The sequence below is a fragment of the Triticum urartu genome, chromosome 7A (assembly GCF_056163025.1).
Source record: "Triticum urartu cultivar PI428250 chromosome 7A, HENAU_Tu73, whole genome shotgun sequence".
Taxonomy (NCBI): Eukaryota; Viridiplantae; Streptophyta; class Magnoliopsida; order Poales; family Poaceae; genus Triticum; species Triticum urartu.
The window spans coordinates 676,746,439-676,818,527 of NC_141879.1; the positions used below are offsets into that span (position 1 = coordinate 676,746,439).

Sequence of the window (72,089 nt, forward strand, 5' to 3'; positions counted from 1 at the left end):
GGGTAGCGGGTTCGCCGTCGTGTTCCCCGATGGGGGCGGCTTGAGAAGACACGACAGTGGGCTGCGCCTGCTCCCACACTAGCGGCACCAACCGCTGCTGCAAGGCGAGCTGCTACGCGGACAACGGTGAAGGGCGGGTCGTCCTGGCAAAGGAGTGTAGGGACGGACGGGGCGACGATGATTTTGCTCGGCAGCAAGGAAGGAGGGACGTGGATTTTTTGAGCTCGGGCTCCTGGACATCTCCTATCCTTACCCTCCAATATAGCTTTGAGATTCATGCGAGACAACTATAACTTAATACCTGAAGTTTTCTCTTTTTTGTTTCTTCCAAATAAAACAACATATGAACTTCAAACTTTGCAAGATAGCAAAACATTCTTAGTACAATGTGAGAAAAAGCTTACAGATTTTTTTGTCCGACATAAATATAAAAAGTGATATTTTTTTGATTCAAAAAATGTTATTTCTAGTATTTATGATGCACGAAAAAATTTGAAAGTTTTTTCCCGCATTCTAGTTAGAATGTTTTGTTGTGCTGCAAAGTTTGAAGTTCATATGTTGTTTTATATGAAAGAAACAAAAAAGAGAAAAGTGCTTGCACGAATCATGACGCGGAAATGGCTAGATAAGGAGGTACGCCTAAGCCTAAGCTCCACAACATATTTTCCAAGAAAGGAGGAGACCGAGTCCAGCGATTTGCCTGGGGAGAGACACAAGATCAACATGAGGTGGTTGGGATTTGGAGGCGATGGGGCGTGGGAGTGGGATCGGGTGGGATGTTCGTCGAGGGTCGTTTTTCTTTCGTTGTCCTCGAACGTGGGGTGTTTTTTATGCGATCTTTTTTGGCGCGGGGTCATAGGAGAGTGAGGTCCAACTATCATCACGAGGATCGACAAATCCTCATTTAATAGTAGAGATTTTTGACACGGGTCATAAAAGCAGGAGGTCCAACCATCACCATGACAACCATGACAGCAAATCCTCCTTTAATAGTAGAGATCATGCAAGATGTGCATGCATGCCATTGTTAATCTGTGGTTCCTTTTGTTATCCTATATGTTTCTTTTATTATGAGAATCCAAGAAGACATGTATTTGTGATGGAGTCCCAGTGCGCCGAAGGTGAGGTTTCCCAACATAATAACGTACCTTGAGCTCATTTTCCTGTGGGAAACGGTTCCTGCTGCACGACTGGCTAGGAATTGGGCACGTTGCCTCGTCACACACACGCATGCGATGCAAGCGAACCAACCAAAACACGGCACCTGCTACGCAGGCACAAACATTATTACCCCCTTCTTCCTCCCATCATTTGTCTTCATCCCCACCTCTCTCTCTCGTCGTTCCTTTTTTCCACACCTCACACGAGAGGGCTTCCATTGTCGTGGCTCGCGTTCAACCTCCTGCTTGCCGTGGTGAATTTGAGGGGAGGGCGGATGGAGAAGGGAGAGGGGCGGCGACACCATGCCACGAGCAGGATGGCCACCACCAACTGGTGCTGCCAGACTCCTCTGTAGTTTGACGGGGAGCAACACGGTGACGGAAAAGCTGCAACCAGCGGACGCCCGTGCTACAACCAGTGGATGTACTTGTTGCAACCGACGGACGCGAGATGCTGGAACCAGCTGACATCGTAGCTGCAACCGTGGTTTACAAATGTTGGAAAAGGCCGGCGGCAGAGCTGGAAATGTGACTGCGAGATGCTACATCGGGCAATGGCGCCTTGCTACGGCTGATGTCGAGGAAAGACACAACCGTCATCGACAAAAGCTGGAACCGGCCACAGGCGTAGCTGCAACAAGCGTCGAAAAAAATCTACAAATCTACGATGGCGGTGACCAGGGGCGAGCCCAGTGCTTCAACGGACAATGGTGTTTGCTAGGACCAACATCGACAAATCCTGCAACTAGCCAAACCATCAATGGTGTTTGGTATGACCGAAGTCGACAGCTATGCCAGCGGTGCTACGAAAACTATGATGGTGCTACGTCCATTGTCGTCATGAGCTGCAACCGGCTTGGGCTTGGCAATGCCCCGGCAACGAAGCTCGACGACCAACACCATGGTGGTGCCCTGACAACCATGGCGGCACCCCTCATGCTGAGCTCGACGACTCATGGTCATGACGAGGGGTGATGTTACTACAGTGTGTTGGGACAGCGTCGCGGGGGACGGTGTGCTGCGTGAGCGACACACGGCCGCATGGAGGAGGCTGTGAGAGAGGAGGATGAGTGCCGGGGGGGGCTCCAATCACACGACCACAGAGACCGGCTCTGACCTCGATTTGCTGTTGTCCAGTACCCCGCTCTGACCTGGTCGAAAGATCAAATGTGGGAAGTCATGACTTGTCGTGTCATCTTGCACAACATGATCAATGAGAGCGAGCAGGAAGAGCCAGTGTTCGACACTGAACTATATTACAGGCAGGGTCCTCTTGCCCAAGTTGATCACCAGCTACCGACATCATGGGCTTCCTTCTCAATATGTGTCAGGAGATCTGAGACCCACAGGTGCATCAAGAACTGCAGCACGATCTGGTGGAGCACCTATGGAGGCTCAAGGGCAACGCCTAGTTCGGCGTGTGATGAACTATAAGTTTTAATTTGTGTTTGAATTATGAGTTTGCTTCGTTGAACTATTTAATTTGTATTGATTTCTATGATGAACTATTGATAAAAATTAGTTTATGTTGAATTTTTTGCTGAAGAACGCCGAATTTGGGCCAATTTACGCTAAATTTGGGGCGATATTGCCGGCTGGGGGCGAACTTTGGGGGGTCGCTGGAACCCCCCCCCCCCCCCCCCCCCCACACACACACACACACACGCCAAAATTAGGTATTTCGACTCCCTAGAGGGCCGAACGACTGTAAATGCTCTAACCAATAAGGTAAACAGGACCATCCAAAGATATGTGTTTGGAGAACTGAAGCATACAAACAAGTTTCACATCAAAGCTATCACAGGATCGTCATCCAATTTACATCTTAATATAATCGTGCCCACCACTGGTAATTTTGATCCCACGGTAAATTTGTGAGAAAATAGCTATGGTCGGTGTTGTTTTGTGCCCGCCACAACTATTCCTTTAAGTTACCAGTGACAGGCACGTATAGCTACCTGCCATTGCTACTTTTGGACATATTTACAGCGAAATCAAAAAATAGTTGCGCCGGACATTTATTGCCGCCCGCCACTGTTAACTGAGCTATCAGTGGTGGGCGTAATTTTGTGCCCGCCACAGGTAACATTTGCCCCATCACAAATCTGGACAGCTGTTACCAGTGACGGGCACAAACTGAGCCCGCCATTCGCAAGCCAATAGTAGTGACGGACGGATTTTGGGTAAAACTGTGACCTAACTTGGGAACTATGACCTAGCATGATTTGCCGGAAAAGAAATATAAGAGCGTTTATCGGGAAAAGAAAACGACATCCCTTCAATTGAGTACTCTCTAACATCATTGATCGTAATCATGCTATGATACTAGTAATCAGGGACGGAGCCAGAATTCTGACATAGGGGGGGCGAGAGTTCGCCTTCAGTATATAAACTTATAAGAAGATCATGGAGAGACACATTAGCCTAGTTTTTTTAGTGGGACAATAGCCTATTTTGATGAACCATATGTCCATCCTAATCAAGCAAAGAAAATTGGCGCGAGATATGAATAAATTCAATTTCAATCAGAAGTTTTCATAAAGCAAATTCTGAAAGCAGGATAACCAATGCAAAACCATGTCTCACGGTTAATATATTTTTTGTAGTTTATAGAGATCAAATCTTGTACTACTACTTCGGTTCTACTTCTAAAGGCACAAGTTAATCTAATCTCAAAACATCAGCCATCGACTAAGTAATTGAGACTAAGAGAAAGTAATCTAACCATTTTTCCATGCCTAGTTGCCCCTCATGTTGCCTCTGCGGCCGGCCGGCCGATCGGCCCATGCATGGTCTTGATTTCCCCTTCAGCAATTCTGGACTAAAGATTGGTGGAAGCTCCATGTCGATGGATCATGAACTACTCTAGACGGTTCCCCAATAGCAGCAGAGGAGGTGGCGGGCGACCGGGGATCAGGCGTCGATCCCGTAGCAGCCACCAACGTAGCCACGATCTGACCTAGGCGTGCGTGCGTTTCAGACCTGGCCCCATTGCCTTCTACAATGAGCTTCCCCTTCTACAATAGCCTACTTTTTTGTCTGACGTATATGGGTTGGGCCTTCACGTTGCATTACAGAGAGAGGGACAGGGCCACAGGGGGGCGAAACGAGACAGACACTACGTGCAGTTGGCCAAAATCAAGGGAAATCTAGTCGCTATTAACAGGAAACGCTATCGTTAGGGGGGGTCTCGCTGAAGGAAATATGCCCTAGAGGCAATAATAAAGTTATTATTTATTTCCTTATATCATGATAAATGTTTATTATTCATGCTAGAATTGTATTAACGAAAACATAATAAATGTGTGAATACATAGACAAATAGAGTGTCACTAGTATGCCTCTACTTAACTAGCTCGTTAATCAAAGATGGTTATGTTTCCTAACCATGAACAAAGAGTTGTTATTTGATTAACGAGGTCATATCATTAGATGAATGATCTGATTGACATGACCCATTCCATTAGCTTAGCACCCGATCGTTTAGTATGTTGCTATTGCTTTCTTCATGACTTATACATGTTCCTATGACTATGAGATTATGCAACTCCCGTTTGCCGGAGGAACACTTTGGGTGCTACCAAACGTCACAACGTAAATGGGTGATTATAAAGGAGCTCTACAGGTGTCTCCAAAGGTAGATGTTGGGTTGGCGTATTTCGAGATTAGGATTTGTCACTCTGATTGTCGGAGAGGTATCTCTGGGCCCTCTCGGTAATGCACATCACATAAGCCTTGCAAGCATTACAACTAATATGTTAGTTGTGAGATGATGTATTACGGAACGAGTAAAGAGACTTGCCGGTAACGAGATTGAACTAGGTATTGGATACCGACGATCGAATCTCGGGCAAGTAACATACCGATGACAAAGGGAACGACGTATGTTGTTATGCGGTCTAACCGATAAAGATCTTCGTAGAATATGTAGGAGCCAATATGGGCATCCAGGTCCCGCTATTGGTTATTGACCAGAGAGGTGTCTCGGTCATGTCTACATAGTTCTTGAACCCGTAGGGTCCGCACGCTTAACGTTCATTGACGATATAGTACAATGTGAGTTATGTATGTTGGTGACCGAATGTTGTTCGGAGTCCGAGATGAGATCACGGACATGACGAGGAACTCCGGAATGGTCCGGAGATAAAGTTTGATATATATGATAATAGTGATTGGTCACCGGAAGGGTTCCGGAAATCACCGGAAGGGGTTCCGGATGTTTCCCGAAATGTTTGGGTACGAGAACACTTTATTTGGGCCAAAGGGGAAAGCCCACAAGGTTTTTGGAAAGCGCAAAAGGAAGTTTTGCGGAGTCCAGGGGCCAGACGCCAGGGTCCCTGACGTCTGGGTCCAGACACCGGGAACCCTGGCATCTGGCCCTAGAGTCCGAGAAGGACTCTTGCCTTTCGGGTGAAACCGACTTTGTGGAGGCTTTTACTCCAAGTTTCGACCCCAGGGCTCAAGATATAAATAGAGGGGCAGGGCTAGCACCAAAGACAGATCAAGAAACACCAAGCCGTATGCCGGCAACCCCGTCTCCTCTAGTTTATCCTCTGTCATAGTTTTCGTAGTGCTTAGGCGAAGCCCTGCGGAGATTGTTCTTCACCAACACCGTCACCACGCCGTCGTGCTACCAGAACTCATCTACTACTTCGCCCCTCTTGCTGGATCGAGAAGGCGAGGACGTCACCGAGCCAAACGTGTGCAGAACTCGGAGGTGCCGTGCTTTCGGTACTTGGATCGGTCGGACGTGAAGACGTACGACTACATCAACCGCGTTGATATAACGCTTCCGCGAACGGTCTACGAGGGTACATAGACAACACTCTCCCCTCTCGTTGCTATGCATCACCATGATCTTGCGTGTGCGTAGGAATTTTTTTGAAATTACTACGTTCCCCAACAGTAGCATCAGAGCCAGGTTTTATGGTTTGATGTTATATGCACGAGTAGAACACAAGTGAGTTGTGGGTGATATAAGTCATACTGCCTACCAACATGTCATACTTTGGTTCGGCGGTATTGTTGGACGAGACGACCCGGACCGACATTACGCGTACGCTTACGCGAGACCGGTTCTCCCGACGTGCTTTGCACACAGGTGGCTTGCGGGCGACTGTCTCTCCAACTTTAGTTGAACCAAGTATGGCTACGCCTGGTCCTTGCGAAGGTTAAAACGGAGTCAAATTGACAAACTATCGTTGTGGTTTTGATGCATAGGTGAGATTGGTTCTTACTTAAGCCCGTAGCAGCCACGTAAAACTTGCAACAACAAAGTAGAGGACGTCTAACTTGTTTTTGCAGGGCATGTTGTGATGTGATATGGTCAAGACATGATGCTGAATTTTATTGTATGAGATGATCATGTTTTGTAACCGAGTTATCGGCAACTGGCAGGAGCCATATGGTTGTCGCTTGATTGTATGCAATGCAATCGCGATGTAATGCTTTACTTTATCACTAAGCGGTAGCGATAGTCGTGGAAGCATAATATTGGCGAGACGACAACGATACTACGATGGAGATCAAGGTGTCGCGCCGGTGACGATGGTGATCATGACGATGCTTCGGAGATGGAGATCACAAGCACAAGATGATGATGGCCATATCATATCACTTATATTGATTGCATGTGATGTTTATCTTTTATGCATCTTATCTTGCTTTGATTGACGGTAGCATTATAAGATGATCTCTCCCTAAATTATCAAGAAGTGTTCTCCCTGAGTATACACCGTTGTGAAAGTTCTTCGTGCTGAGACACCACGTGATGATCGGGTGTGATAGGCTCTACGTTCAAATACAACGGGTGCAAAACAGTTGCACACGCGGAATACTCAGGTTATACTTGACGAGCCAAGCATATACAGATATGGCCTCGGAACACGGAGACCGAAAGGTCGAGCGTGAATCATATAGTAGATATGATCAACATAATGATGTTCACCAATGAAACTACTCCAGCTCACATGATGATCGGACATGGTTTAGTTGATTTGGATCACGTGATCACTTAGAAGATTAGAGGGATGTCTATCTAAGTGGGAGTTCTTAAATAATATGATTAATTGAACTTAAATTTATCATGAACTTAGTCCCTGATAGTATCTTGCTTGTTTATGTTGATTGTACATAGATGGCTCGTGTTGTTGTTCCGTTGAATTTTAATGCGTTCCTTGAGAAAGAAAAGTTGAAAGATGATGGTAGCAATTACACGGACTGGGTCCGTAACTTGAGGATTATCCTCATTGCTGCACAGAAGAATTACGTCCTGGAAGCACCGCTGTGTGCCAGGCCTGCTGCAGGAGCAACACCAGATGTTATGAACGTCTGGCAGAGCAAAGTTGATGACTACTCGATAGTTCAGTGTGCCATGCTTTACGGCTTAGAATCGGGACTTCAACGACGTTTTGAACGTCATGGAGCATATGAGATGTTCCAGGAGTTGAAGTTAATATTTCAAGCAAATGCCCGGATTGAGAGATATGAAGTCTCCAATAAGTTCTATAGCTGTAAGATGGAGGAGAACAATTCTGTCAGTGAGCATATACTCAAAATGTCTGGGTATAATAATCACTTGATTCAATTGGGAGTTAATCTTTCGGATGATTGCGTCATTGACAGAATTCTACAATCACTGCCACCAAGCTACAAGAGCTTCGTGATGAACTATAATATGCAAGGGATGAATAAGACTATTCCCGAGCTCTTCGCAATGCTGAAAGCTGCGGAGGTAGAAATCAAGAAGGAGCATCAAGTGTTGATGGTCAACAAGACCATTAGTTTCAAGAAAAAGGGCAAAGGGAAGAAGAAGGGAAACTTCAAGAAGAACGGCAAGCAAGTTACTGCTTAAGAGAAGAAACCCAAGTTTGGACCTAAGCCTGAAACTGAGTGCTTCTACTGCAAGCAGACTGGTCACTGGAAGCGGAACTGCCCCAAGTATTTGGCGGATAAGAAGGATGGCAAGGTGAACAAAGGTATATGTGATATACATGTTATTGATGTGTACCTTACTAATGCTCGCAGTAGCACCTGGGTATTTGATACTGGTTCTATTGCTAATATTTGCAACTCGAAACAGGGACTACGGATTAAGCGAAGATTGGCTAAGGACGAGGTGACGATGCGCGTGGGAAACGGTTCCAAAGTCGATGTGATCGCGGTCGGCACGCTACCTCTACATCTACCTTCGGGATTAGTATTAGACCTAAATAATTGTTATTTGGTGCCAGCGTTGAGCATGAACATTATATCTGGATCTTGTTTAATGCGAGACGGTTATTCATTTAAATCAGAGAATAATGGTTGTTCTATTTATATGAGTAATATCTTTTATGGTCATGCACCCTTGAAGAGTGGTCTATTCTTATTGAATCTCGAGAGTATTGATACACATATTCATAATGTTGAAACCAAAAGATGCAGAGTTGATAATGATGGTGCAACTTATTTGTGGCACTGCCGTTTAGGTCATATCGGTGTAAAGCGCATGAAGAAACTCCATACTGATGGACTTTTGGAACCACTTGATTATGAATCACTTGGTACTTGCGAACCGTGCCTCATGGGTAAGATGACTAAAACACCGTTCTCCGGTACTATGGAGAGAGCAACAGATTTGTTGGAAATCATACATACGGATGTATGTGGTCCGATGAATATTGAGGCTCGTGGCGGATATCGTTATTTTCTCACCTTCACAGATGACTTAAGCAGATATGGGTATATCTACTTAATGAAACATAAGTCTGAAATATTTGAAAAGTTCAAAGAATTTCAAAGTGAAGTTGAAAATCACCGTAACAAGAAAATAAAGTTTCTACGACCTGATCGTGGAGGAGAATATTTGAGTTACGAGTTTGGTGTACATTTGAAGCAATGCGGAATAGTTTCGCAACTCACGCCACCCGGAACACCACAGCGTAATGGTGTGTCCGAACGTCGTAATCGTACTTTACTAGATATGGTGCGATCTATGATGTCTCTTACTGATCTACCGCTATCGTTTTGGGGATACGCTCTAGAGCCGGTCGCATTCACGTTAAATAGGGCACCATCAAAATCCGTTGAGACGACGCCTTATGAACTGTGGTTTGGCAAGAAACCAAAGTTGTCGTTTCTGAAAGTTTGGGGCTGCGATGCTTATGTGAAAAAGCTTCAACCTGATAAGCTCGAACCCAAATCGGAGAAATGTGTCTTCATAGGATATCCAAAGGAAACTATTGGATACACCTTCTATCACAGATCTGAAGGAAAGATTTTTGTTGCTAAATTCGGAAACTTTCTAGAGAAGGAGTTTCTCTCGAAAGAAGTGAGTGGGAGGAAAGTAGAACTTGACGAGGTAACTGTACCTGCTCCCTTATTGGAAAGTAGTACATCACAGAAAATTGTTTCAGTGACACCTACACCAGTCAGTGAGGAAGCTAATGATGATGATCATGAAACTTCGGATCAAGATACTACTAAACCTCATAGATCAACCAGAGTGAGATCCGCGCCAGAGTGGTACGGTAATCCAGTTCTGGAAGTCATGCTACTAGATCATGATGAACCTACGAACTATGAAGAAGCGATGGTGAGCCCAGATTCCGCAAAATGGCTTGAAGCCATGAAACCTGAGATGGGATCCATGTATGAGAACAAAGTATGGACTTTGGTTGACTTGCCCGATGATCGGCAAGCAATTGAGAATAAATGGATCTTCAAGAAGAAGACTGACGCTGACGGTAATATTACTGTCTACAAAGCTTGACTTGTCGCAAAAGGTTTTCGACAAGTTCAAGGGGTTGACTACGATGAGACCTTCTCACCCGTAGCGATGCTTAAGTCTGTCCGAATCATGTTAGCGATTGCCGCATTTTATGATTATGAAATTTGGCAAATGGATGTCAAAACTGCCTTCCTGAATGGATTTCTGGAAGAAGAGTTGTATATGATGCAACCGGAAGGTTTTGTCGATCCAAAGGGAGCTAACAAAGTGTGCAGGCTCCAGCGATCCATTTATGGACTGGTGCAAGCCTCTCGGAGTCGGAATAAACGTTTTGATAGTGTGATCAAAGCATTTGGTTTGATACAGACTTTCGGAGAAGCCTGTATTTACAAGAAAGTGAGTGGGAGCTCTGTAGCATTTCTGATATTATATGTGGATGACATATTACTGATTGGAAATGATATAGAATTTCTGGATAGCATAAAAGGATACTTGAATAAGAGTTTTTCAATGAAAGACCTCGGTGAAGCTGCTTACATATTAGGCATAAAGATCTATAGAGATAGATCAAGACGCTTAATTGGACTTTCACAAAGCACATACCTTGACAAAATTTTGAAAAAGTTCAAAATGGATCAAGCAAAGAAAGGGTTCTTGCCCGTGTTACAAGGTGTGAGATTGAGTAAGACTCAAAACCCGACCACTGCAGAAGATAGAGAGAAAATGAAAGATGTTCCCTATGCTTCAGCCATAGGCTCTATCATGTATGCAATGCTGTGTACCAGACCTGATGAGTGCCTTGCTATAAGTTTAGCAGGGAGGTACCAAAGTAATCCAGGAGTGGATCACTGGACAGCGGTCAAGAACATCCTGAAGTACCTGAAAAGGACTAAGGATATGTTTCTCATATATGGAGGTGACAAAGAGCTCATCGTAAAAGGTTACGTTGATGCAAGCTTTGACACTGATCCGGACGATTCTAAATCGCAAACCGGATACGTGTTTACATTAAACGGTGGAGCTGTCAGTTGGTGCAGTTCTAAACAAAGTGTCGTAGCGGGATCTACATGTGAAGCGGAGTACATAGCTGCTTCGAAAGCAGCAAATGAAGGAGTCTGGATGAAGGAGTTCATATCCGATCTAGGTGTCATACCTAGTGCATCGGGTCCAATGAAAATCTTTTGTGACAATACTGGTGCAATTGCCTTGGCAAAGGAATCCAGATTTCACAAGAGAACCAAGCACATCAAGAGACGCTTCAATTCCATCTGGGATCTAGTCCAGGTGGGAGACATAGAGATTTGCAAGATACATACGGATCTGAATGTTGCAGACCCGTTGACTAAGCCTCTTCCACGAGCAAAACATGATCAGCACCTAGACTCCATGGGTGTTAGAATCATTACTGTGTAATCTAGATTATTGACTCTAGTGCAAGTGGGAGACTGAAGGAAATATGCCCTAGAGGCAATAATAAAGTTATTATTTATTTCCTTATATCATGATAAATGTTTATTATTCATGCTAGAATTGTATTAACCGGAAACATAATACATGTGTGAATACATAGAAAAACAGAGTGTCACTAGTATGCCTCTACTTGACTAGCTCGTTAATCAAAGATGGTTATGTTTCCTAACCATGAACAAAGAGTTGTTATTTGATTAACGAGGTCACATCATTAGATGAATGATCTGATTGACATGACCCATTCCATTAGCTTAGCACCCGATCGTTTAGTATGTTGCTATTGCTTTCTTCATGACTTATACATGTTCCTATGACTATGAGATTATGCAACTCCCGTTTGCCGGAGGAACACTTTGGGTGCTACCAAACGTCACAACGTAAATGGGTGATTATAAAGGAGCATTACAGGTGCCTCCAAAGGTAGATGTTGGGTTGGCGTATTTCGAGATTAGGATTTGTCACTCCGATTGTCGGAGAGGTATCTCTGGACCCTCTCGGTAATGCACATCACATAAGCCTTGCAAGCATTATAACTAATATGTTAGTTGTGAGATGATGTATTACGGAACGAGTAAAGAGACTTGCCGGTAACGAGATTGAACTAGGTATTGGATACCGACGATCGAATCTCGGGCAAGTAACATACCGATGGCAAAGGGAACGACGTATGTTGTTATGCGGTCTGACCGATAAAGATCTTCGTAGAATATGTAGGAGCCAATATGGGCATCCAGGTCCTGCTATTGGTTATTGACCAGAGAGGTGTCTCGGTCATGTCTACATAGTTCTCGAACCCGTAGAGTCCGCACGCTTAACGTTCATTGACGATATAGTACTATGTGAGTTATGTATGTTGGTGACCGAATGTTGTTCGGAGTCCGAGATGAGATCACGGACATGACGAGGAACTCCGGAATGGTCCGGAGATAAAGTTTGATATATATGATAATAGTGTTTGGTCACCGGAAGGGTTCCGGAAATCACCGGAAGGGGTTCCGGATGTTTCCCGAAATGTTTGGGTACGAGAACACTTTATTTGGGCCAAAGGGGAAAGCCCACAAGGTTTTTGGAAAGCGCAAAAGGAAGTTTTGCGGAGTCCAGGGGCCAGACGCCAGGGTCCCTGGCGTCTGGGTCCAGACGCCGGGAACCCTGGCGTCTGGCCCTAGAGTCCGAGAAGGACTCTTGCCTTTCGGGTGAAACCGACTTTGTGGAGGCTTTTACTCCAAGTTTCGACCCCAGGGCTCAAGATATAAATAGACGGGCAGGGCTAGCACCAAAGACAAATCAAGAAACACCAAGCCGTGTGCCGGCAACCCCGTCTCCTCTAGTTTATCCTCTGTCATAGTTTTCGTAGTGCTTAGGCGAAGCCCTGCGAAGATTGTTCTTCACCAACACCGTCACCACGCCGTCGTGCTGCCGGAACTCATCTACTACTTCGCCCCTCTTGCTGGATCGAGAAGGCGAGGACGTCACCGAGCCGAACGTGTGCAGAACTCGGAGGTGCCGTGCTTTCGGTACTTGGATCGGTCGGACGTGAAGACGTACGACTACATCAACCGCGTTGATATAACGCTTCCGCGAACGGTCTACGAGGGTACGTAGACAACACTCTCCCCTCTCGTTGCTATGCATCACCATGATCTTGCGTGTGCGTAGGAAATTTTTTGAAATTACTACGTTCCCCAACACTCGCCCCCCCTCGTCCCCCCTTGTATCCGTCCCTGCGAGTAATACAAGTTTTACCGAAAAATCAAAACCCTTACAAATAGAATTGCTTTCCTTAGAATTATTATAACTAGCATATATGCCCGTGCGTTGCAATGGTAGAGATATTTTATTTACGACAAGCAACGGGAAAGATAATCGATGTGTCCAAAAAAAACGGTCTCCACAAAGGTAGGTGACAGAGCAAGGAGTTGCGGTCTTCTCTCTGGACATGTTTGGCCCGTGAAATCTTGATAGTGGTGGGGTTGGTAGACGTGGTGGTGAGCACCCAACTCGTGTCTTTTTCTTCCGCGTCCGCCTCCATCTCGGGGTTGTGCATGCCTCCTCATTTGGTGGATGTGTGACGACCTTCGGGACACGGTTGCTTCGACCACTCTCCTACGACGACGTAACCGGATGGATTACTAATTGCAGCGCATAAATCCTGTTTCGTAAGCATAATCAGGCATGAATGTTCCTTCATTATGACGGTTTATTCTCTTTGACTATTTTAGCACTCACGTATCCACAATTTTTTTCTAATTAGAGCCAAACCACATATTCTCTTTTATTGGCACATGGCCACAATTTTTTTAATTTATATCCAACCAGGATCGAACAAACGTGCGCTGCTAACCAATGGCCAGCGTGAATATTTAAGAAAACACAATAGTGTCAGATTTGATTTTTTTTTTGAACATTCAAAGAAATATGAACTGCCGAATATTCTTGGAAACGTAAAAAAATATTGAAAGCCCGGACAGTTTTAAAAATGTGATTTTTTTTTAAAATTCCACATAATTTTGGAAAAACACAAACAAACTTAGAAACATGAATACTTATTGAAATTGAAAAAAAATTGAACAAATGAACCTTTTATAAAAACAAAACATTATTGATTTTTTTAAAAGGGAAACATTAAAAAAATGTTTTGTTAGACGCAAACATTATTTTGTTTTTGTGAACTTTTCATTAAACAAGAATTTTTTTTGAATATGGAACATTTTATAAAATATTAAATTTATAAAAAATAACGAACAATTCTGAAATAGATTTTTTTTAAATGGCAACATTTTTTAAATATTGAGGAAATTCTGAACGCAGATTTTTTAAGTTTCTACTATTTTACAAAACAGGAATACATTTTTTAATGCTGTTTTTTGAATATTTGAACAAAAATTGAAATTATGAATATATTTTGAATATTTTTATTTCATGGAAAAATAAAAATTAGAGAAACACACATGCTTTATTAGTAGATATATGTATATGCATAGAGAAAGGAATAGAAAAAGGAAAATAAAAACAGAAATAGAACACTGAAGAAACAAAAACGAGTCGGCCCAGTCGTGGGCAACCTGTGCGTACCTTCAACTATTTGTCGCCGCGTGCGACAAATAAGTTCTTCACAATGCATGGGCAGGATAATTACTGGGTTGGCTTTGTTGGGCTGGAGTGCGCCTGGCCCAATTGCGGATTTCTGGACACATTTTTTGTCTTTTCTAGTGGAACAAAAATTTAGTACCACCCCGGATAGAAAAAAAATCAGCGGTGAACGGATGAAAATATTGGAGAAACGCACCTTGCTTTATTAGTATTATATATATATATAAGGTATAGGTATAGGTATAGGTATAGGTATAGATATGTCCATTCTAAATTACTTGTCTTAGATTTATCTTGATAGTACTGTATCTATACAAATCTTTCTTTTACACAAATCTAAGACAACATTTTTTGACGGTTATAAACATCTTCCTTGTAATATAAAAAGCCTAAGAACATCTACAACGGACATTGCAAATCCGGCCACTCAAACGCCCGCGGACCCGTCCGCCGGCACTAACCGAGCACGTCAATTTACCACTTTGCATTCGCCTCTCTCGTATTTCATTCCCTAAATCCATACAAAACATGGAAAACTAATCCTACATACTACATCTACGTACTACCCTAGCTACTCTTCGTCGTCGGAGATGTCCACGACGACGGTACCGGGCGCCGGCTGGACGGACGGGTAGGAGGGCTTTGGCTTATCCTCCTCCTGCTTGACCTCATCCATGTAGGCGAATAGCTCCGCCTCGTCTACGGCCTCTTGTGCCTCCAAGTCCTGTCGGCGACGACGTCTTGCCTCTGCAGTCGAGTCCGACCGGAGGGAATCGAGGATGGCCTGTTGCTCCGCCAGCAGATCCCCATTGCCAGCATCCCCCACATCATCCTCCTCCTCCTCATCCTCTCCTCCAACTCCTCCTCCGGATCCACTGCGTCCGAAGATAGCCCCGTGATGTCTACTACCCAACCTTCTTCTTGTAGACTTTGTTGGGCCTCCAAATGCAGAGGTTTGTAGGACAGTAGCAAATTTCCCTCAAGTGGATGACCTAAGATTTATCAATCCGTGGGAGGCGTAGGATGAAGATGGTCTCTCTCAAACAACCCTGCAAACAAATAACAAAGAGTCTCTTGTGTCCCCAACACACCCAATACAATGGTAAATTGTATAGGTGCACTAGTTCGGTGAAGAGTTGGTCACTAGTAGAAAAAGGGTCAAATGTCAAGCACATTAGTGCTGGTTTGATTTTGAGCTGGCACTAATGTTTGGATTGGTGCCGGTTCCAACGGCTAGCCGGCCGCTCTCATTAGTACCGGTTCGTGGCGAACCTTTAGCACTGGTTCATACCACAAACTGGTACTAAAGTGAGTGGTGGCAGGATGTTGTCAGTCCGGGGCCCCTCCAGCACCTTTAGTACTGGTTCGTGGCACGAAACGATGCTAAAGGTCGTCCTACATAAACCCTTCATCCACCCGAGCGCGCTCTTTTCTTCCCCTTTCCCCTCTCCTCTCTGTTCTTCCCCTCTTCCTCTCGAGCTCATCACACATTCTGCCCAAAATTTGTCAAGATTTGAAGGCTCTCATCCATTCAAATGATCACAAAGGTTAGCAACTTTGTCCTTTCATCTCTCATTGCTAGATTAGCTCTTGCAATGCTTTGTATAGTGATTAATTTATGAGTTTAGTAATTTGGAGGAATTATATGTGCTATTATTTGATTTATATGCAATTTGAGGTCAAAAATAACACTTAGTTTGCATATGTAGGTGTGGTTTACTTAGTGCCTTCTAAATCTCCGTCGTAACCACCGTCGATCGCCCGCACCGTCCCGTCGCCGGCACCACCTTGTGGTGAGCCTCTTGTTCATGAATGTTTTACGTTACCAAATTGATGTTTGTGTGATTTGGATATAGTTACTCGTATAATTATCTTACCCGTACGTTGTTTGTTATACATAGTGCCATGGTTTTGATATCCGTCCCCGTCGGCCCTCGTCCTTGTTATGATTCGGATGTGGTATATTCTCTTTTAAAACTAGTTGTTGCATTTCATGTTTATGACAAATTATGCACATCAAGTTGACATAGATATTTTTATCTAGGAGGTATGTGAACCGGAAATTCCAACCGACCCTATTGTCGAGAGGTTAAATTTAGTTGAAAGAGAAAACGAGTATTTGAAATAAAAATTGAAAAGAATTGAAGGGGATAAGATGGAATTGGAGTTTCATGTTGCCGATGTCGTCAATGAACACAAGATCAAGATGGAGAAAATGCGCTTGAAGATTAGAAAATATGCCATTGATAGTGAGGCTTGGTATCATTATGCTGTTGGATCAATTGTTACCTTAGTTGCGATCTTGATCGCCTTTGTTGTTGCATTTAAATGTTTTAGCTAGAGAGTAATTTGTTTGTTGCATTTAAGTGTTGTATGAACTATATATATATGTATGAACTTTATGTATGAACTTGTATTAATTTGGTCTTTTCGGTGTTGTGTAATGAAGATGAGCTAACAATGGATGTATGATGACCGATGCTCTCCCGAGATCATTAATGGTGTGCAAACTTTTCTGCTTGCGGCTGAGGCAAACAAGCGGGCGAATGGTTTTATGCCTTGTCCATGTGCTATCTGTAAGAATGATCACAATTACTCTACGTCAAGAACCATTCACGTCCACCTATTTAAGTCCGCTTTCATGCCCCACTATAATGTTTGGACCAAGCACGGAGAAAGAGGGGTTATGATGGAAGACAATGAAGAAGAAGAGGACGACGACAACTGTCCTGGCCATGGGTTCCCTGAATACGATGATACAACAATGGGGGAAGAAGCTGAGCCGGCAATGCGGGAAGAAGCTGAAGAAGAGGCATCAGATGAGCCTGCTGATGATCTAGGTTGGGCCATTGCCAATGCAAAGAGAAACTGCGCAAGTGATTTGGAGAAGAAGAAGTTGCAGCGCATGTTAGAGGATCACAAGAAATTGTTGTACCCGAATTGCGAAGCTGACAAGAAAAATTTGGGCACCACACTGGAATTGCTGCAATGGAAGGCAGAGAATGGTGTATCTGACAAGGGATTTGGAAAGTTGCTGGTAATGATAAAGAATATGCTTCCAAAGGACAACGAATTGCCCGAGAGTACGTACGAAGAAAAGAAGGCTGTCTGCCCTCTAGGGTTAGAGGTGCAGAAGATACATGCATGCCCGAATGACTGCATCCTCTACCGTGGTGAGTACGAGGATTTGAACGCTTTCCCGGTATGTGGTGCATTGCGCTATAAGATTAGCCGCGATGACCCTGGTGATGTCGAGGGCGAGCGCCCTAGGAAGAAGATTCCTGCCAAGGTGATGTGGTATGCTCCTATAATACCACGGTTGAAACGTTTGTTCCAAAACAAAGAGCATGCCAAGGCGATGCAATGGCACAGAGAAGACCGTAAGAAATATGGAAAGTTGAGAGTACCCGCCGACGGGTCGTAGTGGAGAAAAATCGAGAGAAAGTACGGGAAGGAGTTTGCAGATGACGCAAGGAACGTATGGTTTGGTCTAAGCGCAGATGGCATTAATCCTTTTGGGGAGCAGAGCAGCAACCATAGCACCTGGCCTGTGACTCTATGTTTGTATAACCTTCCTCCTTGGTTGTGCATGAAGCGGAAGTTCATTATGATGCTAGTGCTCATCCAAGGCCCTAAGCAACCCGGCAACGACATTGATGTGTACCTAAGGCCATTAGTTGAAGACTCTTACAGCTGTGGAATGGAACAGGTGTACGTGCGTGGATGAGCACATGGGGGGAGAATTTGACCTAAAGGCATTGCTGTTCGTGACCATCAATGATTGGCCTGCTCTCAGTAACCTTTCAGGACAGACAAACAAGGAATACCGCGCATGCACGCACTGTTTGGATGATACCGAAAATATATATTTGGACAATTGTAGGAAGAATGTGTACCTGGGACATCGTTGATTTCTTCCGAGCAGGCATCCCGTAAGAAAGAAAGGCAAGCATTTCAAAGGTGAGGCGGATCACCAGACGAAGCCTCGCCACCGTACTGGGGCTGCTGTACATGATATGGTCAAGGATTTGAAGGTAGTCTTTGGAAAGGGTCCTGGCGGACAACCTGTTCCGAATGACGCTGACGAACGCGCACCCATGTGGAAGAATAAATCTATGTTTTGGGACCTGCCCTATTGGAAAGACCTAGAGGTCCGCTCCGCAATCGACATGATGCACATGACGAAGAATCTTTGCGTGACCCTGCTTGGCTTCTTGGGCATGTATGGGAAGACAAAAGATACACCTGAGGCACGGAAGGACCAGCAACGTATGCACGGAAAAGACGGCATACATCAGGGTCATGCCAGCTACGCTCTTACCAAAGAAGAGAAGGAAATCTTCTTTGAATGCCTGCTCAGTATTAAGGTACCGTCTGTCTTCTCGTCGAATATAAAGGGAATAATAAACATGGCAGAGAAAAAGTTCCAGAACCTAAAGTCTCATGACTACCACGTGGTTATGACGCAACTGCTTCCGGTTGCATTGAGGGGGCTTCTACCGGATAACGTTCGATTAGCCATTGTGAAGCTATGTGCATTCCTCAATGCAATCTCTCAGAAGGTAATCGATCCAGAAATCATACCAAGGTTAGAGAATGATTTGGTGCAATGTCTTGTCAGTTTCGAGTTGGTGTTCCCACCATCCTTCTTCAACATCATGACGCACGTCCTAGTTCACCTATGCAAAGAGATTAACATTTTGGGTCCTGTATTTCTACACAATATGTTCCCCTTTGAGAGGTTCATGGGAGTCTTAAAGAAATATGTTCATAACCGTGCTAGGCCAGAGGGAAGCATCTCCAAGGGCCATCACAATGAGGAGGTCATTGAGTTTTGTATTGACTTTATTCCTGACCTTAAGCCGATTGGTGTTCCTGAATCGCGGCATAAGGGCAGACTAGATGGAAAAGGCACGCTAGGAGGGAATCAACTAATATGTATGGACGGACATTCTCTCACTGAAGCACACTACACAGTTCTACAGAATTCTGCCTTGGTGGCTCCGTATATGGACGAACACAAGAATTTTCTACGCTCCAAACACCCGGAGCGGTCTGATGACTGGATTACATGTGAACATACCAGGAGTTTCGCCGGCTGGTTGCAGACACATACCATGCATGACGCCTCTATTGAAGATGATCTGTACTCGCTGTCCCAGTTACCATCTTCGAATATAATGACTTTCAAAGGGTACGAGATAAATGGTAATACATTTTACACGATCGCCCAAGATAAGAAGAGCACCAACCAAAACAGTGGTGTCCGCTTTGATGCAACAACCAAGACGGGAAAGGAAACATATTATGGTTACATAGAGGACATGTGGGAACTTGACTATGGATGTGGTTTGAAGGTCCCTTTGTTTCGGTGCAAATGGGTCAATATGACACGAGGCGGGGTAATGGAAGACCCGCAGTACGGAGTGACAACAGTGGATCTCAACAATCTTGCATACGCAGACGAGCCAATCGTCCTAGCCAATGATGTGGCACAGGTCTTCTATGTGAAGGACATGTCTACCAAGCCGAGAAAAAGAAAAGATAAGGAAGCGAATGCATCATACGATGAGCCAAAGCGCCACATAGTTCTTTCTGGGAAGAGAAACATCGTGGGAGTGGATGACAAGACAGACATGTCAGAAGATTATGAAAAGTTTGATGAAATTGCTCCATTCACAGTGAATATTGACCCGAGCATCCAGTTAAATGATGAAGATTTTCCATGACTACGGCGCAAAGGGACACACGCGAAGAAAAAGTTTCACACCCAAAGATCTGGGATGTGATCGGCTTCACTATCATCACTTTCTTCTGTGTTTCACAACCAGGAGGGAATCTCTGTAATAGTTAGGGTAGTTATGTGTTTTGGCATTTGAAACGCGAAGAAATTTTATGTGCAAACAAATTCTTTCATGCGTTTACTGATTTTTCAGCTAAATGACCCTGAAACTGAAAAGCATTTCAAATGAATTCAGAAAAGGTTGAAAGTTGGCATGGTATCATAATTTCGCTCACATAGCATGTGCAAAAAAGTAGAGAGGGTTACCGCAAAAACTGGATGCACTTCGTGTACAAAATGGACAATCTCTTTCGAAGTATCAGGGTTTCGGACGAAAACTCATCTGTTACAAAGGCATTTTATTTTTTAAATAACCTAAGCATTACCAAATTGAATATAATGATAAAACACACTAATATTAAACATAAGAAAAAAGAATCACTAAAAAATCTATTTTCAAAGTTAAGTTATTCACAAACTAGCGATTCACACAAATTTCAAATAATTCAAAATTTAAACTATTCAAATTTGAAAACTACCGGCACTAACAGAAAGTTTGTAATTTTTTGTACCTAAAGCAAAAATATTCACAAAGAAACTCTAAATACAGCAAAAAACAACTCAAAAATAAATAAAGCAAAAAAAATAAGAAAATAAAAAAGCCCACCTACTGGGCTAGAGCGGCCTGCATACGACTAGAAACCCAACCTGTAGTTGGGCCAGGATGCAGGCCCGCAAGCCCAGTAGGCCCACAGGCAGAGTAGGAGAGGTGGGCCCAGAAGGCCTGCTTTTGAGAGGAGCTCAATGCAGTGCCCGCGCCGGGGCTTATAAACTGGTCTTGGCGCTCCTCAACTAGTGAGGTGGGACTAAACTTCTGCGCCCCTCGCCTGGCAGCGCACCCCCTTTAGTACCGGGTCGTGGCTCCAACCGGTACTAAAGGGGTGTCTTTAGTACCGGTTGGTGCCACCACCCGGTACTAAAGGGGGGCGCTTCCCGCCGCTTGGCCTGGCCAAAACAGACCTTTAGTACCGGTTGGTAACTCCAACCGGTACTAAAGGGGTGTTCTATATAAGAAAACACTTCAAAAAAATTCAGTTTCTCATCTCTCCCTCTGCTTCTTTCTCCTCTGCCCCGTCGCCGCCGCCCCCGTCGTTGTCCCTCGCTGTCCCCGTCATCGTCGCCGCCCCGGCTGTCCCCGTCCCCGTCGTCCCCGTCGCTGCACCCCGCCCCATCGTCCCGCCCGGCCCGTCCCCGTCGTCGCCGCCCCATCCCCATCCCCATCGTCACCGCCCATCTCCGTCCCCGTCGCCGCCCCCCGTCGCCGCGCCTCGCCGGTGAGCTCCTGCCCCGGCCGCCATGTCCACACACACACACACACACATTGTTATAAATTTTAGTTATAGAAATTTTTTCTATTTTTTAGTTATAGAAATATTAGAAATCTTATAGAAATGTTAGTTATATAGAAATGTTATAATTTTTTTGTTTTTTAGTTATAGAAATGTTAGCAATTTTTCTGTTTTTTAGTTATAGAAATATTAGAAATGTTATAAATGTTAGTTATATATATATATATATATGTTATAAAAATGTTAGTTATATATATAGAAAATTTTAGAATTTGCATATAAAATTTTAGTTATCACAATCCAATCATTTAAAAAATGTTACTTTTTGCGGGCATATAGTATTTGTTCTCGACGATGCCCGACCCGCATCCTCGCCGTCACCCGTTCGCGACGACGTCCGGCTGACCCATGTCCAGGACTGGGCTCCGCCGGACTGGCACTGGGAGGTGCTACCTGGAGGGGCGCGCCGCTTGGTGAGGAACCCGGCCTCGGATCCCGTCGTCGACCCTGATCTCCTTTGGTGGTGTTCGCGTGGGCCACATTCGGTGCAGAGGGAGCCGGCCCCACTGAAGGTGGTGCGTCGCCGTGTTAGGGAGGAGGACGAGCACGTTCATCGCTACATGGCTGCTATGGACGTCAGGTTCTCCAATACCTGGCAGGTTCTTTGGGCAGATGACCAGAGATATGATCCTGTGATGGTTCCTTCTCTTTGGGTGTCCACCGCCCGCGCCCCAGGAACCGCGAGTGGCCTAGATTCTTCTGTAGTATTCGATCTTTATTAGCAACCTAGCCAGTGATGTATTCAATATATAATATTCAAGATTATATATATTATTAGAGACGATGTACTCGAGGTTATATATTATTCGAGACGATGTATTCGAGATTATATATTATTCGAGACGATGTATTCGAGATTATATATTATTCGAGACGATGCATATTATGTACTATATGATTCAGTTTTTCCTTATTGATTGCATCCATGCATTGTAATTTGAATACTAAATTGTTTTATTTTTCTTCTGTATTAGTTAAATAAAAGTTATGGCGGACAATACCGATAGAGAGGGAGAAGAGGCCCTGTTCGAGATCATACGCAGCCCTAATAGGCCAGATGATCTGAATGAAGCAGATGACGGCTCCCAATATCTGAACAATACCGGGGAGGGTGATGATAAGATATTCGATCTCGACGACCGAGCTGATGAAGTCATGAACTATGATTATGATGACACAGACAATGATTATGATGACGAATACAATGTTGATCTTGAAATAACAAAGACTACCGGCGAGGTATATTTATATAAGCAGGCATCTAGTGATCATCACATGTTTTTTTTATTTGAAGATATATTAACGAATCGATCTTTCTTCTTTTAGCCCTCTGGATCAAGCAAATCTGCTTCTACAGACAGCAGGACAAAGCGAGGCCCAGGCAAAAAGTTGAAGGAGGGTGTAAAGTACAACATCGATTCCATCAAAGCTAGTGGCAAACCCCTCATGCCTAAGAACATTGCGAACAAGTTCGTTCGTCAGTGCGGAGTTCTTGTGAAGGACCAACTCCCGATCTCCATTCAAGAATGGAAAGAGACAAAAACTAAACGTCCAGATGTTACTTGGGTCGACGACAGAGCAAAACAAAAGCTTTGGGAATCTCTGATGGAACATTTCACCCTACCAGATTATTTCACTGATGCAGATGTGCAGAAAGTCAAGGACGCTGCTCTTAAGAAGATGGCAATTGCATTCAACACCCCCAAGAAAACTGTATGGGCCAACTACCTCGCTGCAGAAAGGAAGACTCCAGAATTCAAGGGAACACTGGAGAAGCAAAGAGAACACTGGCCCGCTTTCATGAAATTCAAGGAATCAGAATTATCTAAGGAACGGTCGAGAAAAAACAAGGCCAATGCCACAAAAAAGACACAGTTCCATAGGCTGGGGCCAGGTGGCTATGCGGTGGCAATGCCTAAGTGGGATAAGTCTAAGAAAGAGATGGAGGATGCAAGGCTCACTCCGGTTACTAGGAGCTGGCCCCCTAGGTGCAGAACTTGGTTCTATGTGCATGGGGGGCGTTGGACCCGAAGACAGGCCTGGTTTTGAAGAAGGAAAGTCTAAAAGGAGCCGAACAAAAGTTACTTGACGCAATAGAAGATGCTCGAAAGGGGGTGTTCACGCCCAAGAGAGAGAACGACAAGCTTACGCGCGCCCTGGGAAATCCTGAACACCCGGGAAGAACACGAGGCAAGGGCGTTATTCCCTGGTATGAGGGCTTTTTGAAATGGAACGACGACTACAGGAGCCGTGCAAGAAAGAAGATGGAGGAGGAGAAGAAGAGGAAGCTGGAGGAGGAGCAGAGGAAGCAGGACGCAGAACGCCTTCAAGGCCTAGAAGCAAGGCACGCGGACTTGGCACTCAAATTCCAGCAGCAGATCGACTCACTTAGCCAGGAAAGGGGGTCTCAGCAGCGGCAGGAGCAAGCAGATGATCGTCCATCATTGGATAGCACCGTCCCATCCATGCCGAGAAGCAGCATTGGTTCCACCCCGGGCGATGCACTACTGGATACATACCCTGTGGATGACATCATAGAGAACACTAACTGTGAGCTACACTTCAAAATGAAGAACATATCCATGAAGGTGGCGGACATCGTTGCTTTTACAATTACCCCCGAAGCAACCTTCCATTGCACCCGAATTCCAGCGGGCTATGCTCGTGTCTTGGTTGATGAGGTGGTGGACCAATATTCGGGGCTACAACTTGACATTCTTGGAGGTGACGACGAGCACACACTGGGAGAGGCCATACATCGTATCATCCTATGGAGAAAGGATTGCATCATCTTTCGAAGGCCACCGACACCGCGTCTGCCGACTCCTCCTCGAAGTCCGCCACTGAGTCAGCAGACTCCCACTCCTCCAAGTCCACAAACGCGTGAGCCGACTCCTCCTCGAAGTCCGCCACCGTGTCAGCAGACTCCCGCTCCTCCAAGTCCACAAACACGTGAGCAGACTCCTCCTCGAAGTCTGCCACCATGTCAGCAAACTCCCGCTCCTCCAAGTCCACCAATGCGTGAGCAGACTCCTGCTCCAACTCAGCCACGTCAGCCATCTCCGCCGCCTTAGCAATCGCAGAAGAGACACGCCGCAACTATGGTGCGTAGCGGTACGAGTCGAGGTAGTACAGGATGTATAGGCGGAGACAAGCGATATAAATATGGTCCAAGCCTCGGTCCTCTTCCTCAGAGGCCTTACGACATGACCGAGGAGCAAAACAAAGCCATAGTGAAGGCCCAAGTGGACGCCCATTTTGGACCGAAACCGGCACCGCCGCCGAGGGAGAAAGTGCCCGAGGAAAAGATTGACCACTTCATTCGTATGGCTAGACCACCAGCTCCCAATCCTGTTGACTCAGACTATAAGCGCCAAATCAGGAAGGCACATCGAGCACGACTACAGAAAGAAGCGAGCTCGAGCTCGTGCCAACAAGCAGCTGTTAAAAAATGCGAGAAAAACGTTCCCCAGCTGGGAGAACAGGCGGCACAATTGATCCCCCCGCTTGTTGTGCCAACAACACATGAGAGTACGCGCGCCCAATATTATTATGGGCAAATCGTTTACGTTCCCCAGCTGGGCAATGTGGTAATAACCGAGCATATAATGCAGGCTGAAATGCTCAAGATCACTATTGGACAACTCCTCGATATCGAGCCCATGTCTCCGCTTAGAGAGGAGGAAATAAAACGGAAATATGTCCGGGGCCAACCTTTGATCGAGCCAGACGAGGTCAACAACCTCCCAACGAGAATGTATGAATTGCATCAATGGTACATGAACATTACCAAGATTTCCAATCGAGAGTCCCTCATGGTGAATGTCAAGGTGGAGCATTACTTCCATGAGAAAGTTGTGTCTGTTGAGTATTCAGAACTATTTCAGTTATACAATCAAGACGCACTCGACAAATCTATCGTTAGTTGCTATTGTCTGTAAGTGATTTCTTTTTGTACTTAAGTCTCAAGCTAGCTGTAGTGATCATTCTGATCAATCATTACCTGTAATTATGCTCACTATATTCTTTTCTGTGGTATTATGTAGGATAAAGATGTATGAAATGAAAAAATCTGGACGCTATGGCATTGGGTTCATTGACCCAAATACCGTTAATGAGTACACATGGAATATTCCAAGTTGTCGAGCAAGTTTAGAGGAAATCATGCTAGAGTTCTTCAAGCGCCTCAATACCAATGAAGATATACTACTTCCTTACAACTTCCTGTGAGTCACACTGTCTTGTACTACAAATTCTATTTTTGCTAAACTACTAGCTAGCTAGATGTTAATAATTAAGTGTATAGGGTTTAGGGTAGTTGATTAGTGTTATGCACATGCCCGCTTAATTAAGACATGCAAACGTGTGTGCATGCAGTTTCGCTGGATCTTGTTAGACATTAAAGTTGAAGAAGGAAAAGTTGAAGTACTGGACTCACTACTTCAAAAAATAAAGTGACTACACTATCTTGTTTGGGATAGTCAACAGGTAATTTTAATCATTATTAACTATATCTCAGCCTATTTAGTTCGTCATTTCCTGATATGAACTATTTAATAACCCCTTTATTAATTTTCTTTGCCGGCGGGCAGGGCTTGGGCAAAGTTCATCAAGGTGACTCCAGGCAAATGGGCAAAAAAGCTGTTTTGGTATCGACTCAAGGTAAGTAATTAAGTAGTACTATCTAGCTAGCTACCATCTCTTTAATTCTTGCTTCAGTACCATTAATTAATTATCATGTTTGATTAATCATTATCTGATTCAATTCCATTCTCGTAAAGGCCCTGAAGCAGGCGTTGGGGACTGATCTGTGTACATACTACGTTCGCGAGAACATTCGCATGATGGCGTCCGAAAGGAGCAGATCTCAAAGACAGGACTGGGTACGTTTGTCAGAACACTATTCACAAATTTTTACACCATTGTTGATATCTAGTCACACAACTAATACACATGCATATTGATCTCCTTCTTAACCGTTCAGAGAGGTGCGGGAGCAGCTCCTACCAACGGAGCGCATACTAGCACTTCAAGAGGAAATAGCGGGATTTTTGCTCGACCAGGTCATAGATCCCAAAGGAGAATACTATTACCCGCTACCGCCCCCATGAACCACTTGTCATCGTGCTCCGAAGGCATCAAGGCAACATGTAGGAGAAATTGTATATATATATATATATACACACGTGTATGTGTGAATAATTAATGGTGGTTGTGAGACATTCGATGATATATATATATATGCGGTTCTACGAGAAAATCTATTTATATATATGCATAACGTGTACAATATGTAGTATCGTAAAATACCAGCAAAAAAAAGAATTAAATGGAAAACACAAAATTAATGGAAAAATAAAAAATAAAACCAACCCCCCCCCCCAAACATTTAGTACCGGTTGGTGTTGCCAACCGGTACTAATGGTCTATCAGCACCCCGGCCTGGCTTGTGCCACGTGGTGGAACTTTAGCGTCGGTTCGTGCCGAACCGGTAGTAAAGGGGGGAGCTTTTAGTCTCCACTCTTTAGTGCCGGTTGTACAACCGGCACTAAAGGCCCTTACGAACCGGCGCTAAAGCCCGGTTCTGCACTAGTGGGTGATATAAGTGCAATATGGATGGTAGATATAGGTTTTTGTAATCTGAAAATATAAAAACAACAATGTAACTAATGATAAAAGTGAGCAAAAATGGTATTGCAATGCTTCGAAACAAGGCCTAGGGTTCATACTTTCATTAGTGCAAGTTCTCTCAACAATAATAACATAATTAGATCGTTGTAGGGTACGAAACCACCTCAAAGTTATCCTTTCTGATCGATCTATTCAAGAGTTCGTAGTAAAATAACACGAAGCTATTCTTTCCGTTCGATCTATCCTAGAGTTCGTACTAGAATAACACCTTAAGACACAAATCAACCAAAACCCTAATGTCACCTAGATACTTCAATGTCACCTCAAGTATCCGTGGGTATAATTATACGATATGCATCACATAATCTCAGATTCATCTATTCAACAAACACAAAGCACTTCAAATAGTGCCCCAAAGTTTCTACTGGAGAGTCAAGACGAAAATGCGTGCCAACCCCTATGCATAAGTTCACAATGTCACTAAACCTGCAAGTTGATCACCAAAACATACATCAAGTAGATCACGTGAATATCCCATTGTCACCACAGATAAGCACATGCAAGACATACATCAAGTGTTCTCAAATCGTTAAAGACTCAATCCGACAAGATAACTTCAAAGGGAAAACTCAATCCATTACAAGAGAGTAGACGGGGAGAAACATCATAAGATCCAACTATAATAGCAAAGCTCGCAGTACATCAAGATCGTGCCATATCAAGAACACGAGAGAGAGAGAGAGAGATCAAACACATAGCTACTGGTACATACCCTCAGCCCCGAGGTGAACTACTCCCTCCTCGTCATGGAGAGCGTCGGGATGATGAAGATGGCCACCGGTGATGGATCCCCCCTGTCGGTGTCAAAACCGGCGGATCTCGGGTAGGGGGTCCCGAACTGTGCATCAAGGCCGGATGGTAACAGGAGACAAGGGACACGATGTTTTTACCCAGGTTCGGGCCCTCTCGATGGAGGTAATACCCTACTCCTGCTTGATTAATATTGATGATATGGGTAGTACAAGAGTAGATCTACCACGAGATCAAGGAGGCTAAACCCTAGAAGCTAGCCTATGGTATGATTGTTGTGTATGAAGATGATTGTCCTACGGACTACAACCCTCCGGTTTATATAGACACCGGATAGGGTTAGGGTTACACAGAGTCGGTTACAATGGTAGGAGATCTTGAATATCCGCATTGCCAAGCTTGCCTTCCACGCCAAGGAAAGTCCCATCCAGACACGGGATGAAGTCTTCAATCTTGTATCTTCATAGTCTAGGAGTCCGGCGAAGGTATAGTCCGGCTATCCGAACACCCCCTAATCCAGGACTCCCTCAGTAGCCCCTGAACCAGGCTTCAATGACGACGAGTCCGGCGTGCAGATTGTCTTCGGCATTGCAAGGCGGGTTCCTCCTCCAAGTCCTTCATAGAAGATTGTAAACACCAAGAATAGTGTCCGGTTCTGCAAAATAAGTTTCCACATATTGCCATAGAGAGAATAATATTAACACAAATCAAATCTGCTGACGTATTCCGCAGTGCGTAATCACACTACGGCCAAGTTCTTTTACGAATCGTTTTTACTTTTCCACCTCAGCACGTTTTGCGAGGCGGTTTCCTTAGCATGTCTTGCCAAAGCAGAGATCATGTGCCCTTTTTACGGGATTCTCATCAATACGGACGTGGGTAACCCAACCGCGCCATTTACCACGGCGCTTGGGAGGCAAGCGAGTTTTATTAGGCAGGTGGGGACGCATAACCGCATCTGCCCATATAAGGGGATAAGGATCCACCTTTTTTACCTGCGCCTTCTTCCTCCTTTGCCTGTCCATCTCCTGCGCACTCGAGCTCCAGCGCCCAAACCCGCTCTTCCCACCTCAACCTTCTCTAGCAATGTCCGGAGCGGGAGGCAAGTGGATGGTCTCCTCCGTCACGGAGGTCCAAGTAAAAAAGCTAAGGAAGGCCGGATACCTGTCCAAGGACATCCCGCACCGGCTTCCCAAGAAGGGGCAGCTTCTCCCCACCCCACGGCCCCATGAGAGGGTAGTGTTCCTTCCCCACTTCCTCCGCGGACTGGGTTTTCCACTCCACCCATTTGTCCGGGGACTCATGTTCTACTATGGCCTGGATTTCCACGATCTGGCCCCGAACTTCATCCTCAACATCTCGGCGTTTATCGTCGTGTGTGAGGCTTTCCTCCGTGTCTGCCCCCATTTTGGCCTCTGGCTCAAGACCTTCAACGTCAAGCCCAAGGTGGTGCGCGGCAGCCAGGCGGAGTGCGGAGGCGCCATGGCTGGCAAGATGGCCAACGTCCTCTGGTTCGAGGGCTCCTTCGTGGAGACCCTAAAGGGGTGGCAAGCCGGGTGGTTTTACATCACCGAGCCACGCGATCCGAAATGGGTCGCAGCCCCCGAGTTTCGATCCGGACCCCCCACGCGGCTTATGTCCTGGAAAGAGACTGGCCTGTCGTGGGGCAACGAGGAAGAGGTGACCAGACTGAAGACATGCATCCAGTCCCTGGTAAACAAGCCAATCAGGCTTGTCAATGTAGTCCAGGTCATGCTCGTTTGTCTGATCCTCCCGTGCCAACAACGGGGCTTTAATTTGCGGGAGTTCGACCCGGCGCAGCACCGAACCCTCAACAGGCTCTTCGACACGACGTATGAAGACGTCTGGAAGGTGCTAATCAAAGGCGCTGAGGCTCCAGCATCCGCTTCCGAGGACCGCGGATACAACACGCAGCGTCACGCTAGCGAGGTAAGCTATCTTTACCTTTGACAGGATATTAAGCTCTTTTTCTTTTTCCATAGTTTGACTCTATGCGAGATCTAAACTCCCATACCTTTGACAGGCTTGGCAGGCGATATCCGGACCAATTAACTGTCCGGCTCCCTTGCCCGAAGACCCAGCCCCTGCGCTCCTAGTGAAGCTGCTGGTTCCGGCACCTTATGTGGTGCCGGAGAAGAAGGTCAAGAAGAAGAAGACCACGGGGACTCGAAAGAGTGCCCGTAATGTGGTGGTGTCGGACTCGTCATCTGACGAGTCCGAGACGCCCTCCTCCCGTGAAAACGAGGAGGAAGAAGAAAACTCTCCCCCCCCCCCAGTGGAGGGAGAAGAGAAGAAGAAGGCCGCCCCAGCAGGGGGGGCCGAGGGGTCTAGGAAAAGGAAGACCCCTCCACCGGACTACTCCCACGACGCCGAAGAGGGCGAAGAGGAATGGCCGAACAGGGCCAAGCGTCCCGCGAAATCGTAAGTTCAAATATCAGAGTAACTCATGATGTTTCTTTGTTGCACAGCTTTCCCTAATGTCGATCATAATTATGCAGCCCGCCCCGGGCCGAACTCGACGATTCGTCGAGCGGCTCCCTGGATTCGTCGGACATGAATTCAGTTCCGCCCGCTGTCTCCCCCACACTACTGACGACGCCGAAGTGGCCTCGCGACAGGCTCCGGGGCAGGAGGAGGTGGTCCTGGAGGAGCCGCAAGGCAACCTCCCGGACTCCAGGAGTAAAGGGGACAAGACCCCCCAGGGCTCCAAGTCCGGCTTTGAGCCGTACGCCGTGCCGGAATCTTCAACAGTTCCGGACCGCGGCAGGCGAACTCCTTCCAAGAGGAGCAAGCCTTCTGAGCAGGCGGCCTCCGTCCAACCGGAGGTGCCGGACAATCTGCTGGAGGTGCTTGACGGCGCCTCCATCGATGAAGAGCACCATACTATCATGAGTACGGTGATCCAGAGGGTTCAGTCCGCCAAGAGCGGACTGACCGAAGCTTGCGCTAGCCTTCTGACAGGCTTCGAGGTAAGTAAAAATATGTCAAAATATTACCACATAGACAGTAGCCCCTGATGCTCTGTTTGGCGTTCGGAAAGAAAAGCCGAATAGGAGATCTATTAAATTTCACAGGAGTCTAACAAAAAAGAGTCAATATGCGTATGCAGGCTTCGCTGCTATCCACCGCCGCACTGACTGCGGAGGTGGGCATCCTAAAACAGGACCTCGGGCGGACCGAGCAAGAGCTCGGCCTTGCCAGGCGGCAGCTCGAGGAGAAAGAAGGTAAGAAATACCTTACAGAAAAAGTGCCTATAGAGAGGCGTGATTGCAAAAATAACAGGATTGTACTGCTTATTGTAGGGGCCACAACTGAGGTGGCGACCCTCAAGCAGGCGCTGTCGGAGGCCGAAAAGAGAACGGCCGCGGAGCGCACCGAGCGAGAGAGACTTGGGGCTCAGGTCGGCGAGGTGCAGCAAGAGCTTCAGGCTCTCATGAAAAAACATGAGAGTTTGGAGCTTGAGTCAAAGACACAAGCATCCGATCTCGCGACGGCCCTTGAGACCGCCAAGTCTGCCAAGGCCGAAGCCCAAAAAGCCCTCCAAGAGTTGGAGGAGATGAAGAAGATAGCAGCGGGTAAGGCATTCTTTATGCAAAGCAGAAATATAAAAGTAAACTACTTGCTACTTACCCGAATCCGGAGCTCTCCAGGGGCATTCGCAGATCTTCCCCGCAGCGTATTCGACGCCGCCGCATTCTACCGAGCTGAAGAGGGCAGCTCGACGGAGAAGGTGTTCTGGTCTCGGTATTCTGAGGCCGGACACCCTGTGCCCTTGAGCGACCAGCTGAAACAGCTGGTCAAGCTCCACAAGGTGGCCGAACAGGCCATGAAGGGCTTCATAGTTCGGCTGTGGCCTGGAGAGGCCCTGCCTGGGAGTTATTTCGGGCTGGTGCGGCGGCTGGTGGAGGCCTGTCCAAGGCTCGAGGTCATCAAGCGCTCCGTCTGCATCGAAGGTGCCCGGAGGGCCCTTGCCCGTGTAAAGGTGCACTAGGGTAAGCTGGACGGTGAGAAGCTTCTGAAGGACGGGCCGCGCCGGGGAAGGAGCATTGCAAGCCCGAGAACTACTACAAGGATGTTCTTGCGGGTGCCCGCCTTGTGGCGGATGAATGTACCAAAGATGTAATTTTTCAATGAACTCGCTCGTGTTTTATCCTGTGCGCTGAAAACTTGTTCATATGCGCTAAGCAATGCTTATTGAATTTAAAATATTATTTTCTGTGCGGCCATTTATCAAAAATTGAGAGATGGCCAGTCGTCGGCTTCTGCCCCCGTGCCACTAGTGCTGGGGTGTTCGGGATAAACCTGAGCGCTCTTTTTCCCATGGTTGGGTCCTTCGAGGGAGGCGCTCAGCACAACGAACCAGGCAATTGGACTATAATGCTTGAACACTCTCACTTAGCCATAGAACTTTATAATTTTAAATTTTGGCGAAGCCCCTAGTTCGGAAGACCGAGTTCGGGGCACTATCCACGCCTTGGCCGGACAAAGCCAGCTCCTCGCTCGAAGCGGCATAAGTCTTTAGGGACTCGAAAAACCTCTCGAACAGCGACCGATCTCTCGCCTTATCATGACAGTCAGTTTTAGCTTTCTCCACTGAGGTGCTTAACCCAGCTGAACCGGGGCACAATCGCAGTGGTTCTCCTAGTGCTACCTTAGCCGATATAGCGGAACGTAAGGCACCAAAACATAGGAGCCGGGCAAACCCAACTATTGACCCAAATCATGATTCGGAGCCGATGCATATAGTGCTATAAGTTCGGGGTGCCGCACTTGTGAAAGTGCACGGACTTCTCACACCATAATGAGGGGTACCGAAGCCCCTGGCGTGTTTGCCGTACCATGGTGTACGGGTGCGATCATGTCATTTAATAAACATATGTATGAAAATAGGATAATGCAAAAAATAGACAAAAATCTATGCATTGTTTATGGAGAGGCCATTTATCAAAGCCGAACGATACAAGTAGTGCGATAAGCAAAAATATATTGGACTATTTGACGTGTCCTGACCAGGGGCAGGCCGCGGAATTGTATTCAAATCAGGTATACTGCTCGTAACAGAGACCACCTGGGAGTTCCATAATGCGGCATGGCTTCTCTGCCTCCTTGGATCTTGCATCGTTTGTGCGGCAGTCAAATAGCCGAACAGGTCGTCCGAAGTGTGGAGTCCTGAAAGTAAGAAGAGAAAGAAAAAAAAGAATCTGGCAGCCCCTAGTACGTTTTAAGCCGTATTTCGGGCGTGCCGTTATTGTGCCCCTTCCCCTATGCCCATTGTATTTCGAGGGCGTAGTTATGTACGCGAGGCACTGGTTTCGCTATGTCACGAGGGCTGGGGTTGGGGCCGCATTGCTACGCCTGCTCAGAACGTGCTAGGCGGTCTTGTTGTAGGTTACTCCGGGCGCGCTTGGCGGTGTCTGGCTTTTTAACGGCCGGACTGGAGAATTGCCTAAGAAGGCTGCTTTGTACTTCCGCTGCGAGAGCCGCCGTGTGCTCCTCCGTACGGAGGGAGCGTTCGGTGTTTCCGTTGACCGTGATTACACCTCGAGGGCCTGGCATCTTGAGCTTGAGATATGCGTAGTGCGGCACCACATTGAACTTTGCGAATGCGGTTCGTCCGAGCAGGGCGTGATAGCCACTGCGAAACGGGACTATGTCGAAGATTAACTCTTCGCTTCGGAAATTGTCCGGGGATCCGAAGACCACGTCAAGTGTTACTGAGCCTGTACAGTTGGCTTCTACACCTGGTATAACGCCTTTAAAGGTCGTTTTTGTGGGCTTAATCCTTGAGGGATCTATGCCCATTTTTCGCACTGTATCCTGGTAAAGCAGGTTCAGGCTACTGCCGCCGTTCATGAGGAATCTTGTGAGATGAAATCCGTTGATGATTGGGTCGAGAACCAATGCGGCAAAGCCGCCATGACGGATGCTAGTGGGGTGGTCCCTTCGATCAAAAGTGATCGGGCAGGAGGACCATGGGTTGAACTTTGGGGCGACTGGCTCCATCGCATATACGTCCCGTAGCGCACGCTTCCGCTCCCTCTTGGGAATGTGAGTTGCGTATATCATGTTCACCATCCGCACTTGTGGGGGAAAACCCTTCTGTCCATTGTTGTTCGGCGGCCTAGGCTCCTCCTCGTCATCGCTATGCAGCCCCTTGTCTTTGTTTTCGGCTCTTAACTTGCCTGCCTGCTTGAACACCCAACAGTCCCTGTTGGTGTGATTGGCTGGCCTTTCTGGGGTGCCATGGATCTGGCACAAGTGGTCGAGTATTCGGTCCAAACTGGACGGGCCCTGAGTATTCTTTTTGAATGGCTTTTTCCGCTGACCGGATTTATAGCCTCTGAATCCGGCATTGACTGCCATATCTTCATTGCTGTCGCTGCTAACGCGACGCTTTTGCTTATTTCGACGTGTCCTGCCACTTTTGTCCTTGGTATCCGAATTACCAGGGTTCTTTGATAAGTTGTTGCTACGAGCTAGCCAGCTATCTTCTCCCGCGCAAAATCGGGTCATGAGTGTCGTGAGGGCTGCCATAGATTTCGGCTTTTCCTGTCCCAGGTGCCGGGCAAGCCACTCGTCGCGGATGTTATGCTTGAAGGCTGCTAGGGCCTCTGCGTCCGGACAATCGACTATCTGGTTTTTCTTTGTTAGGAACCGTGTCCAGAATTGCCCGGCCGATTCCTCTGGCTGCTGAATTATGTGGCTTAAGTCGTCGGCATCCGGTGGTCGCACGTAAGTGCCCTGGAAGTTGTCGAGGAATGCGGCTTCCAGGTCCTCCTAAGAACCGATTGAGTCCGGTGGCAAGCTATTAAGCCAGTGCCTGGCCGGTCCTTTGAGTTTGAGCGGGAGGTATTTGATGGCGTGTAGATCATCGCCACGTGCCATGTGGATGTGAAGGAGATAATCCTCGATCCATACCGCCGGATCTGTTGTGCCATCGTATGATTCGATGTTTACGGGTTTGAAACCCTCTGGGATTTTATGATCCATTACTTCATCTGTGAAGCATAGTGGGTGTGCGGCGCCCCTGTACTGGGCTATATCACGACGCAGCTCGGAAGAGCTATGTCTGTTGTGTTCGGCCCGGCCGGATTTGTTGTATTCGGAGTGAAGATCATCGTCGCGTGTCGTAGGGCGCCTGCGCGATCCGTAGATCGATCTTGTTTGTATTGCCTTATCCTCCAGTACGTCTCGCAGGTCTGGCGCATTTTCCCGTGCCTTAGTTGAGCGGCGTCGGGGCATGGCTTGGGTGGAGGGCCGAGAGGCCTCTCTGTCGCGGCCGCGAGGTGGCCGGTCTGCCATGTCATGCGCTGGTGATGTAGGCGCTTCCTCCTCTGATCGGGGTAGCGGCCTGCGCTTTGGATAACTCTTGGAGGGGCGTTCGAGTTCATACTCTTCGGCCGCAAGGACTTCAGTCCATCTATCAGCTAGCAAATCTTGATCAACTTTAAGCTGTTGCTGCTTTTTCTTGAGGCTGTTTGCCGTGGCTAAAAGCCTGCGTTTGAAACGCTCTTGTTCGGCGGGGTCTGATGGTATGACGAATTCGTCGTCATCGAGGCTTGCCTCGTCTTCGGAGGGAGGCATATATTTATCATCCTCAACCTCTCGGTCTGCCGCTCTCTCATGAGGGCTGGCTTCTCCATCTTCCTGCGCCGAATCTTGCTGGGGTGGGTGTTCTTCGGCGCTATCCGGGGTAGTATTATCTCCCGTGCCGGGATCGCCGTTTTTACTTTGGCGGGATTTAGAGCGGCGCCGCTGACGTCGGCGCTTTGGCTGTTTCTTGGAGGTGTCATCCCCCGCTGTTCCATCGCCATCTCCATCTTTAGGAGTGTCCACCATATATATGTCATATGACGAGGTGGCCTTCCAGCGCCCTACAGGTGCTGGTTCCTGTTCGTCTCCTACATCGTCGTCCATACCGTCGATGTCTTCGGAGCCGAAGTCAAGCATGTCGGTTAAATCGTCGACAGTGGCTATAAAGTGGGTGGTGGGTGGGCTTTGAATTTCTTCATTGTCCGTATCCCATCCTTGCTGACCGTAGTCCGGCCAGGGCTCTCCTGATAAAGAGAGAGACTTGAGAGAATTCAGAATGTCGCCAAAAGGCGAGTGCTGAAAGATGTTCGCAGCGGTGAACTCCATTATCGGCGCCCAATCGGATTCGATTGGCGGGGGCGCGAGGGTTTCGGAGTCCGGGAAGGAGTCCGGGCCCTCGGAGTCACGGGTCATGCAGAGTGCGGGGCTGGCGTTCGGCTCGATCGCCTTTGAGATCGCAGCCCCCGAGGTGGCGTCCAACCGCTCATCCTCGATCGGCGCAACAGGCTCCGAGTTAAGGGTCGGAACCGGTGTGCGTGCGGCCTCCAGGACACTGTTCGGAGGCAGAGCTAGATCATGCCCCTCGAGATAGTGCGGCGCGCTTGGCCGTGGCCCGAACCCATCGAAGATCAAGTCTCCGCGGATATCAGCCGTGTAGTTTAAGCTTCCAAACCTGACTTGATGGCCAGGGGTGTAGCTTTCGATCTGCTCCAAGTGGCCAAGCAAGTTGGCCTGCAGAGCGAAGCCGCCGAAGACGAAGATCTGTCCGGGGAGAAAAGTCTCACCCTGGACCTCATCGTTGTTGATGATCAAAGGAGCCATCGGGCCAGAACGGCGATGACACAGAGGAACTCTCAATGAAAGCACCAATGTCGGTGTCAAAACCGGCGGATCTCGGGTAGGGGGTCCCGAACTGTGCATCAAGGCCGGATGGTAATAGGAGACAAGGGACACGATGTTTTTACCCAGGTTCGGGCCCTCTCGATGGAGGTAATACCCTACTCCTGCTTGATTAATATTGATGATATGGGTAGTACAAGAGTAGATCTACCACGAGATCAAGGAGGCTAAACCCTAGAAGCTAGACTATGGTATGATTGTTGTGTATGAAGATGATTGTCCTACGGACTACAACCCTCCGGTTTATATAGACACCGGATAGGGTTAGGGTTACACAGAGTCGGTTACAATGGTAGGAGATCTTGAATATCCGCATCGCCAAGATTGCCTTCCACGCCAAGGAAAGTCCCATCCGGACACGGGACGAAGTCTTCAATCTTGTATCTTCATAGTCTAGGAGTCCGGCGAAGGTATAGTCCGGCTATCCGAACACCCCCTAATCCAGGACTCCCTCACCCCCTCCGGCAGGGTGCTGGAACAGGGTCCCGATTGGTTTTTGGTGGCTACAGAGGCTTGCGGCGGCGGAACTCCCGATCTAGGTTATGTTCTGGAGGTCTCTGTATTTATAGGAAGTTTTGGCGTCGGTCTCACGTCAGGGGGGTCTCCGAGTCGCCCACGAGATAGGGGGACGCGCCCAGGGGGTAGGGCGCGCCCTCCACCCTCGTGGATGGCTCGGGACTCTTCTGGCCCAACTCTTTTACTCCGGGGGATTCTTTTGGTCCATAAAAAATCATCAAAAATTGGCACGTCAATTGGACTCCGTTTGGTATTCCTTTTCTGTAAAACTCAAAAATAAGGAAAAAACAGAAACTGGCACTGGGCTCTAGGTTAATAGGTTGGTCCAAAAATCATATAAAATAGCATATAAATGCATATAAAACATCTAAAACAGATAATACAATAGCATGAAACAATAAAAAATTATAGATACGTTGGAGACGTATCACCCCGCGGCGATCCGGGCTTCACGCCTAGCCCGGATCTGCTCAAGGAGCTAGAGTCGGTGCTCCGACGTCAGAAAGGGCTCGCTCCTCACCCGGCGACGTGGGGGCATGACTACTAGGCGGACGGGTGGAGTGGAAAGTGGCGGTGGTGGCGGACAGGAGGAATGGTAGGGTTTCAGTGCCGCCGGTTGACTTAAATAGCCGGGCAATGAACTACGCGGCCCGCCGGAGCTGTGTCGCGCGGCGCCACCAGTCCGGCGGAGGAGACGAGTTTCGGACCACCGGGTTTGAGAGCGTTTCCGGCTGGGACCCCTTCGTCAGACCGACGTGGTGGGCGTGCCTGGGCGCCCCATATCCGCCCCATACTTGGGCTGGATATGGGGGTACTGGTCAGCCCAGGCGTTTGAGGGGCATTTGAAAGGCACGTCTGGGTCAAAAAATCGTGATCAGACAGCCTGCCCGACGTTCGAGACGGGTTTGAGAGGTCCGGTTGTAGATACTTTAACCCATCTGGACCAGTCCATCCCCATCCTATTTCTCTCTCTCTCTCTTTGCTGTTTTTTTTTTTGAGCATTTCTCCCCGTTGCTGTTGCTCCCAAGTCTCAACTCGCAAGATCTGGATCAGGCCGGAGCCACAACCCACGCATCGCCCCCGACCCTCCCCCCACCCTCCCAGGCCGCACCGCCACCTTCTCTCCTCCGCACGGCCTCGATCTGACCGGCGGGAGGCCTAGCTCGCCATCCACTCCGTGCTCGCCCCCTCACCGGCATCGCCTGGTGCTCGCGTCTCCCTGCCCGCCGTCTCCACCACCTCCTCCCCACCGTCTCCGTAGCAGAAGAAGAAACAATTTTGCCTTTTCTTCTTGATTGATGAGGATGAGGATTCGCCATTCAGGCTGTGACAAGGCGCGACTCCAGAAATTGGCTGATTGCCGCCCGTTCGATCGGATGCGAACCGGATTGGAATTGGATTAACCGCCCAACCCCCCCCCCCCCCCCCCCACCCCCCCACCCCCCCAACTCCCCACACACACACACCAAGGAACCCCCAACCCCCACCCTTCGCCGCCGCCGCAATCCCCCACCGCATATGCCGCCGCCGCCATGCCATGCCTCACTCTCCACCGCTGGCACGATAGTTCCAGCACCCCCCCTGCCGCTCCTCGTCATCCGCCGGATTTCAAGCGTCCCGTGATTACAATCCCCTTTTTTCAGATAAAGAGAGGACCACCGGAGATACTTCCACAGCTGCCCCTTCTATCTCCATCCATGATGAATCTCCCAAGGCCACTACTATGGGTAAGTTTTCAGAATCACAGTCATATTTTCTAAAGATCCAATTTTTATGGTCATATTTTCAGAATCACAGTCATATTTCCTAATAATAAGAGCCTATACAGATTGAAATCGGTTTCCCAGTTTGAATCGTATACCTTTTCTTGTCCGATTGGGCAACGTACGCGGGCGTGTTTGTGTCGCTATATAAATCTGCTTATATATGTAAATTTTCCTGACGGGATTTTTTCTCAATGGCAGGACCTTATCCAAGCCCAGGCTGGTCCGACCTACCCACCGATCTCCTGATCCGCATCCTGCTTCTCCTCGAGTTACCCGAGGCTCTGGCCTTCCGTGCTGTCTGCCCGTCATGGTGCTCTGCCTCCATGGCCGCCCCCAGTGTCCCACCTGGCTGCACACCGTGGCTTGTGTCCTTGGCGACCGAGCCACTTCCTGGAGGGGAGCAGAGTCGCAGGCTATGGGATCCCACAGTTACTTCCAAGTTCCGTAACCTCCTAGACGAGAAAGAATTTAAGGTCAGTTTCCCCCGGGGCCAGGCTGTGGCCTGCTGCGGCTCCTTCCGTGGCTGGCTGGTCGTGGCTAACGAGCTCTCAGACCTTGTCCTCTACAACCCCTTCACGGCGGCATTGCTCCCGCTCCCGCCGCTCACTGGCTTCACGTCGTGCATCGAAGGGGTCTATGCAGACCAAGGAAATGTCATTGGCTATCGTTATAAGTGTCTCCATGGTGGTAATGGCAGTGTTTATGACATGGATTCTCTGGGCAGGCATTTCTATGACAAGGTTGTGTTGTCTGGTTCTCCATCTGCCGGTCCCGCAGTTGCCTTGGCCATCCACTTGGACGGCAAGCGGCTCTCTTTTGCGAGGGTAGGAGATACTTCTTGGCGACAAGTTTCGGTGATAAGGAGAAGCCAAGATAGTTTTGCCGATTGTGTCTACCTGCGAGGCAGATTCTATGTGTTGTCAATGACAGGTAAATTGAAGATTTGGGACCTCGGTGGACCGGAGGACATACCACGAAAGAAAACGATCATCGCCGAGGAAGACGATGACTTTTTCGAAGTTATCACGAAATACTTGGTTCCAACTCCCTGGGGACATCTTCTGCAGATTCGTGTCATCTTGGACAAGGATCAGGATCATTGCGTCAGTGTTCATGTAGACAGGCTGGATCGCAAGAGCTGCCAAATGGTAGGAGTAAGCCCCGCGACGGCTCTAAGGGGGCACGCTGCGCTCCTCGGACAGAATAGCCCGGGTCTCTTGTCTGTGGAAAAATTCCCTGAGCTGACTCCCCGTCTCAGGGGGGACATTTTTGAGCGTCGTTGTAACCAATGGAAGGGTGTAAAGGTCTATGATTTGAAGAAACTGACGCTGGAGGATGCTTTCCCGTCCGGTGGTGGTCATTATGGAACAATCTATCCGTCAGAAGTCTGGTTCATGCCGGGCCTGTGATCACTTAGCAACCATGTCGATTGGAAGCTGTTTCGTGCTGTATGCGTACGTTGGTGCTTTGCTAGGGCTGTTTTCTTCTAAATTTTGTATACAATAGATTGATGAGTTGTGTTGGGTGTATATATAGTACTAGTAGTAGCTGGCATGATGGCGATCATGAGTTTGTATGATGTCCTGTCCCACCACAAGGTTCAGGGCTTCAGAGGTTAGGTTTAGATGTTGCACCGTGCTAAATATCATCGCCTCTGAATTTTAAGAGTCTGATCTTAAAGAGAAAAGGCCAAGCTGATTCAAAATAAAGAGGTGGATATCGTCAGAATACGATAGAAGCTGATTCATGACGTGTTCAAAGCGATTAATGTAATCTTGTCCTGTTCCTGTCTGTCCAATAGCATAAAATTGTCTAAATAGCAGTTGATGACGATACCTACGAAATCTTGCACATAAAACATTGCAGAGGCCCTCCCAATTGAGACCCTTTTTATTTTAACTAACTGCAACCAAACTGAGGTTGTAGGTGAAAAATTCAGAGCCGCCATCTGCACCCAAGATGAGGTCCGGAGGGGTCGCCGGAACCGATGACGTTCCGTCGACTGCCATCCGTGAAGGTGTCGCCGAAACCGGTGAAACAACTGCGTCCCAAGGCCCTCCCTGTGAGAGCTCCATTTCAGCGCGTTGTGCACCCACTTAGGCGAGCTCTCGCATGAGGCGGCCCAGTAACTATCGCTCACACGTCTTTTACTGGCTTGTTCACTATGTCGTTTCCTCGTTCGCTCGCTCGGTTGACAGGATAGACAGTTGACCGGATGACCAGATCCGTTGACCGTCAACTCTTTGAAAAAACAAATCACAGATTTGAAAAAGTTCAAAAAATTTCATAAATCTGAAAAAAGTTCACGAAATTGAAAAAAGTTTGTGATTCTGAATTTGATAAAAGTTCACAGATTCAAAAAATGTTCACGACATTGAAATAAGTTTGTGATTCTGAATTCAAAAAAAGTTAGTGGATTCAAAAAAGTTCACGATATTGAAATAAGTTTGTGATTCTGAATTTGATATAAGTTCGCGGATTCAAGAAAAGATCACGAATTTTGAGGAAAGTTAACGGGTTTGAAAAAATGTTCATGATTCTACATTTAAAAAATGTTTCAGATTCTTAAAATGTTCACCAATTTAAAAAATCACTGATTGGATACAGGTTCACGAATCTGAATTTGAGAAAGGTCCACAAACGCAAAAGAAATCATGAATTTGAAAAAAAAGTTATAGGATTGATTTTTTTCATGAATTTGAAAATAAAATTTAAAAGTTTGTGATTATGTAAGAAGTTTATGAAAATTAAAAAACAAAAAGGGAAAAAATTAAAGGAAAAAAATAAAGCACTTGTCTAAAACAAAACGCCCTGGGTGCTTCTAGAAGTTTCTGAAAACCAGGAGAGCTTCCCACCACAACATTGCTAATGGGCAGCCCAAAAGATCCACATGTGTGCGCCATGTAGGAAAATAACTAGAACAGACGCAGAAGGCGCCAAATAGGAATCAATAACATTTTATATTTAGCGCTTCAGGCTTCGGTTACAGCTATGGGCCGCCCCATTTTACCTTTAGTTTCTTCTGTTAAACACGAAAAAAGGTGCGGCATACGGGGTACAAACTCGAGAACTCTTTGTTGTTAAATTGTGATCCAAATTCTAGTACCGTATTGGATTAGACGTAGTACATACGGTGTGGGCCTTTTGCGTTGGTACCGACACGTACGAGTATAACTCGTTTACTTGTCCTACAAGGACTCCTATGTGTTGCCCCTCATATATACCCCATATAGTCGCACCTCAGACAGCTTGTCGTCTCATGCCTGTAATACTCCTCCTTATAATGATTGCGTCTTCGTGCGTCCGTGGTTTTCTCCCGCAAGGATTTTCATGTAAAAATCCGTGTCTCTCGTGTCTCGTTTATTTCTCGTTATTATCTAACAAGTGGTATCAGAGTTGAGGTTACAGATACCAGATTTGAGATCGAGAGGATTAGGGTTCCGCGCTGTCGCCGCAATCCGCCGAGTCCGGGCAGCTCATCATCCGTGTCCAGATCAAGATCGGATACTGATTTTTCTCCTACACCGAGATCGAGACGAATCCGCTGCAGCGAACCGCACCGCAGCAGTACACCGAGGCCGACAGGAACTTCCACTGTGCCGCTGCTAAATCGCAGGCTTGGTCGGGTCCACAGAGTTACCGCTGCTGCTGCTCTACGTACAGGCCGCAAGTCGCCGAGTTCCGCTGCTGCTCGGTCTGCTTCAAGTCCCGAGGAGGAGCGATCTATCCAAGCCGCCGTCTCTTGACGTGAAGCTAAGTGCAGAATTAGTTTTCTTTATCAAGAACTAGTACTAGATTACCCAGCTACTAGTACTAGTATTTGTCACGTCAAGCTACAGTTTGTTGGTCTCCCACTTCTAGGTATACACGTGAAGCTGCTAGATTTATCTATTCATGGTATCCATGAAGTACGATTTTCCGCTGCTGGATCGTGACACAAGGTTTACCCTATGGCAAGTCAAGATGCGGGCGTTGTTGGCACAGCCGACTATGGTGTAACACTGGATAGTTTTGGGAAGAACCGAATTGAGGACTAGACTGCTGGGGAGAAAAGAATTGATTGTAAGGCTTTGTCACAAATTCAACTCCATTTGCATAATAATATTTTGCAGGAAGTTTTGAGCGAGAAAACTGCCGCCGCTCTATGGTTAAAGCTGGAAGGGATTTGCATGACTAAAGATCTCACCAGCAAGATGCATCTGAAGCAAAAATTATTCCTGCACAGGTTACCCGAGGGAGGTAATGTTTTGAATCATATTTCGGAATTTAAAGAGATCATATCTGATCTAGCTGCAATGGAGGTTAAGTATGAAGAGGAAGATACTGCTTTAATGTTACTTTGTTCACTGCCAAGTTCTTATACCAATTTTAGAGACACCATATTATACAGTCGTGATACTCTCACACTTAATGAAGTTTATGAAGGTTTGAACTCTAAGGAGAAGATAAAACTAATGGTGCCTCATGATGGTTCAAGTTCATCCCAAGCAGAGGGATTATCTGTTCGTGGCAGGACAAAGGAGAAGAACTCCAATAATGGAAACAGAGGCAAAAGTAAGAACGGCTACCGGGGCCGGTCGCAATCCAGAGACAAGAAGTATTGCAGGTATTGCAAAAGAGACGGGCATGACATCTCTGAGTGTTTCAAGTTGCAGAACAAGGAAAAGAGGAAAGGTAACAAACAAGGTGAAAATTCTGCTAACGTTGCTCGTGATGATAGTTCCGATGATGCTCTTGTCGTTATTGCTGGATGTGCTGAGACCAATGATGAGTGGGTACTTGACACTGCATGCACTTTTCATATGTGTCCACATAGAGATTGGTTTAATACTTTTGATTCCACTACTTCTGCTGGTTCCGTTTTGGGTTTTGATAATTCACCATGCAACATTGAAGGCATAGGTTCTATTCGAATTAAGATGTTTGATGGCATAATCATAACTTTGACAGATGTTCGGTATATTCCGAAGATGAAGAGAAATCTTATTTCTATGAGTGCCCTTAATGCAAAGGGGTACAAATATTCAGGTGGAGATAGTGTTTTGAAGGTCACCAAAGGCTCCCTTGTTGTGATGAAAGGTGACTTAAGTTCGACCAATGGTCTTTATTACCTTCGAGGTTCTACCGTTTCAGGTAACGCTACTCCGGTTGTTCCAAAAAATTCTAATTGTGATGCTGCTAACCTTTGGCATATGCGTCTTGGACATATGAGTGAACTTGGTTTGGCAGAGTTAAATAAGAGAGGTCTTCTTGATGGATATGAACCTGGTAAACTGAAATTTTGTGAGCATTGTATCTTCGGCAAACACAAGAGGGTGAAGTTCAATACTTCGGTTCATACAACTGAAGGTATTCTTGATTATGTGCATTCTGATTTATGGGGACCATCTCGCAAGAAGTCACTAGGTGGTGCTAGTTACATGCTGACTATTATTGATGATTATTCGAGAAAAGTATAGCCTTATTTCTTGAAGCATAAATATGAAGCATTCTCAGCATTTAAGGAGTGGAAGATTATGATTGAGAGACAAACTGAAAAGAAGGTAAAAATACTTCGCACTGATAATGGTATGGAATTCTGTTCTAAGCAATTTAAAAATTATTGCAAGTCTGAAGGCATTGTCAAACACTACACCGTTCCTTATACTCCTCAACAAAACGGTGTTGCTGAGCGCATGAACAGGACCATTATTTCCAGAGCCCGTTGCATGTTGTCCAATGCAGGTTTGCATAGGCGTTTTTGGGCTGAGGCCGCTTCCACTGCTTGTTATCTCATTAATCGTTCACCATCTATTGCTCTTAATAAGAAAACTTCAATTGAGGTATGGTCTGGTTCACCTGCTGATTATTCACAGTTGAGAGTTTTTGGTTGCACTGCTTATGCTCATGTTGATAATGGAAAATTGGAGCCTAGGGCTGTTAAGTGCATCTTTCTTGGTTATAAGTCTGGTGTTAAAGGTTTTAAATTATGGAATCCTGAAACCCACAAGGTTGTTATTAGCAGAAATGTTATCTTTAATGAATCTGCTATGTTACATGATGTTTCATCTACTAATGTTCCTGTTGAGAGTGAACAACAGTCTCCTATTCAGCAGCCTACTGTTCAGGTGGAGCATGTTATTGATTCAGGTGATACATCTCGTAATGAAATTGTTGATGCATATGATGAACCCGTCATTAATGATGATCATGTCACTCCCACTCCAAATCAGCCTATTGTTCCACCCAGTTGGGATCTTGCACGTGACAGAGTTAGACGGGGTAGTAATAAACCCGACAGGTTAATTGAAGAGTGCAATATTGTTTCTTTTGCTTTATCTGTTGCAGAAGAAATTGAAGGTAATGCTGAGCCTTCTTCATATTTCGAGGCTATTATTTCTAGCGATAGTAATAAGTGGATGACCGCTATGCATGATGAGATGGAATCACTTGAAAAGAATGGAACTTGGGATTTAGTAAGATTACCTAGAGAGAAGAAACATATTCGTTGCAAGTGGGTTTTCAAGAGGAAAGAAGGTGTTTCTCCTAATGATGAGACAAGATATAAAGCAAGGTTAGTTGCTAAAGGTTACAGTCAGATTCCAGGTATTGACTATAACGAAGTCTTTTCTCCTGTTGCGAAGCATAGCTCTATTCGCACTTTACTCAGTATTGTTGCCATGCATGATCTTGAGCTTGAACAATTGGATGTTAAAACTGCATTTTTACATGGAGAATTAGAAGAGGATATTTATATGGAACAACCTGAAGGTTTTATTATTCCTAAAAAAGAAAAGCTTGTCTGTAAGTTAAAGAAATCTCTTTATGGATTGAAGCAATCCCCAAGACAGTGGTACAAGAGATTTGATACCTTTATGCTCTCTCAAGGTTTCAAAAGGTCTAATTATGATAGTTGTGTTTATTTAAAAACTGTCAAAGATTCAACTATTTATTTGCTCCTTTATGTTGATGATATGCTTATTGCTGCAAAGAGTATGTCAGATATTAATGAAGTAAAGAAGCAATTGAGTAATGAATTTGAGATGAAGGATTTGGGTGCAGCAAAGAAAATACTTGGCATGGAAATATCCAGAGATAGACCGTCTGGAAAAGTGTATCTAAGTCAGAAGGGATATATTGATAAAGTTCTTCGTCGTTTTAATATGCATAATGCCAAGCCAATAAGTACTCCGTTAGCTGCACACTTCAAATTATCATCACCTTTATGTCCTAAGTCAGATGCCGATATTGAGTACATGTCTAGAGTTCCCTATTCAAGTGCAGTTGGTTCACTTATGTATGCCATGGTTTGTTCTCGTCCGGATTTATCATATGCATTGAGTGTTGTCAGTAGATACATGGCTAATCCTGGAAAGGAACATTGGAAAGCAGTTCAGTGGATTTTCAGATACCTGCGAGGTACTTCTAATGCTTATTTACAGTTTGGAAAAACTAGAGATGGACTTGTTGGTTTTGTTGATTCTGATTTTGCTGGTGATTTGGATAAGAGAAGATCACTCACAGGTTATATTTTCACCATTGGTGGTTGTGCTGTGAGTTGGAGAGCAACTTTGCAGTCTATTATGGCTTGTTCCACTACTGATGCCGAGTATATGGCTATTTCTGAGGCATGCAAAGAAGCTATCTGGTTGAGAGGTTTGTACACTGAGCTTTGTGGAGACTCATCTTGCCCTACTGTATTTAGTGACAGTCAAAGTGCTATATATCTTACAAAGAATCCAATGTATCATGAGAGGACAAAGCACATTGATGTCAGATTTCATTATATTCGAGATGTTGTTGCTGAAGGCGATTTGAAGGTATGCAAGATAAGTACTCATGATAATCCAGCTGATATGATGACAAAGCCAGTTCCGACCAATAAGTTTGAGCTTTGCTCAGACTTAGTTGGTATTTCTCACTAGTCATATGGAATTTAACGCATAAGGTGTTTAAGCTGATTTGGATGGAGTTATTCACTTTCTTCGACTACTGGAGAGAATTTGGCTCAAGGTGGAGATTGTTAAATTGTGATCCAAATTCTAGTACCGTATTGGATTAGACGTAGTACATACGGTGTGGGCCTTTTGCGTTGGTACCGACGCGTATGAGTACAACTCGTTTACTTGTCCTACAAGGACTCCTATGTGTTGCCCCTCATATATACCCCATGTAGTCGCACCTCAGACGGCCTGTCGTCTCGTGCCTGTAATACTCCTCCTTATAGTGATTACGCCTTCGTGCGTCCGTGATTTTCTCCCGCAAGGGTTTTCACGTAAAAATCCGTGTTTCTCGTGTCTCGTTTATTTCTCGTTATTATCTAACATTTGTTGCGAGGGAACCGATGTAACTAGTAGGCCATCATGTCGCTCATGCACATTTACTTTTTATTTCCTTTTATTTCTTTCTTCTTGTTCATGGAAGCTCCGGTTTTGGGAAGCTTCCCAAATATGTTTTTCTCGCTTCGCCGGTCAGTTTTTAAATGGTTTATTGATATTTTTTTTGGTGTTCTCTTTTTCTATTCTTTTTTGTTTCCTTAAATGCGTGATTATTTTTTAAAAATTCAGAAATCGATGAACTTTTTTCAACATTGGTAAACCTTTTTTCAAAATCTATGATTTTTTTAAATTGTTGAACATTTTCTGAAATCGATAAATTTATTTCAAATTTACTTTTTTTCGAATTCAATGAACTTTGTTTAAAAAATCGATGAAGTTTTCTCTTAATTGTTTTCGAAATTGATGATTTTTTTTTAACAAAATTCATGTAATTTTTTGAAGATTGAGAACTTTTTTTCAAAATCCATGAACATTATTTAATTCAGGATTTTGTCAACTTTTTCAGGTTTTAAAAGTTTTTTTCAAAAGTTAACGGTTGACCGGCCAACTAGTGAAGCATTAACCAGCCAACCAAAATTTTTTAGGTGATGCAGTATCCCTATGAGTCAACTAGACGAAGCACTCGTCGCTGGTGTCGTTCGCCCGTAGTCCGTTCGAATCGAATCATTGATTTGATGGGCCAACCCACTGGCGTTGCATTTGAGTGCCAGGAGCCTAAACCGACGCTGAAGGGCCGTTTAGGAGCTTCTGGAGTCAACCCTTCCCGTAACTTGAGAGCAACTAATCGAGAGGTACCCCGCCCAAAGTGAAGGGTGGGTTGAGAGTGCGTCACGTTCTGGGCACTTCCATAGAAATTTTTGTTTTGTTTCTCCTGTATGTGTTTTTGGGTTTTGGATGTTTTTTGGTTTTTGCCTGGTTTACCCTAGCTTCTGGACTAAAGTAATTTTGGGAATTCTTTTTGCATGAAAAAACATGTGTCTTTCTTTCGTGAGAGGTACGGATTTGGTCCTTGTGGAGGCACATATTTGCTTCAGCGAGAGGCACAATTGTGTCTCTCGGAAAAGGAAAAAAATGTGGGGGGGCAAAAACATACTTCCAGCTTGGGGTTTCTTTCTTCCGGTTTTTCCCAGGTTTTTTTTTGTGAAAAAGTAGTTCGTCGAAACCTTTTAATGTGGGATCTAGATTCAAAGATCTCGACATGAGAAATCCAATGTGAAAACGGTTCGCGGTTTGGACGCACGGTTTAAGAGATAAAATATTTTGAATAAACGAATATAAGCAAAAAATGGAAAATTCATAGATTGAAGGTTTTAAATAGTTTTTTTCTTTTGAGGAAAAAGTACCCCTTAATCGGCGATTTCGCGAGAGCAACTAGTTTACGAGCGCTCCTTCGGGAGCATTGCAACGATCAGCGCCACTTGGCGCGCTCTCAGCCATTCGCCATGTGTCGCGCTCTGAACGCTCCCTTCGGATTTTTGTTTATTTTTTCGCACGCGTTTTCGGCTTTTTTCGACATTTTGGTTTTCCCCCGGTCTTCCTTAGCTTTTCGATCAATTTTTTTTTGAAAAAACATTTTTGCGCGAAGAAACGCGTTTTCTTTTGTGAAAGTCACGGTTTTTCTTCCGCGAGAGGCACAGTTGTGCTTTAGCGAGAGTCACGGCCGTGCCTTTCGGAAATAAAAAAACACATTTTTTTTCTTTCTTTTTCTTTCACGAGAGTCACGGTTTTGCTTTCGCGAGAGGCACGGTTGTGCTTTCGCGAGAGTCATGGCCGTGCGTCTCGGAAAGGGAAAAACAAAACATGTTTTCTATTTTTTTTTTCTTTCGCAAGAGTCACGTTTTTGCATCGGCGAGAGGCACGGTTGTGCTTTCGCGAGAGTCACGGCCGTGCCTCTCGGAAAGGGAAAAAATACGCTTTTTCTGTTTTTTTTCTTTCGCGAGAGTCACGGTTTACTTTTGCGAGAGGTACGGTTGTGCTTTCGCGAGAGGCCGTGACTCTTGGAAACGAAAAAAACATGTTTTTTGTTTTTTTCCTTCCATAAGAGTCACGATTTTGCTTCCACGAGAGGCACGGTTGTGATTTCGTGGCGTGTCTCTTTCGGAAAGGGAAAAAACCGTGCTCCCGGTTCGGTTTTTTCGTGTGGTTTTTTTTGTTCGGTTTTTTTTTCATGAAAAAAAAAGTTCATCAAAACCTATCAACATGGGATCTAATTTTGAAGATCTCGACACGAGGAATCCAATGATTGAAACGGTTCGAGATTTGGACGCATGGTTTAAGAGACAAAACATTTTGAATAAATGAATCTACGAAAAAAAGGGAAAACTCTCGGGTTGCGACAAGTGGCACGCTGTATGTGCGCCACTTGTCACGACCTGGAAAAGTGGAGTGTTTTTTCCAACAAGTACTCCTTAATTAGTGATTTCGTGATTTGGCCATCACTTTCGTGCTCCGCCTTCTCCTTCTATCTTGCCAGGTTCTTGGGCCTTGGGCTATTACCGGCCTTCAGGCTTGGTAGTGGTGTAGAGCTGCGATGATGAGCCGACCGATGGATGATTTGGGTAGCTACGTTTCAGCCACCGGATCACATGCCATCCAACGGCACTACGCGCGACCGACGCGACGCCGAATCAGTCGCCCGAATACAAGCGTTTTCCGTACTATTTCCCTCAGCTTGACCGTCCTGCCCATCCGGCTAGCCCCCGCCCTACGCCGCCGCAATCCAGCAACCCTCCCACCCCATATGGCACATGGCAGCCCTCAACCTACGCCGCCGGCACGGTTGTGGCAGCATCCCCCTGCCGCTCTAATCGGCGAGATTTCAGGCATCCCCTAATCCCGATCCCCTTTCTTTCCTTTCAGATGAGGAGAAGACCATTGTAAATACTTCCACATCTGGCCCTCCTATCTCCCTCGATGATGAATTCCCGAAGGCCACTGCTATGGGTAAGTAAGCCTACCGCAATCTGTCGCTCAACGGTTAGAAAGATCGCACGGATTAATATTCTCATCAAGATGAATCTGTTGGTTTGGTCCTGTTCAACGGAACCTGGGTGTTGAGCTTGAGCCCTCTGTTTCTACCAAAAATGTTGATGGGACCCTCCTTCTGAATTCGAATGGATTTTGCTTCGCTCATTATCTAGGCCGTCAGTTAACTAGCATGAATGGAACTGCCAATTCTATGGCGCTGTGCTGTAAAGTTTTTGTTTTGCTCTTTCAGTGGCTCAGTCAATCCGAACGGCAGTACAAATCGGTTTGCCAATTTGAATTGTATACTTATTAGTTCCAAGGGGAAAAGGGAAGGGGCCTTGCCCGACTGGGCAACGTACACGGGCTTGTTTGCTTCGCTATATACAATCTGATTACATGTTCTTTCTTCCTAAAAGAATATAACGTGAATTTTTCACAATGGCAGGACCTTTTGCAAGTTCAGGCTGGTCAGACCTCCGCATCGATCTCCTCATCTGGATACTGCATCTCCTCGAGCTCCCCGAGGCCCTCGCCTTCCGTGCTGTCTGCTCGTCATGGCGTTCTGCATCTGTGGCCGCTGGCAGTGTCCCATATCGCCAGACGCCATGGCTCGTGTCCTTGGTGGAGGAGCCTCTTCCGGCGGTGGATCAGCAGCGGCGTGTGCGTCGTGGGTTATGGGATCCTGCTGCTACTACTGAGCTCCGCAACCTACTGGATCCTGATAGAACTTTTCAGGTCAGCTTTCCCAGGGGGCAGGCTGTGGCCTGCTGCGGCGCCTCCAATGGCTGGTTAATCATGGCAAATGAGCTCTCGGATCTCGTGCTATATAACCCCTTCACCGCGGCGTTGATCCCGCTCCCGCCAATCACTGGTTTTGCGTCGTGCATCGAGGGGGTCTACGGAGACGAAGGGAAGATCGTGGGCTATTGTTACGGGTGTTACATGACGAAACATGTTCATGGTGTGCAGTCTCCCGGCAGGTGTTTCTACGACAAGGTTGTGCTGTCCGGTCCTCCGTCCACTTGTTGTGCCGTCGCTCTGGTCATCCACCTGGACGGCAAGAGGCTCTCTTTTGCGAGGATAGGAGACAGCCATTGGCAACAAGTTTCAGTGATCCAAAGAAGCGGGGATAGCTTTGCAGATTGTATCTACCACCGCGGAAGGTTCTATGCGGTGACAATGGAAGGGATATTGAAGTCATGGGACTTTGGTGGACCAGACAAACCGAGGAAGAAGACGGTCATTGCCGAGGATGACAACGACATGTTCGACGACCCAGTTATCACTAGGTACTTGCTTTCGACACCTTGGGGTCATCTCCTGCAGGTGCGTGTCTTTCTTGACACGCTCCGTGCAAACAACGTCAGGATTGAAATAGACAGGTTGGACCTCAAGAGTCAGACAAGGGTAGCACAGAGCTCAGGGAAAGCTCTACGGGGACATGCGGCATTCGTCGGGCAGAATAGCCCAGGCATTTTATCATCCAAAGAATTCCCCGACCTAAAACCAAATTGTATATATTTCACAACTCCTCGCCTCAGAAAGCGCCACCCTTTTGAGAATCGCCATAACCAATGGAGCGGCGTTAAGGTCTATGACCTGAAAAAACGGACGCTCGAGGCCGCTTTTCCGTCAGGTGGAGGTCATTATGGGACCATCTGTCCATTGGAAGTCTGGTTCACGCCCAGTCTAGTCTTATAGACATGCTGTAACTTGTAAGTGCTATTTTGGTCCATAATTAAGTTGTGTCCCTAATGATTTTTCTGTGAGTTCTCACTGTTGCTATCTCATTTTCAGGGTGGAAATCTGCCTCGAGTTGATGGGAATCCCCTTCTTTCCGAAATTGAGTCATCTGTCTCCATGATAATTTTCTCTTGTTTCTCTTTTGGCTGTTTTCATGTGTTAGCGTCATGGAAGAAGGTTGCCAGCAACAGACCTATACCGTTGCTTCGCTCTTGGTGTTGGTTTTATTACATAGTGTATGTGTTGGATTGTTTCAGAGAAAAGTGTTGCATGACATGTAAAATGTGAGTTCTGTGTAGCAGATCAGTGAGTTGTGTGTCACTTGTGTGAATGCTGGAGACCCAAGAGTCTACTATTTTGTAGGAGTAGTTGTTTCACAGGTCCTAGTTCAAAAACACATGTATCAGGCGACCTGAATAGAGACCCAGCTCAATGTAGGTGCCTCAGGATGCGTGCTTGTTTAATCCTGAGGAGATGTTGCTAATGTATGTTCTGTTGTGTTCAGGATGTCTACTTGTTTGATCCTATTGTGTTGAGGATGATTTCTTTATGGCTCGAGTGCTTCATCAAATCATGTGGACTGGTCTTTTAGTTTTGAAAATTTCAGTCATCTTGTGCGCTGATTGCTATGTTCCGATTATGATTATGTATCTTTTTTGCCTAGGAAACTATATGTAACTTGGCATGATCAGTGATGCAGATAGAACCCCGATCTGAATATTCCACGGTGAGTGCACCGGCACGGAAGGAAGGTACGGTGGACCATAGCCATCCTGCACCGCTGCCGCCGAGTGTGTCGCTCCTTGATCCACTTCAGTGCTCCAAAGCTACGACCTGCCTACGAGGTTTGGTCTTGGATAGTAGGTATGTGGCAGGATGGCTATTGTAGCAAAAAGAAGATCTAATTCAGGAAATCAGTGGTCTGTGAAAAATGAAGTAAATCTGTATGTTACTAGAGAGAGAAATTTCAGATTTTGAACTCAGGCAAACGATTTCATATGATTTTAGTCCAACTGGCTTCAGAAAATGTGTTAAACTGAGACTACTAATTATGATTTTCCATCTTATTGAGGACCTCTCTCATGATTTCCAAAGCATAATACCTTTGGAATCTAGTGAATATAGATATGCTGACCTCCACCTTATGTGTCTTATGTGTTTCCCTTGATTTTGCGTCATTGAGCCTAAACACAAGAGCAATGTATTTTGCAGAACCTCTGAAGCGCAACACTTTAATTTAATTCTTGTGTGTGGTGTCCGTGTGGATTTTTTGCCCTTTTGGTGCAAAGATGTGATTTTCCTAACAATTATACAGATTATTCTCAATAGCTGAATGCCCTTCCTGCCAGGTAAAAACAAGCTTAAACATATTTTGCAAACCGAACAAGGCAACCTATCCAAAGACATTGATAAATATATTCAATCTTTGAATAAACCTAGATTATTACTTGAACCCCAAAGAAACCAATATCAAATGAGTTTTGAGCATACAAAGTTGTTTCCTTGAATCATGAATGAGAATAAAATTGAAAAAGTTGAACACATGAAAGTAACACATAGGCCATGGCACACATAGCTTGCATACCACATACTTCAATCTCATTGAGCAGATTTTCCATATTATATAGATTATAGAGTAACAGAATTACATAACATACATAAATTAAAACTACTAAAACGTGTAACATAACTCCTAAAATTGTTGCTTGATTTGCAACTTCCTTCTCAACCTAGGCTCATCAGCACCACTTCAGATATTATGCCAGCTTCTCTTGGATTTGTGCATACAAATGTCATCTTGGCATCACCGACAAAGGTTTAACAATACCAAGCCTGTTTACTGACCAATCCAGCTGGAACAGGGGGTAATGCCTAGCTCTGATAGAAATAGCCCTTTGTTGTTGAGATAAGTTGGTACAATTTCTGATTGTTTTAGACTATATCCTTATTTCAGTAAAGATTCAGCAAATCACTGTCCATTGTCAAATTTATATCATGACTAACCCAAATTATTGCTCTCAAAGAGTACTGTAATTCCAAAACATTTTCTTCCAAAGGTTGGCGCGCATTTATGTTTTTGAGTAATAGAAATAACGATGCACAAGATGTTGGAAATATTAGCACTTTTCCGACTAATCTAATCCATGAGTAAACAGTAAGCATGGCATAAAAGGTATGCACCTCATAGCAATACCTAAGCATACTAGCACGTACAGAACATAGAATCGAACCTTCTATGAGCAGCACATATACGGCTAGCATAAGTACGAGTAAACGAGGGATGAACAGATCATACCCTCCGGTTGGCCAGGCCAACGCGGCGGCGGCAGCAGCAGCCTCAGCGTCGTCCGTGGCCTTCTTCTTAGCGACGGCGTCGTCGGCCATGGTGTCGATGCAGAGGAAGTAGTGGAAGCAGAGGCGAACGGAGTTGGGGACGGATCGGGAGCAGTCGCGTCGAGACGCTCCCCAAAAACCTTATTGCCGTTCTCCCGGGCAGGATCTCGAACGACAGGGTTCCGGAGGCACCTGCTCTCCCGACCAATCGTGCACGTGGTCGTCGGGATGGGATCGCCGGAGGCAGCACAGTGAGAGGAACAGTAGATGACGGCTAGGGTTGTACGAGAGGGAGTGAGTGAATTGAACTAGGTTACACTCCGCTGGCCAGCGCCTCCTTATATAGGCCGTCAGGTAGATGGGCCTGGGCTTGGCCCACGACCGAGTCCGCGAACAGCCCACGGTCCAACGTCTCGGACAGTGGCGCTTCCGCAAGCGACTCGTTAATTAATACGAGATTAATTAACCATTCCTGAGCGGCAAAAATAAGCTTCGGCTTGGCTCATTCCCGCAACCCGCGGCGCGCGCGTCGTGACGAGGCGAGGCGAGGCGAGGCAGGCGGCGGAGGAGGAGGAGCGCTCGTGTACAACTCCTATTCCCAAGCTCCCAATAGCAAGTGGTAGAGCAGCCCTTATAAAGAGGTCTCACTCTTCTTACTGTAGCAGTATGGGACTAAACTTCCCACACTTCCCACCACTTGCCGTACACATGCATGGGCCTTAGAGATTAACTAGGGATTATTGTCTTATATGGGCCAAAGCCCATCCATAATCCATCAATCCCCCACCAGATCTCGAGGCACATAGGTTTGTCAACTGTTCCAAACAATGTTTGATATACCAGAATTTTCAGTGGAGACTGTTAAGTTGAACTTCCACCTAGAGCAATAGGATTAGACTTCTTCACAACTGAACAATGGACTATGCCTTGAATTGTCAGTTTGGCGTGTAGAATTTCGCCTATTGTCGCTGATACGTGGCTGCCGAAGGCTAAACCCCACGGGTGGAGCTTATTAGTCATACTCCATACCTTCTCATGAGCTTCCTAGAGATCACCCAATCTCATAGACTGTGACCAGCAGTCGGGCTCACATAGGTGTGTTCCTCCAAAGATTGCTCTGTAGGTTAGCATCTTGCTTACATAAGCTTTGGAACACATTAAGACAAAAGTCAGCCTGCCTTACAGAATTGAGAGTATTATTGCATCTCCAACGGAGTGGGTTAATTAAGGATACTCTCCTTAGTTGACCGCTGGATTGTTTTCCCAGGTCCTAATTCACGGGATCTCCGATCACATAGGTTGGGTTACCCCCATGGCAACTTACGTGGGTCTCATACCCATCTCCCTCGATGCATTTTCTATCACAATCCGTGATAGCCCTTTCGTAAAAGGGTCTGCCAGATTCTTAGCCGTCTAAATATAATCCAATGCTATTACTCCGGAGTTTCTTGATTTTCTGACAGATTTCAATCTTCTTCTTATGTGCTTTGTGGATTTCATGTTGTCCTTTGAACTCTTAGCCTTGGCAATCATTGTTTGATTGTCACAGTTCATAAGGATAGCCGGCACCGATTTATCAACCACCGGCAAATCCATCAAAAGCTCTCGAAGCCATTCTGCTTCGACACATGATGTGTCTAATGCTGTGAGTTCTGCTTCCATAATCGATCTGGTTAAGATCGTCTGCTTGCAAGACTTCCAGGAAACAGCACCACCACCAAGTGTGAAGACATGTCCACTTGTGGCTTTCATCTCATCAGCATCAGATATCCAATTCGAATCACTATACCCCTCAAGTACCGTCGGGTACCCAGAATAGTGAATTCCATAGTTCGCAGTACCTTGCAAATAACACATCACTCGCTCAACAGCATGCCAATGCACATCTCCCGGATTGGAAACAAACCGGCTTAGTTTGCACACAGCAGATGAGATGTCAGGACGAGTAGCACATGCTAGGTACATCAGTGAACCAACCACTTGAGAATATCTCAATTGATCTACAGCCGTGCCTTCGAACTTTCGAATCCGCACGCTAGGATCATATGGTGTTGCAGAAGGTTTGCAGTCCGAATATCCAAAACGGCTCAAAATCTTCTCAACATAGTGGGATTGCAAAAGTGTAATTCCACCCTCAGAAATTCTCAGTAGCTTGATGTTCAGGATAACATCAGCCACACCCAGGTCCTTCATCTCAAAGTTGTGAGATAGAAAAGACTTGACCTCCTCAATGACCTTGAGGTGGGTCCCAAATATCAAGTTGCGATTTTTCCGATCCCCTTCATCATGGTTTCGGGCGGAGTTTTGGTGGAGGGCCGTGAGATCCGTCTCGGCGCGCTCACGTTCATCGCCGACGACTCCGCTTGGCTTCAGGAGGCTCCACTCGACGTCAACGCGCTCCCCGTCCACGGGACGACGCACTTTCGCGCATGCGTCCGCGACGTCCTCTTGCGGCAGCCGTCGACCCAATACCGGACGGTTCCTGTGGCATCCTCCCTCCCTGTCTCCCGCCGGCGCAAGCGCTCCGGTCGGTCGAGGCTTCAGCGGTGGGTGAGGCATGCGGTGGCCCGCCAGTCGGCCACCCCTCAAGTCGCGGCGATCGAGCCCGACGAATCCCTCTACGGCCTGTTCGACCTGTCGACTGGTTCCGCAGAGACCGCATCCAAGTGCGGCAATAGTGATCCAGCAGCGGAGGTTCTGATGGTTGATGGACCACGCAGTCCTCCTGGCTTTCCCCGTACAGACGGAGGCAAGGGCAGAGGTGACCCGTTGCCTGCCCATGAGGAGTATCTCCCCAAGCGTCTCACTTCGCTGCAGAGAGAAGAACTTCACCGCTGGAACATGGATGCGCTACACACTCCTATCGTTGGAGAAACCCCTGAGGCCCGGGCCTTAGAAGACGCGCGCTTGGCCAACTTGGCTGAGCGCACTTGACTGGAAAACCTCCAGCGAGTACTCAACGAGCGTGTGCGACAGCGGGTTCCAGAATCCAGTCGACGTCAGCTCTTTCCGCCCCCGCAGGTATATCGAACCCCGATTCAGAATTTAGCAGCTGCGGCCCGTATAGCAGAGTCGATTCAGCCTTCCCAGTCAGAGGCTGGCAGAGGCTTGTTGCAGATCAGAGCATTACTCCGGGCAGCAGGAGACCAGAATTCAGCTGTTTCACAGTCGCGGAACAGGATCCACAGCAGATCCGTGGCTGCAGATACAGTCCAGTCGGCTCACAGCCCAAGATCGCCCCCGAGGCGTGAGGGGTGTGGAAACCGGCGTGATCAATACAGGAACCATGAGCAGTATGATCACCGATTCAATCGCGATGATCAACGTCGAGTGCCCACCCCTCCCCTGAGGAGTGGGTCGTATGTGCCTCGACAGCAGGATGACAGGCGCCCTCACAGTGTTGGGCGAAGGATTCCAGTCGACCCCAGGGAACCAGGCTTTGATGCGAGATCCATTCCCGTTCAAGGTTTGGTCGACAGGAACAGAGCTCACCGAGAAGTCATGACAGAGATGCACCCACCAGCAGCAGAGTGCACGTTTCAGGGCCAGAATGCTTTAGCAGAGCCATCAGGGCCGCAGTGATTCCTCCCAAGTTCAGGTTGGCGACTGGAGTTAGTAAGTTCGCCGGTGAGTCCAAGCCTGATACTTGGCTTGAAGACTACCGAGTGGCTGTTCAGATTGGCGGCGGCAATGATGAAGTGGCCATGAAGCACCTGCCTCTCATGTTGGAAGGCTCGGCCAGAGCGTGGCTGAATCAGTTAGCACCCAGCAGCATTTACACTTGGAAAGATCTTGCCCGAGTGTTTGTTACAACATTTGAAGGAACATGCAAGCGACCAGCAGGGCTAACAGAACTGCGTTCTTGCGTGCAGAAGTCGAATGAAACTTTGAGGGATTACATCCAGAGGTGGATCTGCATCACACAGTGGAGAATGTGTCTGATCACCAAGCAGTCCGTGCCTTAAAGGAAGGCGTCAAGTACAAAGAACTGGATCTGAAATTCGGTCGAACCGGAGACATGTCTCTAAGTCGGATGATGGAGATTGCTACCAAGTACGCTAATGGTGAAGATGAGGATCGACTCCGGAGTGGCAAGCTCAAGTCAGTCGCCCAAGAAACCGGAGGAGGAAATTCCAATCGGAAACAGAAGCGGAAAGCCGAGCCAGCTGCTCCTGGAGAAGCCTTGGCTGTAACTCAAGGAAAGTTTAAGGGGAAACCCAAAGGGCCTTGGAACCCTAAGAAAGTTAAAGACCAAGACGGAAATGATGTGTTGGATTTGCCATGTCACATCCACACAAAGAAAGATGAAGAGGGTAAACTCATTTACCCGAAACATACCACTCGACAGTGTCGGCTCTTGATCCAGCAGTTCCAGGGCAAACAGCCCAAAGATAAGGAAAAGGAGTTGGACAAAGTCGAAGACAAGAAAGATAGTGATGATGGATACCCCCAGGTCAATTCCACCATGATGATTTTTGCTGATGTCGAAAGCAAAAGTCGACTGAAAGTTATCAACCGAGAGGTGAATATGGTTGCTCCGGCGGCACCCAGTTATTTGAAGTGGTCTCAGACTGCCATCACATTCGACCAATCCGATCACCCAACATACATTGCCACCCCCGGGAGGCAAGCTTTGGTGGTTGACCCAGTTGTCGAAGGCACTCGACTGACCAAAGTCTTGATGGATGGTGGCAGTGGTTTGAACATACTATATGCAGAGACATTGAAAGGGATGGGCATTCCGATGTCCAGACTCAGTACCAGCAACATGAGTTTCCATGGAGTCATTCCTGGGAAGAAGGCTGAGTCACTCGGCCAAATTGCTCTTGATGTGGTTTTCGGTGATTCCAAGAATTACCGCAAACAAAAGTTGACGTTTGAAGTTGTGGATTTCCAGAGTGCTTACCACGCTATTTTGGGCATGTTATGTGTACCTCAAATTGAAGATGCCTGGTCCCAAAGGTGTGATCACTGTTACGGGCAATCGAAAGAAGGCAGAAGAGTGTTTTCAGAAAGGCTCAAAGATCGCTGATGCTCAGATGGCAGTGGTCGAGCTGCAGGAGTACCAGAAGACTGCAGACCCGAGTGATTTGTTGCGAGCCAAGAAGCCCGCTACGGAATCAGCATTTCAGTCGTCCGGTGAGACAAAGCCGATTCACATTCACCCGACCGATCCCAATGCTGCTCCGACCCATATCTCAACAACACTCGACTCCAAATAGGAAGAAGCGCTCATCTAGTTCCTCCGTGAGAACTGGGACATCTTCGCATGGAAACCTTCTGACATGCCGGGTGTTCCCAGGGGGCTGGCTGAGCACCGTCTACGAGTCGAACCAAAAGTGAAACCTGTCAAAGAACATCTTCGACGGTCCGCCGTCTAGAAGAGAAAGGCCATTGGCGAGGAGGTGGCTCGTCTCTTAGCAGCGGATTTTATCCGAGAGATTTACCACTCCGAGTGGCTCGCCAATGTTGTCATGGTCCCCAAGAAGGACAAGTCACTTCGCATGTGCATTGACTTTAAACATATCAATTGGGCCTACCCGAAAGATCATTTTCCTCTCCCCCGCATCGACCAGATAGTTGACTCGACTGCGGGATGTGAGTGTCTGTCTTTTTTGGATGCTTATTCCGGTTACCATCAGATCCGTCTGTATGGGCCCGATGAGATCAAAACAGCTTTCATCACTCCGTTCGGGTGCTTCTGTTATGTTACCATGCCGTTCGGCCTCAAGAAAGCCGGAGCCACGTTGATGAGGATGATTCAGAAGTGTTTGCTCACTCAAATCAGTCGGAATGTGGAAGCGTACATGGATGATATTATGGTCAAGTCACGGAAGGGTTCCGACCTACTAACTGACCTTGCTGAAACCTTTGCCAACCTTAGGAGGTATGATATCAAGCTTAATCCATCAAAGTGCACATTCGGAGTTCCTGGCGGAAAGTTACTCGGTTTTCTCGTTTCCGAACGGGGAATCGACGCCAATCCAGAAAAAGTTGGTACTATACTCTGGATGAAACGTCCTGTGCGTGTGCACGACGTCCAGAAGCTTACTGGTTGCTTGGCCGCTTTAAGTCGATTCATCTCCCGTCTCGGTGAAAAGGCATTGCCTCTTTACCGACTAATGAAGAAGTCAGACAAGTTCGAGTGGACTCCGGAAGCTGATGCAATGTTTGCAGAGCTCAAAGCTCTGCTCTCCACCCAGCCGGTGCTTGCTGCTCCAATCAGCAAAGAGCCTTTGCTGCTTTACATTGCAGCCACGGGACAAGTCGTCAGTACAGTACTTACGGTCGAGCGGGAAGAGGAAGGAAAGGCCTTTAAAGTTCAGCGTCCAGTATATTATGTTTCTGAAGTTTTGACTCCATCAAAGAAAAGATATCCCCATTATCAGAAGCTTGTATATGGGATTTATATGACCATGAAGAAGGTTGCACATTATTTCTCTGACCATTCCATTACAGTCGTCAGCGACGCTCCATTGTCAGAGATTCTGCACAATAGAGATGCAACTGGTCGAGTGGCAAAATGGGCGATTGAACTTCTTCCCCTAGATATCAAGTTTGAGGCAAAGAAAGCCATCAAGTCCCAACAATAGCAGATTTCGTCGCCGAGTGGATTGAACAGCAACTGCCGACTCAAGTTCACTCGGAGCACTGGACCATGTTCTTTGATGGCTCTAAGATGCTGAATGGTTCCGGTGCTGGGGTAGTATTAGTCTCCTCCCGAGGAGATAAGCTCAGATATGTTCTCCAAATCCACTTTGATTCCTCCAATAATGAAGCAGAATATGAAGCACTTTTGTATGGGTTACGCATGGCCATTTCACTCGGCGTCCGTCGCCTCATGGTCTATGGCGACTCAGATTTGGTGGTTAATCAAGTGATGAGGGAGTGGTACGTCAGAAGTCCAGCCATGACTGGTTAGTGCAATGCAGTGAGAAAGCTGGAGAAGAAATTCGAGGGGTTAGAGCTTCATCACATACCCCGACTGAAAAATCAAGCAGCTGATGATTTGGCAAAATAGGTTCCAAGAGAGAAGCCATTCCCAGCAATGTGTTTTTGGAACATATCCACACGCCATCAGTTCAAGAGGATCCTTTCACCGAAGAAGCCCCGCAGCCAAAAAGTGTCACGGATCTGACTGAAGTTGAAGTTCCAGCAGTGGTCGACCTAATCATGGAAGTTTTGGTCATCACTCCCGACTGGACGATGCCGTACGTCGCGTACATCCTAAGGAAAGAGCTCCCAGAAGACGAAGAAGAGGCTCGACAGATCGTCCGTCGATCCAAGGCCTTTACCGTCATAAAGGGACAGTTGTACAGAGAAAGCGCGACTGGAGTCAGCCAGAAGTGTATAACGCCAGAAGAAGGTCGAATAATTCTTGATGATATCCACTCGGGGACCCGTGGTCATCATGCGTCCTCTCAGACCATTGTGGCTAAAGCATACCGAGCGGGATTTTACTGGCCAAGAGCAAATGAAATGGCAAAAGAGATAGTCGACAAGTGTGAAGGATGCCAATTTTACTCCAATATGTCGCACAAACCCGCGTCAGCCCTGAAGACCATTCCACTCGTCTGGCCCTTCGTTGTTTGGGGACTGGATATGGTTGGACCACTGAGAACGGGCAGGAGCAGTTTGACTCATGTGCTAGTAGCAGTCGACAAGTTCACCAAATGGATTGAAGCTAAACCTATCAAGAATCTTGATGCTTGCACTGCTATCAGTTTCATCAGAGAGTTGATATTCAGATATGGAGTTCCGCACAGCATCATCACTAATAATGGGTCAAACTTCGATTCTGACAAGTTTAGAGCTTTTTGCGCCTCTCAAAGCACACGAGTCGACTACGCTTCAGTCGCTCACCCCCAGTCGAATGGACAAGCAGAAAGAGCAAACGGCTTAATTCTCAAAGGACTGGAACCCTGACTGATGCGCGATCTCAAGCACGCGGCAGGCGCATGGGTCGACGAGCTTCCACCAGTCCTTTGGGGATTGAGGACCACCCCTAATTGGTCGACTGGACGAACTCCATTCTTTCTGGTCTATGGAGTTGAAGCAGTTTTGCCGAGTGACTTGCTTCACAATGCACCTCGAGTCGAGTTATACTTCGAAGATGAAGCAGAACAAGCCCGGCAGGACGCAGTCGACCTTCTGGAAGAGGAAAGAGAGATGGCCATGATCCGATCGACTATCTATCAGCAAGACTTGCGTCGATTCCATGCCAGAAATGTGAAGAGTCGAGCCTTCCAAGAGGGAGACTTGGTCTCCGAGTGGATCAACAGAAGCCACACAAGCTCGCTCCTACTTGGGAAGGTCCCTTCATTGTCACCAGAGTTCTCCACAATGGAGCATACCATCTTTACAACGTCGATCGCCAGATTGATGAGCCACGGGCTTGGAATGCGGAGCTGCTCCGCCCCTTTTATACTTAAGTACTCACTCGGATGAGATGTAATAAGAGAAAACTTCTGTAGTTTATTTATCAAAGACAAGAGTGTTATAATTTTCCCAGTGATTATTATTGCTTTTGTTTGCGTGCGAAATCCCCCAGTGGGTGGCTTAGCTGCGGACCCGTTTCGCCTAAGTTTGTAAAAAAAAAATTCCTACCGAGTGGTGAGCCAGCCTCCCACTCGGGGGCTTAGCTGCAGTCCAGTACTCGCCTAAGTGTTTGAAAATCCTACCGAGTGGTGAGCCAGCCTCCCACTCGGGGGCTTAGCTGCAATCCAGTACTCGCCTAAGTGTTTGAAAATCCTACCGAGTGGTGAGCCAGCCTCCCACTCGGGGGCTTAGCTGTAGTCCAGTACTCGCCTAAGTGCTTGAAAATCATACCGAGTGGTGAGCCAGCCTCCCACTCGGGGGCTTAGCTGCAGTCCAGTACTCGCCTAAGTGTTTGAAAATCCTACCGAGTGGTGAGCCAGCCTCCCACTCGGGGGCTTAGCTGCAGTCCCAGTACTCGCCTAAGTGTTTGAAAATCCTACCGAGTGGAGAGCCAGCCTCCCACTCGGGGGCTTAGCTGCAGTCCCAGTACTTGCCTAAGTATTCAAAAAATCCTACCGAGTGGAGAGCCAGCCTCCCACTCGGGGGCTTAGCTGCAGTCCAGTACTCGCCTAAGTATTCAAAAAATCCTACCGAGTGGAGAGCAAGCCTCCCACTCGGGGGCTTAGCTGCAGTCCAGTACTCGCCTAAGTATTCAAAAAATCCTACCGAGTGGAGAGCAAACCTCCCACTCGGGGGCTTAGCTGCAGTCCAGTACTCGCCTAAGTATTTAAAAATCCTACCGAGTGGTGAGCCAGCCTCCCACTCGGGGGCTTAGCTGTAGTCTAGTACTCGCCTAAGTGCTTGAAAATCCTACCGAGTGGTGAGCCAGCCTCCCACTCGGGGGCTTAGCTGCAGTCCAGTACTCGCCTAAGTGTTTGAAAATCCTACCGAGTGGTGAGCCAGCCTCCCACTCGGGGGCTTAGCTGCAGTCCCAGTACTCGCCTAAGTGTTTGAAAATCCTACCGAGTGGAGAGCCAGCCTCCCACTCGGGGGCTTAGCTGCAGTCCTAGTACTCGCCTAAGTATTCAAAAAATCCTACCGAGTGGAGAGCAAGACTCCCACTCGGGGGCTTAGCTGCAGTCCAGTACTCGCCTAAGTATTCAAAAAATCCTACCGAGTGGAGAGCAAACCTCCCACTCGGGGGCTTAGCTGCAGTCCAGTACTCGCCTAAGTATTTAAAAATCCTACCGAATGGAGAGCAAACCTCTCACTCGGGGGCTTAGCTGCAGTCCCAGTACTCGTGTAAGTGTTTGAAAATCCTACCGAGTGGTGAGCCAGCCTCCCACTCGGGGGCTTAGCTGCAGTCCAGTACTCGCCTAAGTATTTAAAAATCCTACCGAGTGGAGAGCAAACCTCCCACTCGGGGGCTTAGCTACAGTCCAGTACTCGCCTAAGCGTTTAAAAAATCCTACCGAGTGGAGAGAAAACCTCCCACTCGGGGGCTTAGCTGCAGTCCAGTACTCGCCTAAGTGTTTAAAAATCCTACCGAGTGGAGAGAAAACCTCCCACTCGGAGGCTTAGCTGCAGTCCAGTACTCGCCTAAGTATGAAATCCATCCCGATCCGCAAAGACGACGAGGTGCAGGTCGACTGCTACCTTCTCCTTCGGAGCTACGCCACGAGTATAACATGCGCTCCATCCCGATCCGCAAGGACGACGAGGTGCAGGTCGACTGCTACCTTCTCCTTCGGAGCTGCGCCACGAGTATAACGTGCGCTCCATCCCGATCCGCAAGGACGACGAGGTGCAGGTCGACTGCTACCTTCTCCTTCGGAGCTTTGCCACAAATACAAAAGTCGTCTCAAGTAAGAAACAAGTTCCACTCAACAGGGAATTGATGAAGAACAAAGTTTTCTTGAAGGCAAAAGCAAGCATATTCAACGATAAACCAAGTTCAGATAAATCCTAAAGGTTCCAGGCCGCAGATCAAAGTACTCGGGCATTCAGCCCGAAAGAGTTTAACGGTTACAAAAACCACTTGGCATTCCGAGGAAAATTTAAGGTGGGGCATAAAAGTTTGTTCACTCCGCAGGAGGAGGACTGGCCGGCTCGACGAACTCGTGCAGGTCGACGCCGTCGGCGATCCGAGTGGCTGCAGCAATGAAAGTCTCCATGAAAGATCGGAAGTCATGCCTCTGGGTGTTGGCGACCTTGATTGCTGCCAGCTTATCTTGTCGCGCCTCTTTGCAGTGGAAACGAACCAAAGACAGAGCCACATCAGCACCACACCGGGCGGAGGACTTCTTTCACTCCTGCACTCGACCAGGGATCTCGTTAAGTCGAGTCATCAGAGACTCGAGATCATTCTGGAGCGTGGCCCCTGGCCAAAGTGCCATGTCGATCCGTGACGTGGCGACCTTCAGTCGAGCCAAGTAGTCCACAACACCGTCGATGCGGGATTCCAGTCGAAGAAGATTCATGGCAGTTTCATCTTTCACGGGAGAGTTGACGGGGTCCAAACCTGGCTCAATCCGCCCAGTCTCTGAAGGAAATATGCCCTAGAGGCAATAATAAAGTTATTATTTATTTCCTTATTTCATGATGAATGTTTATTATTCATGCTAGAATTGTATTAACCGGAAACATAGTACATGTGTGAATACATAGACAAACAGAGTGTCACTGGTATGCCTCTACTTGACTAGCTCATTAATCAAAGATGGTTATGTTTCCTAACCATAGACAAAGAGTTGTTATTTGATTAATGGGATCACATCATTAGATGAATGATCTGATTGACTTGACCCCTTCTGTTATCTTAGCACTTGATCGTTTAGTTTGTTGCTATTGCTTTCTTCATGACTTATACATGTTCCTATGACTATGAGATTATGCAACTCCCGTTTACCGGAGGAACACTTTGTGTGCTACCAAATGTCACAACGTAACTGGGTGATTATAAAGGAGCTCTACAGGTGTCTCCAAAGGTACATGTTGGGTTGGCGTATTTCGAGATTAGGATTTGTCACTCCGATTGTCGGAGAGGTATCTCTGGGCCCACTCGGTAATGCACATAACTATAAGCCTTGCAAGCAATGCAACTAATGAGTTAGTTGCGAGATGATGTATTATGGAACGAGTAAAGAGACTTGCCGGTAACGAGATTGAACTAGGTATTGAGATACCGACGATCGAATCTCGGGCAAGTAACATACCGATGACAAAGGGAACAACGTATGTTGTTATGCGGTCTAATCGATAAAGATCTTCGTAGAATATGTGGGAGCCAATATGAGCATCCAGGTTCCGCTATTGGTTATTGACCGGAGACGTGTCTCGGTCATGTCTACATTGTTCTCGAACCGTAGGGTCCGCACGCTTAAGGTTTCGATGACAGTTTTATTATGAGTTTATGAGTTTTGATGTACCGAAGGAGTTCGGAGTCTCGGATGAGATCGGGGATATGACGAGGAGTCTCGAAATGGTCGAGACGTAAAGATCGATATATTGGACGACTATATTCGGACTTCGGAAAGGTTCCGAGTGATTCGGGTATTTTTCGGAGTACCGGAGAGTTACGGGAATTCGCCGGGAGAAGTATTGGGCCTTATTGGGCCATACGGGAAAGAGAGAGGGGCTGCCTAGGGCAGGCCGCGCGCCCCCCAAGGCCTAGTCCGAATTGGACTAGGGGGAGGGGCTGCGCCCCCTCCTTCCTTCCCTTCTCCCTTCCCCTTCCTTGTCTCCTACTCCTACTACATGGAAGGACTCCTAGTTGAACTAGGAAAGGGGGAATCCTACTCCCGGTGGGAGTAGGACTCCCCTAGGGCGCGCCATAGAGAGGGCCGGCCCTCCCCTCCTCCACTCCTTTATATACGGGGGCAGGGGGCACCCCATAGACACACAAGTTGATCATCGTGATCGTTCCTTAGCCGTGTGCGGTGCCCCCTCCACCATATTCCACCTCGGTCATATTGTAGCAGCGCTTAGGCGAAGCCCTGCGACGGTAGAACATCAAGGTCGTCACAACGCCGTCATGCTGACGGAACTCATCCCCGAAGCTTTGCTGGATCGGAGCCCGGGGAGCGTCATCGAGCTGAACGTGTGCTAAGAACTCGGAGGTGCCGGAGTAACGGTGCTTGGATCGGTTGGACCGGGAAGACGTACGACTACTTCCTCTACGTTGCGTCAACGCTTCCACTTCGGTCTACGAGGGTACGTAGACAACACTCTCCCCTCTCGTTGCTATGCATCACCATGATCTTGCGTGTGCGTAGGAATTTTTTTGAAATTACTACGTTCCCCAACAGTGGCATCCGAGCCTAGGTTTTATGGTTTGATGTTATATGCACGAGTAGAACACAAGTGAGTTGTGGGCGATATAAGTCATACTGCTTACCAGCATGTCATACTTTGGTTCAGCGGTATTGTTGGATGAAGCGGCCCGTACCGACATTACGCGTACGCTTACGCGAGACTGGTTTTACCGCCGTGCTATGCACACAGGTGACTAGCGGGTGTCAGTTTCTCCAACTTTAGTTGAACTGAGTGTGGCTACGCCCGGTCCTTGCGAAGGTTAAAACAGCACCAACTTGACAAACTATCGTTGTGGTTTTGATGCGTAGGTAAGAACGGTTCTTGCTAAGCCCAGTAGCAGCCACGTAAAATTTGCAACAACAAAGTAGAGGACGTCTAACTTGTTTTTGCAGGGCATGTTGTGATGTGATATGGTCAAGATGTGATGAGATATAAGTTGTTGTATAAGACGATCATGTTTTGTTAAAGTTATCGGCAACTGGCAGAAGCCTTATGGTTGTCTCTTTATTGCATAAGATGCAAGCGCCAAATAATTGCTTTACTTTATCGCTATGCGATAGCAATAGTTGCAAGAGCAATAGTTGGCGAGACGACCATGTGACGACACATTGATATAGATCAAGATGATGGAGATCATGGTGTCGTGCCGGTGACGATGGTGATCATGATGGTGCTTCGAAGATGGAGATCACAAGCACAAGATGATGATGGCCATATCATATCACTTATATTGATTGCATGTGATGTTTATCTTTTATGCATCTTATCTTGCTTTGATTGACGGTAGCATTTTAAGATGATCTCTCACTAATTATCAAGAAGTGTTCTCCCTGAGTATGCACCGTTGCGAAAGTTCTTCGTGCTGAGACACCACATGATGATCGGGTGTGATAGGCTCTATGTTCAAATACAACAGGTGCAAAACAGTTGCACACGCGGAATACTCAGGTTATACTTGACGAGCCAAGCATATACAAATGGCCTCGGAACACGGAGACCGAAAGGTCGAGCGTGAATCATATAGTAGATATGATCAACATAGTGATGTTCACCATTGAAACTACTCCATCTCACGTGATGATCGGACATGGTTTAGTTGATATGGATCACGTGATCACTTAGAGGATTAGAGGGATGTCTATCTAAGTGGGAGTTCTTAAGTAATATGATTAATTGAACTTTAATTTATCATGAACTTAGTCCTGGTAGTATTAGCATATCTATGTTGTAGATCAATAGCTCGCGTTGTTGCTTTCATATGTTTATTTTGATATGTTCCTAGAGAAAATTGTGTTGAAAGATGTTAGTAGCAATGATGTGGATTGGATCCGTGATCTAAGGTTTATCCTCATTGCTGCACAGAAGAATTATGTCCTTGATGCACCGCTAGGTGACAGACCTATTGCAGGAGCAGATGCAGACGTTATGAACGTTTGGCTAGCTCAATATGATGACTACTTGATAGTTTAGTGCACCATGCTTAACGGCTTAGAATCGGGACTTCAAAGACGTTTTTGAACGTCATGGACCATATGAGATGTTCCAGGAGTTGAAGTTAATATTTCAAGAAAATACCCGAGTTGAGAGATATAAAGTCTCCAACAAGTTCTATAGCTAAAAGATGGAGGAGAATCGCTCAACTGGTGAGCATGTGCTCAGATTGTCTGGGTACTACAATCGCTTGAATCAAGTGGGAGTTAATCTTCCAGATAAAATAGTGATTGACAGAATTCTCTAGTCACCATCACCAAGTTAGTAGAACTTCATGATGAACTATAATATGCAAGGGATAACGGAAATGATTCCCAAGCTCTTCGTGATGCTGAAATCGACGAAGGTAGAAATCAAGAAAAACATCAAGTGTTGATGGTTAACAAGACCACTAGTTTCAAGAAAAAGGGCAAAGGGATAGAAGGGGAACTTCAAGAAGAACGGCAAGCAAGTTGCTGCTCAAGTGAAGAAGCCCAACTCTGGACCTAAGCCTGATACTAAGTGCTTCTACTGCAATGGAACTGGTCACTGGAAGCGGAACTACCCCAAGTATTTGGCGGATAAGAAGGATGGCAAAGTGAACAAAAGTATATTTGATATACAGATTATTGATGTGTATTTTACTAGTGTTCGTAGCAACCCCTTGGTATTTGATACTGGTTCAGTTGCTAAGAGTAGTAACTCAAAACGGGAGTTGCAGAATGAACATAAACTAGTTAAGGGTGAAGTGACGATGTGTGTTGGAAGTGGTTCCAAGATTGATATGATCATCATCGCACACTCCCTATACTTTCGGGATTAGTGTGGAACCTAAATAAGTGTTATTTGGTGTTGAGCATGAATATGATTTGATCATTCTTTATCGCAATACGGTTATTCATTTAAGTAAGAGAATAAATTGTTGTTCTGTTTACATGAATAAAACCTTATATGGTTACACACCCAATGAAAATGGTTCGTTGGATCTCGATCAGAGTGATACACATATTCGTAATATTGAAACCAAAAGATGCAAAGTTAATAATGATAGTGCAACTTATTTGTGGCACTGCCGTTTAGGTCATATTGGTGTAAAGCGCATGAAGAAACTCCATGCTGATGGGCTTTTGGAATCACTTGATTATGAATCACTTGATGCTTGCGAACCATGCCTCATGGGCAAGATGACTAAGACTCCGTTCTCTGGAACAATGGAGCGAGCAACTGACTTATTGGAAATAATACATACTGATGTATGCGATCCGATGAGTGTTAAGGCTCGCGGCGGGTATGGTTATTTTCTGACCTTCACAGATGATTTGAGCAGATATGGGTATATCTACTTGATGAAACATAAGTCTGAAACATTTGAAAAGTTCAAAGAATTTCACAGTGAAGTGGAAAATCATCGTGACAAGAAAATAAGGTTTCTACGATCTGATCGCGGAGACAAATATTTGAGTTACGAGTTTGGTCTTCAATTAAAACAATGTGGAATAGTTTCACAAATTCGTGCCACCTGGAACACCACAGCATAATGGTGTGTCCGAACGTCATAACCGTACTTTATTGGATATAGTACAATCTATGATGTTTCTTACCGATTTACCACTATCGTTTTGGGGTCATGCATTAGAGACAGCTGCATTCACGTTAAATAGGGCACCGTCAAAATCCGTTGAGACGACGCCTTATGAACTGTGGTTTAGCAATAAACTAAAGTTGTCGTTTCTTAAAGTTTGGGGTTGCGATGCTTATATGAAAAAGTTTCATCCTGATAAGCTCAAACCCAAATCGGAGAAATACGTCTTCATAGGATACCCAAAGGAGACTGTTGGGTACACCTTCTATCACAGATCCGAAGGCAAGACATTCGTTGCTAAGAATGGATCCTTTCTAGAGAAGGAGTTTCTCTCGAAAGAAGTGAGTGGGAGGAAACTAGAACTTAATAAGGTAATTGTACCTTCTCCCTTATTGGAAAGTAGTTCATCATAGAAATCTGTTCCTGTGACTACTATACCAATTAGTGAGGAAGCTAATGATGATGATCATGTAACTTCAGATCAAGTTACTACCGAACCTCGTAGGTAAACCAGAGTGAGATCCGCACCAGAGTGGTACGGTAATCCTGTTCTGGAGGTCATGTTACTTGACCATGACGAACCTACGAACTATGAGGAGGCGATGATGAGCCAGATTCCGCGAAATGGCTTGAGGCCATGAAATCTGAGATGAGATCCATGTATGAGAACAAAGTATAGACTTTGATTGACTTGTCCAATGATCGGCGAGCCATTGAGATTAAATGGATCTTCAAGAGGAAGACGGACGCTGATAGTAGTGTTACTATCTACAAAGCTAGAATTGTCGCAAAAGGTTTTCGACAAGTTCAAAGTGTTGACTACGATGAGAGTTTCTCACTCGTATCTATGCTTAAGTCTATCCGAATCATGTTAGCAATTGCCGCATTTTATGAAATCTGGCAAATGGATAAACAAAACTGCATTCCTTAATGGATTTATTAAAGAAGAGTTGTATATGATGCAACCAGAAGGTTTTGTCAATCCTAAAGGTGCTAACAAAATATGCAAGCTCCAGCAATCCATCTATGGACTGGTGCAAGCATCTCGGAGTTGGAATACACGCTTTGATAAGTTGATCAAAGCATATAGTTTTATACAGACTTGCGGTGAAGTCTGTATTTACAAGAAAGTGAGTGGGAGCACTACAGCATTTCTGATAAGTATATGTGAATGACATATTGTTGATCGGAAATAATGTAGAATTATTTTGCAAAGCAATAAGGAGTGTTTGGAAGGAGTTTTTCCAAAGAAAGACCTCGGTGAAGCTGCTTACATATTGAGCATCAAGATCTATAGAGATAGATCAAGACGCTTGATAAGTTTTTTCAATGAGTACATACCTTGACAAGATTTTGAAGTAGTTCAAAATGGAACAGTCAAAGAAAGAGTTCTTGCCTGTGTTACAAGGTGTGAAATTGAGTAAGACTCAAAGCCCGACCACGGCAGAAGAGAGAAAGAGAATGAAAGTCATTCCCTATACCTCAGCCATAGGTTCTATAAAGTATGCCATGCTGTGTACCAGATCTATTGTATACCCTACACTGATTTTGGCATGGGAGTACAATAGTGATCTAGGAGTAGATCACTGGACAACGGTCAAAATTATCCTTAGTGGAATAAGGATATGTTTCTCGATTATGGAGGTGAAAAAAAAGGTTCGCCGTAAAGGGTTACGTCGATGCAAGTTTTGACACTGATCTGGATGACTCTAAGTCTCGATCTAGATACATATTGAAAGTGGGAGCAATTAGCTAGAGTAGCTCCGTGCAGAGCATTGTAGACATAGAAAATTGCAAAATACATAA

General features: G+C 46.4%; 1 protein-coding gene, 1 long non-coding RNA gene and 1 pseudogene across 3 annotated transcripts; all 3 read left to right on the top strand.

Moving 5' to 3' along the window:
* Positions 1–16,088: 16,088 nt before the first annotated feature.
* On the top strand, positions 16,089–16,577 carry LOC147961383 (uncharacterized). The gene is made up of 3 exons (XR_015610622.1): positions 16,089–16,223; positions 16,332–16,389; positions 16,475–16,577. It is a non-coding gene; the product is annotated as an uncharacterized LOC147961383 (long non-coding RNA).
* A 21,795-nt stretch (positions 16,578–38,372) lies between these two features.
* Positions 38,373–40,868, top strand: LOC125523071 (putative F-box protein At4g22170). Its single transcript, XM_048688119.2, has 2 exons — positions 38,373–39,038; positions 39,276–40,868. Exons 1-2 carry the CDS (start codon positions 39,035–39,037, stop codon positions 40,484–40,486), a joined length of 1,215 nt encoding a protein of 404 aa, XP_048544076.2. The 5' UTR covers positions 38,373–39,034; the 3' UTR covers positions 40,487–40,868.
* Positions 40,869–50,065: 9,197 nt separating this feature from the next.
* LOC125520768 (putative F-box protein At4g22660) lies at positions 50,066–51,786 on the top strand (annotated as a pseudogene). The gene is made up of 3 exons (XR_015611791.1): positions 50,066–50,173; positions 50,255–50,338; positions 50,808–51,786. The product of XR_015611791.1 is annotated as a putative F-box protein At4g22660 (transcript).
* The last annotated feature ends 20,303 nt before the right edge of the window (positions 51,787–72,089 follow it).